This window comes from Homalodisca vitripennis, unplaced genomic scaffold, assembly GCF_021130785.1.
Source record: "Homalodisca vitripennis isolate AUS2020 unplaced genomic scaffold, UT_GWSS_2.1 ScUCBcl_386;HRSCAF=2261, whole genome shotgun sequence".
Taxonomy (NCBI): domain Eukaryota; kingdom Metazoa; phylum Arthropoda; class Insecta; order Hemiptera; family Cicadellidae; genus Homalodisca; species Homalodisca vitripennis.
This window is the reverse complement of record NW_025776513.1, coordinates 109,474-181,562: the sequence shown is the minus strand read 5'-3', so window position 1 is coordinate 181,562 and position 72,089 is coordinate 109,474. Positions and strand designations below refer to the sequence as shown.

The following is a 72,089-nucleotide window of genomic DNA, read 5'->3' as shown; positions in this document are numbered from 1 at the left end:
ATATACAAGGATTCAATATTTTGACAGGGTTTTCTAGTGAAAAATTTAAGTATAAAGTCAGTGTTCAAAACAGAACGACTTTATTGACTCGGCATCATCACATTCCTCTTAAAACCCAACTCCGAATCCTCTTGGATTCCGTTAGTGCCGAACATTAGAATTGTGTCCGTGAGCCTCGAATTTCGTATGCCTTAGTCCGATAGCTCCGAATAATTTGCACTCCTGATTCGGTGCTAACGGACTCCACCCTTGTGAGGATGTTAATTGTCTACTTTGGGTGGCCAGGCTAATTTGAATTGTATAAGTATACATCCAATTCTTTCGTGAATTCTTTATGAAGAATTCCTCTTAAAAATATATATGTCAGTTATTTCAATTTTGGGATGATTAAAAACTTTTTTAATGGATGATAAAAAAATATTTAAATTAATACGCATAAATCATACACGTAGATATAAGAATACTAAAATAGCGTATCTTGCAGTGTATAACCAACGAGATAAAACCTCAATATTTCGTTTAAACCTTTTATACCTCTTTGCGTGACACTGATATATTTTTTAAGTTACTAAGATCTTATTTATTTTATTTGCAGTTTTATACTACTGTATGTAAGGGAATAGCAAATAATAAAATATTTCATAATTAAACAGACAGAATGTTATAAAGTGCAACCTTTTTGAAGATATATATATATATATATATATATATATATATATAATATATATATAAATGTTTGAATTTATGAAGTTATTGCAAGCGCCTTGCACACTTATAATTTAATGATGCAGTGGACTGGATTATATATATATATATATATATATATATATATATATATATATATATAACAGATATTAATAAAACAAATTCCTACTAAAGAACCATATTAGAAAACATATTATTACAAACTATTGAAACTCATGGACACATGGATATTTTTTAGTATTTAACGCTTAATACTTCTTAAATAATTTATAATGTATATCAGTTATGTTGTTAAATCCCAATATAAGATGAAAATACACTCTACTTAGCTTTCCTGAATTTTTCTAAACTTTATATTTCGTTTGTAAATCAAACTTTATCATATTATTTAGAAGAATTATATATTTATTAATTCCAATCCACCTTATAAGTTTCGAAACCAGGGTTTCTATTTGTTATATTTCTCCATTAAAAATCTAAATTTTCCATCATTACTAACATTATTGAATTCTAAAGTATGACATAATTTTTATAAAAAGTTAAAAAAATATGCTTGATTATATTGACTGCACAGACATCTCATTTCAGAAGATTAAAAATAAATTTAAACTCTAAACAACGACCAAAGAATTGAAATCAGCGCATAATACAGCTTATATTTATTTTTTTCAATGAGACTTTCTTATATCATATTAGGACCAAGTTACAGCAAAAATTTACTTAAATATGGAATTATTAAAAATATGGATATCTCTTCCTTCTGCATTATTCCAAGAGGATTTCTATAGCTTTCAAAGGATTGTTTTTATATTATTATCTCCATTAACATACTGAACAGAAGAGCACATCATTTTCTATTGTTAAAATTTTACCTCCCTCCTATATTATTTAAGCAGAAATAATAATCCAAGTCAACCCTGGTATAACACGTTTTGGGCAGCTATAGGATATTAATATTTGTGAAATTATATTAAGACGCCTCTTTCTCCAAAGATGAATGCTGCCTTATAAACGTATACTCGTAAATATCAAGCGGAAAATTTTTATTATGCAATATAATACATTTTAACACAATTGAATGATTCTAGGTTGTTATCTGGATACCACGCTTATGTTCCTCTATTCGGCATTATAAACCATCGAACTTATTCTGGAAACTACGATATTTAAAATTAAAATGGAATTTTCACTATCCCTAATAATAATATAATAATACACTTTTATTTCCTTGTACATTTGTAACTATAATGGTACACCGTTAAAATATAAAAGAAAGAATCGTCTCGTATTATTTTTCAAAATTTAACTTATAAATTAAAATTAATAACACAATTTTTCAGGACTCTATGTTATATTAGTAAATTCAGTATTAAAACAATATTAAGTGGTAGTTACTCTGTTGTATTTTAGTTACCATCTTCTGTTCCAGATATCTTACTCAGCAATCTTTATCGTTCAATTTAGGAATTCGTGTCATTTTTTTCAGTAACTTGTGACTACAAAATAACAACTTTTAATATGAAATTGTTTACTTTATTTAAATTTGGTACATTTTTATTCAAAATTACATTACAAAACCATTTTAAAACCTAATGCTGTAATGCTGTAGTTGTGGTAGCTTTAGCAATATTTATACATAGAGTACTAAATACACTCATTTAATGAACTAGTAATGTCTTTTTTTAATTAATCAATAGTAAAAACGGTAACTAGTACATGTTCTGATTTAGTGTATCTGCAGGTGAAATAGAAAAACGAAGATGAAAACAACAATAGTTTCAGTTTTACATACATTATGTCATTATTGACATAGAAGATTTCCGGCTCACACGGGAAACATCAGTTACAGTTTAAACGTAAACGTGTTTTCGTTTAATATTCGTACTTACATGTTGTGTTTAGTTTTAGAAATTTAAAAGGGTATTAATCAATAAGAACTATTTGATCGTAAGCACGGCTCACCGGTAAAATATTCGAGTAAGCCTTGTTGATTGATGTAGCTTATATATAATAAACTCAACCAACAGGAATGAAGTCAAACAAAAGACATAACACTCTCTAAACTACGCTCATCCAATACAAAAAGTGCCTTAAATTATGATGAAGTACCTATAAAAGTAAAGGAAGAGTAATACAATTTTCTTTGCTGCGAAATATTATTACAGTATCAACAATTCAAAGGACCTTTTAGTAATAAAAGGACCATCATGATGTTTTATATGAATCGTCGAAGGTTGTGAACTAACATCACAGATATCGGTTAATTTGATAGCTTAGCGTAAGTAATGCCTTATTTTCTGTATATATATATATATATATATATATATATATATATATATATATACAGAAATATATATATATATATACATACATATTTGCCTGTCTGCACGATATATCAAGAATGAATTATATAGGTTATTCACTAAACTTTATTTCTACATGAGAAATATCGGGTTTTTGCATGTCATGTCACTACAAATATTTAACTGAGTCTTAGAAAATGTTTAACTATTGGCCTTATGGGAGGAATTTTAGAGAATCAATAAAGTTGTTCACACCCTGAGTATAATTAGATGGCATTTTTATATATGACATAATAATACATTTACCCCATAAAATGAGTTAAATACCTGAAAGTTTACATGTATCCTCAGCCAATCCGGTCAAGGTCTTCTCTATAATGTTTGAAAAATATCTCTTTTCAATAGCAATAATTCCACCATGGTTTTTAATATAAAGCTCAAACAAATACGTACTCTTACTTACGCTCGTATTATTACATTTAAACTCATTTGTACCTAAAGTTAACGTACTTATTCATAATGCTTTATGATTTATTAATTTTACATAGCAGTACTAAATAAGGGTAGTTTTATTTCATACCAGGTATTAAATATTAATTAAAAAGAGATTTTTTTTATTTTAGCCTAGGAACAAAACTTTGTCATGTTTTCTTCCTGTAAATTATCATTTCCTTGTAAATTATATTTACTGACTGGTGTAAAGCATAAAATAAAATAATATTTTCCTCTATACTGCTCAATTAACAATATTCAAATATAAAAACATCAATTTCATCTAAATAAATCACTCATTATGTGTAAATTAAAATCAGCATAAAAGTGTATAAAACAATTCAGTAATGTACAAGAATAACATTGCTTTTGTGTTAATGGATTTCGCAAAAAAATCAATTTATTATTCAGGTACCTCCTGGCGGAAGTGATTACCAAGTAAAATTACAGCAACCTTCCCTACAGCTACAAGTTCAGTTGCTTTTATCGAAGAAAATGATTAATTAAATAACTTTTCTAACTTTCTTTAACAATTCCCGAACTATTTATGACTCAAAAATTGTGTTTACTATATAATAGTTAATATAATAGCAAGTTTCTCTAAACTATATCTTGTGTGAATTAAAAGAATAGTTTAATCAGTAAATTCCTAGAGAAAAAATCCCACAACTTAATTGTGATATACATGTTATACAAACGGAAATTTCTCTATATTAGCTACAACAATAAAGGCTAATATAAATAAATTTTGCTAACCATATCACATTATGTAATAATACACATTTATTTCAGCTTTAAAATTAAAATGTTAGATGTAGTATAATGATGCCACTAACTTGCGCTACATGGCAGTTGGTATTTGGAACACTGCATAGATTACACGGTATAATGCACCCAGGTAATTCCCATCAAAAAACGTATATACCTCAAGTAACACCATATGAAGAATAACTCCCCTTTATGTTGAAAAAATGTCTAATTCTGTGAGCTAGCTTGTATTTGGAGGAATTTTATTTTATTTTGTACACGAAATCATACAATTACCTGTTTGTTTAATGTTATTGCTATAAACTGGTATTCATTTATTTATGTTTCGAAATGCTTAAAAAAATATTTTAGTAACGGAAAGAAAAATATCATTTGTTCATAAATGTTTAACTCGTATAATATCTAGTTAAACATTGTGTGCTAAAGAATAGTATATTTTACTGTATATGTATGAGTTATTTTTACTTTTATTTTTACTATGCTAAAATTATATAGCAACATATATTATTACTTTCCTTTTTCCTTTTTCTTATTAATTTCAAAATATTACGAGGAATGCAGTATTTTAAATAATTGTTACATTAAAATATTCATATAAAAGCTACAGTTATGTTTTTTGTTATGTGTGAATAAAAAATAAAAACACAATGCAGTAGTGAAATATTTAGATACGCGCTCAAAAAAGGGCTGGAAGCAAATGAACCGAAACTCGAATAAAGTTCCAGATCCCTAAATCAAAGGAGTAATGTATGTCCTCAATAAACCTAGCCTGCAAACAATTAGAAATTCTGTAACTCTTTAGATTTAGCTAATAGTTTTATGAAACTAAGCTGGATAGTATTACTTAAAATCTGTCCTTACTAATTACGTCACTCAACGTTTAAACTACCTTCTTCTCAACATTATTGTCCACGTAAAACCATTTCTTTTATAATTAAACTGAAATAGTTTCCTAATAAAAAAGTTTATAAAGTAGCCAGTAATAGTGGTTCATTTCACAATAAACAGTGCTTAAAAATATATGCCGTAATAATACAAAACAATGTAGGAAAATACATATTGGTAAAAAAATTTTATAATGGAATGAGGTTGTATGGCTTAGAATGATAATTGGCATTCGCACGTTAATGGGAATTGCATAAATTTGAGTATATCTCATTTAAATATTGCTATATATCAAAAATGTATATTACTGTAAATATTATGAAATACATTGAACATTTATTAGAAGTGTATCTCAGGATTCAAAGGCTATCAAAATGGATGCATACATGATAGACAGAAACACATTCTTTATCTAAATGTCTTATATATACCTTATGTAAACAAAGTCCTTTACTCAAACTACTGACTGAGAAATAACAAGCTATAACGGCTTTAAGGCACTATCTAAGTTAGATGGTTTCACCTCTATGCTGATAAGTTCTTATGAAAATAATACTTCTGCGATTGAACTGGGCTATTCCATTGTTCTGTTAGAAACACAATAGCAAACACAACTACGGTCCCAAGACCTTGGGAATTTTTTCGTATTTCTAAATTCGATGGTTCGACTTGGATTAGTTTTTTTCATTAACGTACTTTTTGTGTCAAAAAATAACTGAACACCGTGACAACACAGTCTACATTACGGTAGGATGTAGATAAAACAAATACTTTACCTAAACTGCGTACCACATTTTTCTAAATCTCTCTTTCAACAAACGAGTTCAGTTTTCAATAAATATTTAAAAATATATTTGGATGGAGTATCTTCAATTATCGCGGATATTTTTTTGGGTTGAAAAATCATTGACTGGATGATATTAGTGGAATTTACTGGATACAATCACCAATATATGACCACAAGAATGTTTCAAAGTAATCAAGAGTTATGAATTATACAACCCCAACGACTTCAAAATTGGGACTTAGACAGGCAAAGCCAATCCAATCTGACTGATCTAAAGAGGATGAACACTATCTGGAAGGGTCGAGAAATTCTGGCGACAATGTTACCTCTACGATAGAGTTTATCTAAGGGGCTTTGACGTCTTGATGCCTAAAAGAGAGGCACGGGACAAGGTAGAGCTCCAGTAGACTGGATTAGCAAACTGTCTGCGAACCTACCGCCCTTGAGGTGGTGGGAGCCATGCCCTATTGACCTTTGAAAATGAACGGGTGTACGAAGGGCACGGTATTTTAACTCGCACAGAGGCTCAAAAACACAGCATGAGAGACTAGAATGATTGCTGCAAGAGACTAGAGGACCTCATAAATTATGCAAAGTATGCACTGAAATATTCGCCACAGGAGAAGGAACGTTAAATAGAACTTATTAAAAGCTAGATAGTTTTGTAAACATCTTATTGTTCTTAAGCAATTTTTGCCCTAGTGTAGTGGATATTATTATTATGGTATTGAGCAATTCCAAACATTAAAATCATTAGGAATGTCTGAAATTTAATAAGCAACTTGGGAGAATAAATACGATTTTGGCTATGAACTTTCCATCATTACAAGTGCTTTACAGACCGCATCTGGTGTAATGAAAGTATGAGACGCTGAGACTATAATTCCGGAATAATAATTAATAAATGTATACTTGGCTCCAGAAGGAAAGTTTCATACTTTCTCAAGTTATATTTATTAAATAATATGAAATGTTAGATGTACTCTACAACAAGGAGGGTTTGTACTAGGAATATTAAACCTACTTTCATTGATAGTAAGTATGGACTATCGATAATATATTTTTCCATAAATAAAAGAGGTTCCTAAATGCTAGGAATATTGGAACAGCATAAAGTGCAGATGGATGATTGTTTCTCAAGAAAGCTTCTCAAGCACTTAATATATAAAGATTTTAAAAAACAGCTTTGAAGTTTAGTTAATTCGTGTAGTGAAGTAAGAGACATTTTAATGATCTCCTAGAAGAATTAATTGAGTGTAAATGATTTCAGGAATTGCTAGCCCAATTTAGCGTTTTAGATGAGACGTACTGCCCTCTCTTGGAAGTCCATGAAGTTTTATTATCTAGGAAATGACATAATAGTGGTTTTTTAGTTAATGTATGTAATGTAAATTAGTAAAAATGTAAGTCAAAACAAAAAAAATCGGGCAAAAAAGGTCTTTTATTTATAAATTATACAAAAAATAATTTTAACGTATGTTATTATATTAATAACTTTGTCATTAGTGTTGACAATTTTCCATCGTTTAAAATTAATAGATATAAGATTTACTTTAGTTTTATAGTATACAATTCTTAAATCGAATCGTGAATGAGAATATTTCCGTATATATATGGTTTAGAAAAAGTAAGTTTTATAATCTACAAAGAATGAATTTGACATCCCGTTCTTATTTAATTACCTTAAACAATAAATTAATTATACTATAGCATCTTAAAAGCTACTGAATCCCTAGGAGCACTGGATATGTAGGTTAAACAAATAACTGAAGTAACACTAAACAAAATAACCGGAGATAAAATAAGTATAACACGCCTAATCGCGACATTAAAACTGGACTAGGCCTACGCCTGAAATAAAAAAATCACTAACTTTTAACTGATGGAAACTATTAAAACCCTGACTAGCCCTCTTAAAATGATGTCATTGTCTAGAATCTAGGATTGGATATTCGGTTAAGAGTTAATGGATCGACGGATATAATCTATGTACAAAGCCGGACATTTATTAGAAATGTTCCTGTTCTCTAGGAAGAAAAGAACTGTATTAATGTTTGGAAGTTTAAAGTTAAAAAGTAAAAATAAAAACAATTTTTTAAATTTTTACATTGTTGTTATTGATCAACTTGAATGACAACGAGAAAATTCCAGAATAAATGAATTTGAAAACGGAGTATATATTATCATGTGATGTAGTAAATCAATTTATGAAAATAATTGTTTGTATTAGTTTGCATGCCTGTTGTTACGTTACTTAGGGACTTTCAACATTCTGTTGTAACTGTATATGTTCATTGGAATTTCCCTAATAATACTTACACTCTTCACTCTTACGATTTAAAATATTAAGTCACTCACAAATATACGTCACTCAGCAACTATTTACTTTACATAAATTACGCTGTAGTTAGAAGGTAGAGTGATATAAAATCTATTTTAATAAAATTTTATAAAAATTAGTTATTGAAGGATATCGGTTTAAACATTTTTATTGTAAATATAATCACAAACGCTATAATAATCTTCATTTCCACGTTAAATATAGTTTTCGGCATATAAATTTAAAACCATATTAAATTATAGAGAAAAATTGTTAGTTCTTTGATATTATTGATCATTTTTTGTTAAAAATATTCTACTACTAACTCATCCTAAAAAAATATGAATCCTATTAAAATGTCAATGAATTTTATTCTAGATCAAAATAACGTAATTGTTTAGCGGAATAAAATCCAGAAGGAATTTAATCTAATTCATAATTCCTTCTCTCTCTGAAATGAAATTACAAAGAAACATTTACAAGTAATCAGGCTAATTGTGCACTGACAAATTTACTTTGTCCTCTCTATTATGGATTTTACCTAAAATTAATTTCAATAGTATTTGATTGAGACTTAATTGTGTTTCTATAATAACAAACAAATGATTTTAACCACTGCATGAATCACAGGCATTCTAGGATTTGGGTAGTAATATATTGCATAATTCTATTAAACTATTTGTATTAAAACTTTCACGTGTTCCCTGGATAGCTTACCTGAAAGGATCAGAAGAGTAGTGGAATACGCACCGTATTCTTGTTATCCTTCATCTTTATTGTTTTTATTTTGCAAACACTCATTTAAAATACTACTTAGGCCATTTAACGATACATAGTTTATGGCGTTACGTATATAATATTTAAAATGAAATGGGTATTCAGAAACATATAATTTAATAGGGGATGGAAGAAATCATTAACAGAAAGCCAAAATAACTTAATAAACGACAGTGAGTTACAATTATAGAACCTCATTAAGCTGTCTACCTTATAAAGTTAGAGAGCTCAAACCGATCAGGGATTAGACTAGAATTACGACTAATATAATAGTCGAATATCACAGTTTTAATATTATTTGGGTTATTATTACAATATAGAACATAATAAGTCAGGAATAGAGGTAACGTTAAAAAAGAATTTTTTTCGAAAATGGTCTGTAAAACTCAAAGCTTTAGGCACCAGATTATTCTTAACGTTCTCTTTTGGATTACAATAACTCTTCTGAAATTTTTCTGAGAGGCAAATATTTAAAAGATTATCCCTTTAAGATTGTTCGTTTTTTAGGTCAGAACGGGCTGGAAAACTTTGCAATATGAAGGTAAAAGATCTTCGAGGGAAGCAACATAAGATAGATGTTTTAAAAACAAAACAGATGAGTTTTTACATGCTTGAAGAATTTCTTATAGACATTTAAATTATGATTTTAAACTTAATTAGGAGTGTATCTGCCTAGTAACTTGAAACAATATAGTGCACTAACATAATAATTAACGAACATTGTGTATAACGTATGATGCACTATATCGAGTTTTGAAGTTCAAGGCTTATTTTTTCAGAGCATAAAAGGGCTTACGGTATAGCCTATACGTGAATAAGGACAGTAGTGTATACGCTGTCCATAAAAACCGTACTGGAGGTATATGTGCCATAATAATGAGGGTTTTCAAAACTTCTAATTTTCATTTTTACAAAAATAATGTTATCCAAAATCCATTTGCACTCTGAACTTAAACCGTGCATTTTGTGTCCTAAAAGTCTGGAATTGTAATAATAGCACTTGTCTGATAATGGCGTAAAAGTTTGGGACGAGGCAGATTAGTGACACTTTATTAATTACTACTATAAACTTTTGGCCAAAACTAGATAATTGCCAACTTATTTATCGAACCCCATTAAGCGAACTTTATTTCACGCGAATTCACCGATTATTTTATCTAGAGGATTAGGCATTTTAAGAACCAAAGCCATAGCCCCATATTGATATCTTTTTTTATATTGCCACACATTATTCCAATATAATTCAAAAGTGGTAGAATACCACACCACGTGTTGCATAACTGTCTTCACCAAGTTTTAATGCGAGATATTAATCCTATATTTAATTTCATTCTTTACAGGTGGAACGACTACCAACTAAAAAGAACAAAAATAATTACATTCTCTTACAAAAAAGGAAAATGTTCGTCAGCCTACTGAGTGACAGGCTTTAACAACTCTCATCGAAATTATATGGTTTTAAATACACGGGGAAAGGATACATTTTTGTATATGTAGAAATGAAGTCGTGTAAAAAATTTGAATTATGCTAAATAAATATTTTACTGATATAACTGGCCACATAATACAGTTACAGGTTTCTTAATAAAATAGAACTCTATATCAATATTTAATTAATAAAAGTCTTCTTACAAGTTATAATATATGCTTCAGGATAGATAGACTAAATATGTTAAATTTCACAATTTATAGTCTCTTATGAGTTTATTAATTCCATTTACAAATTTATTTAATTGAAAATTTTCTCGCTGCTATCATGGTCACCCATAACACGTATGTAAAAATGTTCACTAAACCTTAGCCAAATCTAGTTAGATAGTATGCACCATCATTGAAATTAGATTTCCTCATACAGAAATGGAGCTTAATGCGCAATTTAAAGGATTTAGGTAAGTAATTTTACAAAATATCGTGCGGATTCAGATACAGGTATACAGATAGACCGACTGACAGACAGACAGAATTGATTTAAATTATCCACCCTCACGAGTGATAGTGATGGGCTTTACTAACGCTCAGGTAGTAAGAACTGATAAACCTAACTATGTTAACAGATAAATGTGTCACAGACATCATAAGGGCTTCAACAAGGTACAAACTATTAGGCATATCACTTCATTTGTAACAGGTGAGTTAAGTTAAAGTAGGAAATTATATATATATATTTATAATTATGTGTGGGAAAAGAAACAGATGTATAATTTTACACATACACAAAAAATGATATTCTTATTCACAAAACTTAATACTTAACTTAATAAAAGAGTAACACTAATTTTTTGTGAAAACATACTGATTCACTTTTTTCGTTGGACTAATCTAAACTCATGAGATTCAAAAACACTTTTTAAAGTACACGGGTCATCACGGAGTTCCGATTAAGTAAATATTCCATTAGAATAAGTTTATAATAATAATTTTTGTTTGTTAAATCTTCAAAAATAATCTCGCAATTAAATATAATTTAACTTTTAAGTAAATACAATTTAAATGTTTCGGTAGTTTTTCATACTTTAGTATATACATACGTTGGCAATAAAAGGGTTTTTAAACTAGCCTAAAATAGAGATAAGTTTTAATTTGCAACTTACGTAAATATAAGCGTTAATTGTTTCATTATAAGTAAAAACAGGTATTCATATAATGCCATTGTGTATTTATTTCAGACAATATAATATCTATTTATTTTTCCTAGTTAAGACAAGTTTATTAGGAAGTTAAGAATAACTATTTTATTGATGAAATGAATACTTTTCTTGAAATAAAGTAAGAGAGCGTAAAAACATTTGAAATAAAATTGAACAGTCATATTCTATAGACCACTATTTGGTAACGAAATGTCCTGTAATGCTGTCCGACGAGCGGTTAAGGAGGCGGGTCCAGGAAGATTTCTAGGAAGGGTTTATTACAATAAATATAATTGTCTCATTTATTCCATTAATTAAAGTTTAGGTTTACTGAAAAGGTTTAATCGTATTTAACCGATATCTTAATAGTTTTTTTTGTTTTAAACTTTTGTACAGGAGATGGCCCTCTATATCCAGGTCAATACTTTTAGAATTGAGATGTGAAATAATTCTGTCGCGTTTTGAACAGAAAATTATTTATAATCCTCAAATATTAAATACTTTTACCCCCCAAAATCTTTTTCATTTTAGGTTAGATGAGAATATAGATTATCCTATAAATCTTTTTATATATATTTTTTTTTAAATCGTTTTAAGATAAAAAATATTATTGTGTAAAGATTTAAAACTTCTAAAAAACACTCCATGTGGTAATTGCAAACTCCACTGAATATCGTAGCGAGTAAATAGTGTAATAATACGTCAGTAATGACGTAATTACCGTAACGTGTGAGTGATGACTCCCTTCACTCGCTCTGAATGCTCTCATGTCCTTTGATTAGTCTGCATGCTAGTCTAAACTATAAATGAGTTTTAATCATTAGAATTCATATTAAATATATATTAGAGTTAACATACTTATGATAATTAGCGTTTCTCAACTAAGTTTTTGTTATTTATATTGTAAAATGGGAGTTGTGAATCCCGTCATACGTGTTGGGTCTACTCTTGTCCATCCATTAGTCGGTAAGTTATTGTAAAGTGATAACTAGGTTTAATAAGTAGCAACATAACATCAGATATTCAATTATTTTTCTGTACTGACGATTTTAAGTAAAAAGTGGAATAACATGTCAGTAATGACGTCATTACTGTAGAATATGTGTCATGAGTCCCGTCATATGCTCTGGGTCCGCTTATGTATTTCTATTACTTTTAGCGTGAGTCTAAAAATCTCTACTAGTTTTAATCATTAGCATACACAAAAAATTAATCAGAGTCTAAATCTTAATGTTAGTTAGTGTTTCTGACTTTACAATATTAAATATTACACTTTTAATATTGTAGTGTTGGTGTAACAGTAATAACATGAAAACTAATTAACAAATCGATTACTGTCCCTACAAATTCTTAAACTAGTTAGAGCAATTAACAATTTTTAAGATATCTTACTAGTAAGCCGGCTTTATACACCATTTCGTTCATTATGGCAGTCGTTTTAGACTTTAATAAAAATTCACTACTCCGTTATTTATTAATCTAGAGAAAAATGTGGTCTGGAATGCTTATAACATGTTGAAAACTATTCTCACAAAAGCTTTATATGCAGAACAGTTTCGATATAATACATTTCAATGATATAAAAATGTGTAAATTAATATTTCAGATACATAAAATCTACATTCTTCTTTAGACTGAGGTAAAGGACAATTTTAATTTGATATACGGCTAAGTGAACATATTTACTTATCCTCTCGAGTTAGAGTAGAATCTAATATTATCTACTAAAATTTATTTGTATTTAACGAACAAATACTGTTTCTGTTCGTAAGCAACATGTAAATGATATGTGTTGTTGAACTTATTAAAGAATCCAATAATAAATTTTTAACATATCTAATATTATGTGGTACACTTCGGCTTTCACTAATATTACTAGGAACTTAGTACTCCTTTATTCTGTCGTAAATTGATTCGAGTATTACGGACATTATTGGAATTATTTTTTCAAATATTATCAGATATTGCCAAAACATTTTGTATTACATAAAACTGCGTCAATCTTCAACTTAAAATCCCCCAAATGTTGCTCTTTAAACTAAAATACATTTATTATGATACTAGAATACCATCCAATGATCATCACATATGTTCCAGCATTTGGCAATGTTCAAAGGATTGTGCTTTTTTTTTAATATAAAAACGGGTGCAAAGCCATGGGTAACTTTTGGTTCATTTATAAACTAGTTTTATAGAGTTGTGTTTTTATTGTTGAATTATACAATATAATATTTTAATGCTTAATGTGTTTGCAAAATAACATAAATCTATATATATGTTATTCAGACGGATGACATTTTAATAAAAAAATAACTTTTTATTTTCTTCACAAGATTTCAACTTCTCACAGGCTGTATTAAAATATTGAAATAATAAAATCTCATAGCAGAGTGTAAGTCAGGGGTGGAGCGCTCTAGGTTAAATTGGTTTGAACTACCGTATTTTGGTTTATCAAGGTGCTCAACCAAATACTTTGTTGACTTTTTAAATGGAATGAGTCACCCCTTACACTTATACCAAAAACTAGTTATTATCAAATAAACCAATATTGAATTATTGAATTAACTTCAGAAACATGACAAATGTAAGGATATACACTGTAAACTCTCAGACTGATTCAATAGCTTAGCAGGCAATGACAGCATCTAAATTCTGCGCGAAGAAGGGACATAACTGGGGAGCGTGCAAATTCATGCGTTGTACATGAGAAATAATTGAGTTCACTTTTCATATTGAAAGAAATACAGTTCACGTTCGGTGAGACATCACGCAACTCTAGGCGTAACAAACCTCTTCATTGTAATAAATATTAAATATATTTTTTTTCTCTATTTTAATCCACAATTAAATAGGCAAAAAATTAGGTTAAAATATGAGGTTAAAAAAGATACTAACAATATAAAATTAAAGTATCAATTTATTTATTTATCACCCTTTATTTACTCAACTATTTATTTATGTTTAAAATCTGTATACAACTTTCATTATTTAATTTGATTTTTGTTAGTTTTTGCCCTTCTAATTTTCAAACTAAACTCAGTTTTTAAGAGCCAATTTAAAAATGTATCAACTATCTTAATCATTTAAAATATTATTATATTAATTCAGTTTACATCAGTTCCTACAAACGTTTTTTCCACTTGGTGGAACATTATTGTTTTATGATAAACACTCGATGTTTAAATCCTTTTTAATATTATATCACTCTCTCAATATTTGAACATTTAAAAGTAATTTCGAACAATCCTAATAACGTCAGTAATTTTCATCTTATGTCAGGCCCTATATTCTATTTAATCCCACCGCTCATGATTTTTCCCACTATAACCCACTATATCCATTGGGTAAATCAACTTAATTCCCTCATTTCATGTTATTTCAATTTTTATATAAGATTATATTTCAACAGAAATTAGGCCATAGTATTAAATAAGTATTTAGTTTAGGTTACTTAAGCTTCAATTTGCTTATTAATGCACGTTTTAAAATGTTTTTTTTAAATTTAAAGTTGGTTTAGTTAAACACTAAAAACGACACTCAAACCGAAGATAAAGTTGGGGCAAGCTCCATTACTATACACACCACACGTAACATTGGAGAGGATATACGTTTTTTCACAGATTATGCGGTATATAAAATTTACATTTGATGTTCAATCTACTTCCTATATTCAAGTTTCTATCATAAAATGTTTGTCCTGGAATCTTAAAGGGCTATGTTCTTGAGGATTTCGTAATTAGTAGGAGGATTGGTAGGAGTCTTACACAATTTATCGAAATATGACACAAGTTAGAAGTTCACCACACCACGTGTAGCCCAACAAAGTTCGATAAGGTTTAAGTGCAAAATTTAAAATTTGTTTGTAATATTATTATTATTTATCTTTTACTATGTCATACGCTAAAAAATGTATAAAATTTATCTTCTGCTGCAGATTAGATACATGAAACTAATATAACCCTTCACCTGACACTCAGGTAAATTACATGGATTGACATGCACCATCATTGAGCTCGATGTTACATATATTTAAATGTAATAAATTAACAAGGATCAAATTCCATTAATCTTAAAAATCGTATGGATTGTGGTTATGAAATTCATATATGCGTTTATAATACATAAATGGAGTAGATTAATGTATGAAGAAAACGTGAAAATGAGCAAACTATAAAAGTTATCATGTAGAGGGTTACTTCATCTCAAGGAAAATTGGGTACCATCGATAAAGTAATCAAAGCAATCAGATTCCACAAAGGTACTTCGTCTCACCAATCGACTCAGAACTCTTGTAAACCACATTTTTCCTCTTTGCAGTCAAAGGCAATCTTTCAACCTTAATAGATTGGGATTTGGCTCTTCTTGCACGATCTATTGCATCCTATCTGTCACTACATTATCACCTAATTGATAGTTGTCTTCAATAAGTTTTTGAAATTAACCTTTGTAAGTTTTATTGCTCGAAGAATACAAACTGATTTGGCTTAAAAAATATGAGAAATACATATTATATTACATAGTGATTCACGCAGAATGAAGCATTCCATTACGCTGAAATTGCTAATATTGTATTAGTAATAAATTATTTTTAGTTTGAGTAATATGCCACATTTCTTTCTCAAAAAGAATACGCAATGCTACAGCCTAAAATTTACTAATTGTTGTATTTATTACAAAAACATGTATTTAAGTAATTCAGTTAGCTCTATAACATGTTTCAAATTTCAGCAAAACTAAACTAAACATACCAAAAAATGTCGTTGGAGGAATAAACTTAAAATAAACTTTTTGAGGGCTTTTAAAAAACAGGGGCAGCTAACAGAACAAGTAAAAATTACTTTATATCAAAACGCATTAAATACTTTTAGTTACTCTACAGGTCTAAATTTAGGGATACTTTATATTGACCTACATTAAACATAAACGTAGCTAAAGCTATTGACATCTTTCACAATGAAAACTTCTCCATTGGGAAAAAACCGGTAGTAGGTTTCCAGCTTTAGGACTTAAAATTTTAATGAGATAAAAGGTAACCTGAAATATGACTATAATATGCATTAATTATTGATAAAATACCTAATAAATTATCAATAAATGTATGTGACCAAATATTTATAGCTCAGAAAGGATTTTAACATGGAGGTTCGGTCATCTATACATAAACACATTCATAATGCAAAATAATGAGATTTACACTATAAGGTTTTATTTGCTAAAGATAAACAATTAAAACAGTACTAAATCGTGAGGCAGGATTTTATATATTTCTTTTTTGAATAAGGTGTTAATGTTTAAAATCATAACTGCCTTCAAAAAAGTTTTCTTCTTACTGTTGCTGTTCTCGGAATAAAGTATTTTCACTGTTGTATTATGACTACTGTACATAAGTTACCTAGGTCATATCAACAGAAGGAGAAGAAAACACAAATAAAATATTAGATTTATAAATAAAACATTATTATTAGAATGAATTTGGGACTTTTTTCTAATTTATAAAGCTTAAACAATTAAGTCCATTTCCAAATTTGTTATATTTAATACTGAACGGATTAAGTAAAAAGGGTGTGTGCTTATATATAAGATCTATATTTACATAGAGATTCACGCAGGAAAAGTTAAGTTTATCTTAAATTTAAACCATTTGGGTATTTTTATTTTAAAAGTCATTGATGTGCTTGTTCCAGATTTTTTGAATTTTAATCTATTTAAATTTTCTTCAGGACAAGGGAAGACCTTATTACTTCCTTTAAGGTTATAACATTCCTCAATTTTGTCTTTTTGTGCTCAGCAGCATGTTTGGGCCAATGCCTTCTCCTTGTCTTTATGGAATATATCAAAATCTGTGCCCTGTTATTCTGACTCTAAGGTGGTTAGATGTTTGTCCAATGTACTGTTTGTTACAAAATTTACAATTAATTTATTAAATTACAATCCAAATTTCCATTTCAGCCATTAATCATATAACAGCTGAGTTTTTTGAATTTTTTAGTTGCGTATTTCCTTTTTTTGTTATTATCTTTTTATTTCTTGTGTTTCTTGATTTCTTCATATTTATATTATGCTTCTTGATGGTGTGGGTATCAAATTCCACGAAATATGTAGAAGCCTTATAATCTTTGTTTTTCATTTAAAGAAGTAAAATAGTGTATATATATATTTCTTGTGTGCGTGTGTATGGTACTGAACTCCTCCTAAACGGGTGGACCGATTTTAATGAAACTTTTTGAGTGTCTTCAGTTGGATCCGAGAATGGTTTTTAGATTCATAATTCGGTCCAATTTTAATAGTTTATTTTAATTAATTTTATAATAATAAATTGTTGTTGATGGTGGAGTGTTTTTACATTGGATCCGCCAGACTGCGCCACGACACGTAATACAAAGTGAACTGTTACTAAACAACTGTGGAATATTTTCAGCTGAAGTTCATCAAAGAGGCAGAAAAATTTGTTCACATTTAAAATTTAGAAAGTTCATATTTTAAATTTGTAAAGTGCTTGATCAGTAGTGTAATGCAGATTGCAAAGAAGAAGTTTCACCAATTGTTCTACGTAAACATTATAATATTACAACACAGCCATAATGTTTTTTCTATTTTAATTCCAGGTTTTCCCGACAGTTTGTGCTGCTATCAAATTTGTGCGTTGTTTTGTAACATTCTGTAATTATTGTGTGAGTGCTAATTGTTATAATACATTAATAGAGATTGAAGATGTTTGAAGTGCATAAAAAACTATAGTTATTTATTAAAGTTATTGAACTCATTTTGCAAATTTATTGAAGTGAGTATATTGGTCGCATACCTCAAATAACCTAAGTAGCATACAAATCAAAAGGTTGTGTTTCTATGTGTGAATATTGTTAACAGTTTAGATAATCAAGTTTTAAACTAATTGGATTTAAAATAATTTGTTGTAATTTACATTTTTTAATCTGCAGTCAGAATTGGTCACTAAGTTCAAATTAAGTAGTATACAAATCACATGTGTGAATAACTAACTACTTATTGTTAATAGTGTAGGAATTGGGTTTAAATTAAATTCTGTTTGCCAGTTCCGATATTATACTGTAATTTTAAATTACTAATTTTATAACAAGTATATTTTTTTAATTTACAAGTTAATTTTATCGTAATGCTATTGAATGTACAATATTTTTTGTTAATCCTTCAGGAGTGTACATAAACAAATTAGATGGTTTTCCGATAGGGCTGAAGTATAATAAGTGGCCTCCATCACAATCGAATTATTGATATTTCTGAATAGCCTATCCAAACTACTATCCAAATTGGATTATAGTTTATTTAATGGCTGAAGTATAATAAGCAGCCACCATCACAATCGAATTATTGATATTTCTGAATAGCCTATCCAAACTACTGAATTTCATTATAGTTATTTTATTCAATCAAATTTAATACAATTTTTTAATTATAAATTATTGTAGATGTTGGAGTGTTTTATATTGGATCCGACAGACTGCGCTACGACACGTAATACAAAGTGAACTGATACTTAACAGCTGTGAATATTTTCAGCTGAAGTTCACCAAAGAGGCAGAAACATTTGTTTACATTTAGATTACATTATTATAAAGTGCTTGATCAGTAGTCTAATGCAGATTGCAAAGTTAAATTTTCACTAATTGTTCTATGTAAACATTATAATATTACAACACAGCCATAACGTTTAATCAATAATAGTCTTGAAAGCATAGAGTAAGCATAAACATATAAAAAATAACACCACTTCTTATTTCAATATATTCTGTACTCACTTTGGAGGATAGAGATTATCCAGATATAAAATTGGAAGTTTTAGCTTTTAACTGAAATTGACAGTTTATGCTGCTGCTATCAATGTGTGTGTGTGTTGCTTTGTAAGGTTCATGTTTCAAAAGTAAATACGGCAAATAACATTAAAAAATATATTAGAATGAAGTTATAAAAAGTGTACTACGTGGCCGCGTTATAAGATTATAAAAGCCAACAGGCAAAAAGAAAGAAAATAAAAAATAAAACATAGTGTAATTATTGTGTGAGTGCTATAGTTGTAATAGTACATGAATAGAGATTATTGGTCGCATTACCTCAAATAACCTAAGTAGCATAAAAATCAAAAGGTTGTGTTTCTATGTGTGAATAACTATTATTAACATTTTAGATAATCAAGTTTTAAACTAATGGATTTAAAATAATTTGTTGTAATTTACATTTTTTAATGTGCAGTCAAAATTGATCAGATAAGTTCAAATTAAGTAGCATACAAATCACATGTGTCAATAACTATTGTTAATAGTGTAGGAATTGGTTTTAAATTAAATTCTGTTGGCCAATTCTGATACTATACTGTAATTTTAAATAACTATAATGAAATTCGGTAGTTTAGATAGGCTAATCAGGAATATCAATAGAGTTTATCCAGATATAAAATTGGCAGTTTTAGTAAAATACACTCTTAACTGAAATTCCTAAATATTAAGTGTGCAGCAATTGATCAGTTAATTCTTTTGTTTATAAATAAATTGTTTTTTTATCTTGGTATGTTTTTAAATTGGATCCAGCAGAATGGGCTACGATCACTGTTTCAAATGTTTTTTTTCTATTTTAATTCCAGGTTTTTTCCCGACAGTTTGTGCTGCTATCAAATATGTGTGTTGTTTTGTATCATCGTGTAATTATTGTGTGAGTGCTAATTGTAATATTAAATTAATAGAGAATCACATGTGTCAATAACTATTGTTGATAATGTAGGAATTAGTTTTAAATTAAATTCTGTTGGCCAGTTCTGTTACTATACTGTAATTTTAAATAAATAACTATTATGAAATTCAGTAGTTTAGATAGGCTAATCAGAAATATCAATAATTCGATTGAGATGGTGGCTGCTTATTATACTTTATCCTTGAAAATAACTATAATTTGGATCGTCATTCTAGTAGTTTAGATAGGCTATCCAGATATATCAATAATTTGATTGTGATGGTGGCCACTTATTGTACTTCAGACCTATAGGGAATACTTATTTAGTATATTAGATAAATTAAATTCTGTTGGCCAGTTTCGATACTATACTGTAGTTTAAAAAAAACTATAATGTAATTCAGTAGTTTTAGATAGACTAATCAGAAATATCAATAAGTTGATTGTGATGGTGGCCGCTTATTATACTTCAGCCTTTAAAATAACTATATTCTAATTCAGATCGTCATTTTAGTAGTTTAAATAGGCTATTCAGAAATATCAATAATTCGATTGAGATGGTGGCCGCTTATTGTACTTCAGACCTATAGGAAATACTTATTTAGTATTTTAGATACCGTAGTCTACGTTGTTATACATTTTTATCTAGAAGTTACTTAATTAAAATTACATATTTAATAAGTTACTCATATTCATTGTGTACTATTATACAGAATGTAATTATTTTACAGAAAAATGCCACGTCTTCGTGTAAGAGGACGAATAGTTATTTAATCATGCGATTTACATGCTACTTAATTTGAACTTATGTGACCAAACTGTTAACAATAGTTATTCACACATAGAAACACAACCTTTTTGATTTGTATGGTACTTAGGTTATGCAACCAATATACTCACTTCGTTCAATACATTTTCAAAATTAGTGCAATAACTTCAATAAATATCTATAGTTTTTTATGTACTTCAAACATCTTCTATCTCTATTAATGTAATATTATAATTAGCACTCACACAATAATTACACGATGTTACAAAACAACACACATATTTGATAGCAGCACAAACTGTCAGGAAAACCTGGAATTAAAATAGAATACATTTGAAACTGTGATCGTAGTGCATTCTGCTGGATAAAATGTAAAACATTCCAAGATGGTCCACCCCTTTAGGAGGAGTTCAGCTCCATACACACGCACACAAGAAATATAAATATAAAGATAATGGAATTTGGTAGTTTAGATAGGCTAATTAGAAATATCAATAATTTGATTGCGATGTTGGCCGCTTATTATAATTCAGGCCTTTAAATAACTATAATCTAATTCAGTTCGTCATTTTAGTAGTTTAGATAGGCTATTCCGGAATATCTATAATTCGATAGTGATGGTGGCCACTTATTATACTTCAGCCGTATACGGAATACTTCTTTAGTATTTTAGATAAATAAAATTCTGTTGTCCAGTTCCTATACTATACTGTAATTTTAAATAACTATAATGAAATTCGGTAATTTAGATAGACTATTCAGAAATATCAATAATTCGATTGTGATGGTGGTCGCTTATTATACTTCAGCGTTTACATAAACTATAATCTAATTCGGATAGTAGTTATATAGGCTATTCAGAAATATCAATAATTCGATTGTGATGGAGGTCACTTATTATACTTCAGCCTTATCGGAAAATCATCTAATTTGTTTGTGTATACTCCTGAAGGATTAACAAAAATATTGTACATTCAATGGCAATGCGATAAATTAAGTTGTAAATTGAAAAAATATACCTGTTATAAAACAGTTTGTTTCAACTTTTTTACCTTCAGATTAAGTAAGTTTTCATTTACGTAAAACATCCTCTACATTTCACATCACTCATGTTATACTCACACACTATCGGTTGGTCGAAGTGTGATTAAATGTACATGTGATGAAGTTATATATTGTAATAACTTTTTAATAGACATTTTTATCAAAAAACAGCCCCAGATAGTTACAGATTAATCAAAGTTTAAAATTTTTGAATTAAAGACGTGTGTACAGGACAACGTCTTTCGGGTCATTTAAAACATCCTCTAAGTACATTTCACATCACTCATGTTATACTCACACACTATCGGTTGGTCGAAGTGTGATTAAATGTACATGTGATGGAGTTATATATTGCAATAACTTTTTAATAGACATTTTTATCAAAACAGCCCAGATTGTTACAGATTAATCAAAGTTTAAAATTTTTGAATTAAAGACGTGTGTACAGGACAACGTCTGTCGGGTCTGCTAGTAGTATATATATATATATATATATATATATATAATATATATATATATATGTATATAAAATATATCTGAATATTATAAGTTTAGCACACTAAATCAAAGAAGGATTATGTGCATTTGTATAATGGATAAAGAAGTATTCTACTTATTTTTTGTATCCTGTACCAGTTTCACACTTTCTCGGCTCATACAAACGAACCATGCTAATTAACTGGTACTACAATATTAATACATGACAGGATTATTAATTTAAATATAAAAGCATGAATCTTTTGTTACTTATTATTTTTTTGTTCCTTTCTTTTCAAATGTAACGAATTAATTCTGTTCGATTTCAATATTGACAGCTAATTAAGCTTTATCTGTTAAAATAAAGCTCATTCTCACATTACCTGTTATTTCTTAGTGTACAAAAACATATTTTTTATCTATAATTTTTTGTTAATTTTGGTTCAACTATATTTTATTTTATGCGTATAATGAAAAATATACTATTTATGATGAGCTATGTAATAGAGTGATATGTTTTTTTAAATATGACAGCAAGATATAATAATTGTGTACATTTGATTTGTTTTTTTAATGAATGAAGAAATTATTAGTGATACGCTATAAAAAAATATTTCCCCTTATGTTAATTGGCTGAGCGTTAGTGATATGCGAGCCTATTAGTATGGGGGCTAAAAACATTACTATTTTGCCTGTCTGTCTATTAGTCTCACAACACGATACAACTGAATCGAAGTTACATATATAGACCTGACAATTTCAATGCATCTTCAACTCTTAGTAAGTAACACTGATTGTCATTATGTTTAATTTCATTCCATTGGATTTTGGTAAGCGTCATTGAATATTTTTAAAATTGGTCTTATTTTTAAAATGATGAAAGTGAGAAAATATAAAAATAAATGTTTTTGAACAAACTGAACTCTAACTTATGGACTTTAACAATTGATTTGTTAAAACGTATCACCTGACTACCCCTATCATATACAACATCATATTTAGGAGACTGTGTGTAGAAGTAATATATTTGAATACCGAATTCAAGTCAGTGACAATATTTATTTTTAGCGCCTAACTATTTGAAACCAGACTTAATGAACAAAAATGTTAATGTAACATGTGCAATGGTGTCTGGAGAAGGATATGAACTGTAGAATTTTCAAGAATATTTGTCCTTACACACACGGATAAATAAGATTTCTGTGGTGGCGCATGAACTAATATGGAATTTTTCCTCAACGTAATTGAAGACTGAAAAAAATTTATCCTGCCAGGAATATAAAAATTTCTTTCCGGTTTTCTTATATGTATATCTTTCTGCAGTATATCTTGAGACAAAATTACCTGTAAAATTGAAACTGTGCATCCAATCTCAGCGAAGCCACTTACGCAACATGTGGTGTACCTCAATCCTCTCTTGTTTAAATATTTTAGAAAACTGGTATAAAAAATTTACATACATGCATTTGGTTGATTATGGTACAAAAATTTCATAATAACAAATAACTTCTTTAACAACCGAATAAAAGGACTCGTGCTCTTCAAAAGATGAATCACTGTTCTAGTGGTATAACAACACACATCTTTTTATAAATATACTTTATTTCAGTACAAAATAACATTTTATTGTAAATACTACTACAATATAAACCACAATATATATACTGGTAATCAATTGACAGTTTTACAATAGTATACGTAATGTAAATTTGAAACAAGAGCAATATCACTGTTATTTTGCAATTATTGAGGAAATTCGAATGAATTCTTTTAATGCACAGTATACGATAATAATTTGTTAATGGTTGGTATTTGAAGTTTAAAAACACTAGAAGATAGGCTAAACCAATTAAAAATAGCCGTTTATAGGGTGAAGAATAAAGCCTTAGGCGTCATAAAAAATACTCATATAACTAAGCGGACTCTTTATACCTCCTCAACTTCATTGACTGTATTAAAAGGTTGTCAGAACAGACTTTGTAGCATCATTTCACAAAAGAGTTTGAATTAAAATATTGTTATTCTTTTTCTAGTAAACTTAATAGTTATTGTGAAAGTTCCAATGATCATAGGTTAACAAAATTTGTTGAAAATGTTTTGCGACTGTTTCACAAATTAAGATAAGTATATAGCTAGTGATATCTTTACATGTGTTCGTGTGTGTATTATTCGATCATGTAAAGACTACTGAATGGTGTATTTAAATTTTAAGTTAATGTTCTTAGATTTATATTTAACATTTCTCTTTCGAAAATCTCTCTATAATTCTGCCCACTCTTCATGAAAACTCCCTTTGGTTTAAATAACAGATAGTAAATGTCTCTACAAATAAATGTGTTCAGTTTATTTAAGTTTCTGCTTTGAGAATACATGTATGATCAGGGTATCAACGCAAAATACTTTCGTTTCAAAACGAGATTTTGCCATCTTATTAGTTATTAGTTAAATAAATAAATTCATGAGTGTATTTAATAAAAAGCTATGAAACCTCGACTTTAGGATTAATTCTCCCTTCCGTAAAATAGTTCAATTGCTTAGAACTGTCCATAAAAATGTATTATGAAATATTGGAAATAAATTCAAGTTATTAAAAATTTAATCCATCTTGAATGGTCACAAAAACCAGCTTTTTAAACGTCCAAGATTCTTAAGAAGATTATAATTTATTTTCGTTTTTAACTAATTACTCAGGAGTATTTAGAAAGAAATTTAAACTGAATATAAATACTAAATCCCTGTTTTTCAGTAGGATATTCCGTACAATGCCTAGGAGACTGTTGTAAGTTATAAAGCAGCAATATCGTATGTTTCCGCTGAGAACATGAAAAGTAGTAATGTTTGTTCCTCAAAACTACTTCTAAATGAAAACCTAGTTTGCGCTGATTAATATTAATTATTTAATTCAACTTCCTTTTTGTTTTCATTTGCCTAACGTATGTTTTTCATGTAAAATAATAGCTAAATATTTTTAAAATGTGTTTGACGGTAACCGTTACTTAAAAAGGAGTTACCTTCTGGCAATGCTCGATTGTGTTAAAATTAATACATTTTTTCTATAGTTGTCTTCGGCAGGTTATTATGTAAACCATCAGGTGGATGTTGCAAGGGACTACAAAAGTGATGTGTACTATACCTGTAAGTAGAGTTACATTGGTACACAAAACGTTTTCTTTTAAGTGATCGTGTACATAAATAGAGTATGAATTAACTGAAGCAGTATGTTTTATTAACGCTTTTACTATAGGCTAAAATAGGATTTACATTCTAATAGTTTTTTTATGTTGTGGTATACTATAGATATAGCAAGATTGATATTAAATAATTGTGTGCTATAGATCAGGACTTTCATTTACGCTGCTTGTATTATCTAAAATTGTAATTTAAACTCTATATAGATCGTATGTTTCTTCAAGAACCTTGTATTTACTTCTAGTTTAACAATATATTTTGGAGTTATGTAAGGGCCCTCATGAAAACCTATACTTCCAAACGAGGAAAAAAGTATAAAATTATAAAAACTTCGAGTAGAACTTGGTGTAAATTATACACTAATATTTTTGCAATATATCCCCATCATTCACAGACTAGTAATAAAAGAATTTTTTTGCTCATTATATCCCCATGTTTTAAACATTATTCTATAACCTCACCTTGGAAATTTTTAATACCAGGTATGCAATTAAAGCGTCAAGGATATTTATAAAACTAATTTTCAAACGCCTTAAGCAATAAAAGCTATGCTTACGTAAGGTAATTATTATTTTTCTGAATGTGTGAGTAATGCATCGCAGGGTTCGATATTGACTTTATTGTTAATCGAATTCAAAATCTAAGAATTATATTAGAACGAGTTAAGGTCTAATTGGAAGGATAGATATGAGCTGTTGTACCAAGCACAATATCGATTATTTCTGTTCTTTATATTAAGTTATGTAACATTAAATTACGTTTATGTTAATTATATTTTTATACACGTTCTATGTTATATTGTAAATATATATTTATAAACCAAAATGCACTTTTTCTATTTTAATAATTATTTAAAACTATTAAATCGATTTTCAAATATAAATACTAGAAAATATACTTAACTATGCAGCAGTTATCAGAAAGCTATAAAAGCTGTGCAGAATTAAATGATACGATTAAATATAAAAGCAAACTTTATCTGAAACCAATCCGGAAATAATATTGCTGTGAACTTTTCCAATATTCACTGATAAATGCTACAGTTACGTATGCTTTCAACTTATATTAAATTTATTGCCTCTTCAACATTAATATTACATAAAATGATGTATTATTGTTCGTTATTTAGAGAATAAGTAACTCTCTGTTAAAGGATACATCAAAAGCGAAGCACGTAGTATACAGTTGATTATTGAATTATATGTTTTGTTGTGGCTAAAAACATTTATGGAGAAATCAAAAAACTTTTTATAAGGGTCATATTCATTTAATAAATTGATTGTCTCTCCAACATTATTATTACATAACATGCTGTGTTATTGTTCGTTATTTAGAGAATAAGTAACTCTCTGTTTAAAGATACATCAAAGCGAAGCACGTAGTATACAGTAGATTATATAATTATATGCTTTTTGTGCCTAAAAAAATTTATGGAGAAAATGAAAAAAAACTTTTTATAAAGGACATATAAGTTTTAAGTGATAATAAATTCAAGAAAACGTTCATAATAAAAGCGTTTTTAAAGCATTAATTATTGATTTTTAGCTTTCTTGATTTAAAGTTAAAAATTGAAAAAGATTTTCGCCTCTTCTTTTAAACACTTATTTAACGTTATGTTACATTTCCACTAGAGGAACGATTCAATCTATGTTCGTAGAACGGGACCAATCTTTGTAGCAACCCTTCTCGCCATAGCGCAAATACATGCAATCATTCAAGATATATTTTGCAAATGCCTGTTTGTTATTTAGTTTTTTTTTCTTTTAGCACATATGAAAGTGCTGGGAATCAACTACTGGACGGACTAGTACTTTAAATTTAACATTAAAGATAGATAATTCTGAAGTCTAATCACTCTTTAAAAGCTTTTTATTTCAACACTTTTTTCTTTAAAACCTGAATTAAAACAGCTCTCTTAGACTAGTGTTATTATTTTTATAATCAATTTGAACTATGTAATACATGCATTTTATAATAATAAATAAAATTCATATCATATCATAAAGTGCTTTACGTCAGAGCAACACTGTTTTAGAAATTCAAGTAAATTTTACTTTATTATTCAGAATGTTTTTACCGTAATTATTTACTAAATTATTTACTACATTTTATATTAAGACATGAACGTTATGGAGTGCTTGTAGTTAATACACTTAAAATAAATTATAAGCATAAATTCGTATTTTATTGGTTTAATGGTGCCACGTAGTGTCATAGCATCTAGATTTATAAGTTTATCAAATCTTCTTGGTACTGGTAGGAGAGCCTAATAATGCGACTTTATTTGCAATAAAAAACATTTTTTTTTACTAACCATACAAAATAATTGATAAATACTTTTATACGTTTTTTATTATGTTACTAATTCCACTTATAGTGATAATTATGACTTGAGGTCATTTATTATTTATAATATGGTAATATTTTTCATTACAATTGTATTTTTAAACAAGAAACTTTCTTTTTTACACTTTATAAAAATTAATATTACATAAAGTTATAAGCAATCAACAGTTTGCTATTCCTTGAAAACTTAGTTTACTTATATAGTAAAAAGGACATCTTCATCATTACAATTTTTATCTGGTTACAGAATTGTCCATATCTATTACATTATTATTTCAAGTATGATTCCTTATGTATCATTAGTACAAGTTTCGGTCATAAGAAAATATGCAATAGTAATATTTCTATTATAGCTACAGTTAGATTATGTGGTAAATGTCTACTTGTAGTTGAATATTCTTTAAAATGCTCTTTCTTAAGATTTTCATTGATACATCTTAAGATTTCGTTGACACATATTAAGATTTTATTGATACATCTTAAGATTTCATTGATACATAATAATATTTTATTTTTGAATTTAAGTAAAACCCAAAAAGTATACGTTATATTTTTGGCCATTGAATTGTGTTTATGTTTTAGCGAGTTCCAAATCGAAGTCCAATTTATTAAAGATTATTCCAAATAATCTAATAATGAACTTAAGATAAAAAGAATGCACGAAAACAAGTGAGAAAACTATTCCGGTTCTGCATAATTTGTGAACAAATCATCCACATTTCGATTAGTGATACCGGCACGTATCTCACTATTTAATACTGATATTTACCATTTTCGTAAAGTTATTAACTTATTAATACTGAATCCTTGTATTGTTTTGGCTACAAATAAAACTATCTTACATCTTATATACTTTTAATGGGCTTATTTAAGAGCCGCACGAAACTTTCAATTGTCTGAGCTCATGGAAGTTTTTCATACATTCCACACATCTGTTCAATTATATTTGTATTTTTAATGACATATGTTTTTATTTAGTACAAAATTGTTTGTTACTATTGTTATTATTACTTTTATTCAGTTGTGTGAGTCCGAAGATGTACTCATTGAGTACGAAAGGCCTCACAAAAATAAAAAACTTTATATTATTGGAGAGTTTGTTTAAAGTAGTATATTTTAATTTGTGATAGTTTAATCTACATCCTAAGTTTATTTGACATTTGAGAATAAAGCAAAAAAGAGAATATGTTTTAATTTGCTATCCTTCCAATCGGATTTTACCAACCTTGGTACAGTTATGGAGGAATAAATATTTGATTACTGATATTTTCTGCGGATCGAGTTTCATGTTCAAGTTCTAAAACATTTATGTTCAATCATAAGTTCAAATTAATTCGCGAGGAATATTAGAGCAAGAAATATTATATAGAAAGAAAATCAGTTGTCATGCCATTTATAAGTTTCATAGCAGAGAATAATTACAAATAATACTAACAATCAAAATTTTAAACCAGCTGATATAAACAACAATACTATTCAATATTAAAATAAATTGTAAATAACAGTCAATAACTCCGTGATTCAAGTTTTGTATTTGAATGTGGAAGGAATCTGAAGAGAAAATAGTTTTTCAGGACATTTCTCTTTGTTTATTGATACAAAACATCAGTAAAACTACGTCTTAAGGTCTAAAATTGATCTCTTTCCTTAGTGAATTGATAACCTAACAAATAACTATGATCTAGGTTTAAAACACACAAAATCTCAAACCGAGTAGTACTGTAATTTGTATAGTTCAGATAATTCAGGAAAGTCACAAAAACCATGTTGTGTGTCAAATCCAAAATCAGTTATAAGGGAATATTTTATAGTTTTGGTTCAACCAAAGAACGTAACATCAGTAATGTTTTGCTTCAGAAACTTAACTCCTGTAGAATGGGTCTCTTAAAGTGCTCAGTATGCAGCAACTAAGCTTCATGGAAAGCAATACGATAAATTTTTTTTTCTGGTTTTATTATTATTAAGTTATAGGAACCATATTTTGCTGTTTTAATTACTTAAGGAAATAAATTCCTTTTTGAAATTTTTTTACAGTTGACAGTTTAGGAATAAATATATTGTTTGTCTACATTAATACAACAGTCTTCTTACTTTAAAACAATTCTAGTTTAATGTATGATCTATAACTAATAAGTGATTACAGAAATGATTTTTAACGTGTGCTCTGTCTTATTACTCCATTAAAATTATTCTTCCTAACGTTCAAATAGATGGTATGGTCCTAACTGGTAAACTCGTTTTCTAAAAGTCTCTAATTGTTTAATATTTAAGCTATATATACCTTGATCTATGTTAAAACAATCTATTAAGAGAGAACCTTGTATTATTTTTATACCAAAGAAAGATTTCTATATCTCAGTCAACTGGTTTCCCTAATCCCATCACCCAATCGTCACATGTAAACTAAGTGATTTAGATGTCTGTCAGGCGTGGTTTTTTGCATGAATTGTGTAATATCAATATCTTAAATAACCTCCTTTGTCAATTGTAGACAATATTTTTTTTTATCATAGTGTATTTTTTATTTCAAGACATAGTAGCTGACCCTTAATATGTTTGGTACATATCTACAACTATGTTAAATTAAACTATATTCTTGGCGTAAATGAGTTAAATACGAGATCGCTCTATGAAATAGTTAGTAGGGCATTCAAAACAACATGTTTATAAGCTCTCATCTTAGCTATGGGCGAATTCAATATACTATAATGGCAAATCTCGAAAAGAAAGTCTTCAACCTAGTACGTATGACACAAAACCAAATGGCTTAATTGTTTTAAAACACATAAATTATGTTGTATCCCTGATCCTGAACTTTTGACCTCTATATGACTGTTATAAGCCAATTAGTAGACTTGATTTGATCTTGTTATCAGAGTGATATTTGGTATAATGTGATGATGTTCTACCACTCGTCCTCCCAACATTTACTGTCTTAAACCAGTATTGATGTAGATATCTTCATTTCAACAACAAACCAGTTGAATCTATTAATAGTTAGGTTATCAGTCAATTCCTTAAATGCTTTTGCTAAATTATTTATTAAATGTATGCATTGTACGGTTTATGTAAACTGTAATAAAGTCTTAATGTTTCCATTGAGACATTGAATCTGTTTTCAACAAAAGATTTTGTTTGATTTTGTTGCGTCCATCAAAATGTATTAAAATATTTCTAATGAAATACTATTAATTTCAATTACAAGTAATAGAAATAAATTTATTGATTATTGAAAACTACCACATATATTCCGTTTTTCATTCCAATAGTTTTTAATCAAAGATGTGAAGGAAAATATAGCATTTTACAGTTTATACAACTCCTCAATCCAAAAGAAAGTGGTCACTTTGATCAATACTATCTTAACGCCACCAAAATATTATAGATAATAAAAATATTATAATTTATAAAATCTTTGAAAAAAGGTATAGTACGTTTAAAACATATATAAGACGTTTATTGAAATATTTCTAAGTAATTGAATTGTAGTTGGTAAAGTAAGTTAAGGATTAAATATTAAAACCACATCAGAAAAAGTCTTCTGCGTTGATGATGAACTACTGGAGTATAGGTGTAGGGGTAAGAAATAAAAATCGTTACATGTCATTAAACTGAAAAAATATTTTCATCTCAAAAAAATAAAAATGCCTTATTTAAAACCCCCTGTAAAAATTACATGTTACGTACAAACAGATAAAATTTAATTGAAAGTTATAAAAAAATAACTAAAGTAGCCTATTATTGTCGTTTTGTTGTGGGAACTTAAGATTATATTTGCTTAAAAACATATTAAATTTATAATTTTAAATGCAAATAATCATAGAAATAATCTCAATATCATATTTACTTATTGACGTTCAATGTTCATATGTTTTAATATTTAAATTGATTTATTTGAAGGAATGTACTAATGTTATATATATTGTTTTAATTTGGATTCAAGCTACATAATTAATATATATTTGAAAAGAAAATAAAAATGTAATAATGCTAATAAGTGAACGAACCTAATCATAAATAGAATTTAAATGATTTAACTTACCCTATCTCATTTAAACATACACAATATTTATTTCGTGTTTTTTAAAGAAATAAGGTTTAATGAAATTTTTTATTTTGAATAGTTATATTGAGAAACACAAATAAGGTCAAAGCCATGTCATCAATTATTTATTTTAAGAAACAACCCAGTCACAGGTAGCATATATTCTCTCTATCTCTTTATCGCCTTCTTTGTTCCGACGTGTATTACTTGGCGCACCAAACTCTAATCCACTTACACAACGTGATTGTTCTCTGCAGGTTTGTAGCAAATACAGTATATGAATGTAAATTTTGTTTTGATATAAAAAAGATTATAGATTTTTTATGGCAATTATCATAACTATTCAATATGTTTTTGTAGCAGATCCCATCTCTAAAAGATCAGTGACTAAAAGATTTTAAAATGTCTAGAAGTACCTTTAAATTAGGTGTATTAAATTTTACCATTTATATTAAATAATTAAAATATATACATTTAAGGATTTTGTTACACAACTTAATATAAATGCATTGTATTATTAATAAGTTTGATATGGTTACAGTCACCTATTAAATCAACTAAAACTAATATTTCATAATTATCTTCATAAAAATAAATTTCTGTTAGAAAAGGTGATAATATTATATAATATCTTTTAATAGATTTTGTTCTGTATATGTATGTTATTAATATTTTCTTACTCTTTTACGTTTTGCAACACCTTTATCTTTTAGAGCAATAAGGTAAAACCTTACACATAAAATGGTTAATATTATATTATATAATAATAGAATAATCCAAATTATGTATATATATATATAAATATATTTATGATATAAAATATAAATGTGTTGTTGAACATAAAAAAGAAAAAAACATTACTAACGCACACATCTTACTGTTTGAGTTGATTCTCGATGCTCTGTTACTTAAAAAGATCTGTAAATAAAGCTATGTTTTATTAAACTAGAATAAAAAGACAAATAATATTGGCATTTTTATATATTATTTATATAAACTAAACACTATCGAAGAAATAGAGTTTATATTAAAAATAATGTTGGGGATTCTGCATAAATTTTATATTAAATTTAACCACAGTTTTAACCTATGTATTAACTTTGTTCAAAATAAAATACAATTTATTTTTATAAGCCCATATGAAAATTAATGAGTGGATAGGAAATTTATCTCTTCGTACACAATTTATTGGTTTTATTAGGATTTTTAAAATACACACACACACACACACACACACATGTATAAGGTTGTAATGTAATGTCACAAAAATAATAATTTTTTTTATTTAAAAAATATCTAACAAATATAAACCATAAAGAAAATTATGAAGTAATAAATGTTGTCGTAAAAATATTACTATATGAATATTCATTCAATGTCGTCAAACACTTATAAACGAAAATATTATGACAAAAGTACATTGGTAAAATGCAAGCTTAATAAGGTACTTTTACAATATAGCTAATGATTCAATTCTAGTAAAAATGTAGCCTACAGACAGCATGTGCAGCGTGACATACATGGGTCCTGGAATAACTCCTGGAACACATGCCTGGAATACCAAACGAAAGGTCGACAGTAGAGTAACCCGGAGGATAGCCCCGCGCTCTGATTGGTCGAGAGCAGGTCACGTGATCCAAGATGGCGGCTAAGCCCCGCCCCCACGGGAAAAATCCCTCAAATGCGGGGAAAAACTCCCCCACGCGCGGGAAAAAAATCCCTCAAATTGCGGGAACCCAAAAAAAAAGTGGCGGGAACTTTGAAAAATCAAATACTTACATAGAAAAAAACTTGTTTATTTTGTACTATAAGAGTATACTGCACTACGAGAGTCAGCCGTCAGCTGTACCCGTAGCCACCTGAAACAAAACACAGTAATCACTAAAGCAGTCGCGTCCGGCTCGAGCCCACCACATCCGCGAAGGTCAACAGCACTCCCGTCTGGGAATGCCGCCTGTCTGGGAATGCGGTCTGTCTGGGAATGCCGCCCACCCAGGGTCACCGCGTCCGGGAAGCGCAGTCGCTAATCAAATTCGCAACCAACGCCTCATCCTGCTCCGGTTCCGCTTGGCAAGATTACCCGTCCGCCCAGGGTCAACGAGGCCATTGCCATATCCTGGATCCGTGTGACCGGGGCTTTATAAGAGACCGAAATTATTCCCTTCCAGTCAGTTGCGGTAGAGGCACGCTAGATTGCAGCACACCACAGCAACACATCCAAGTAATAGTCGATAGTATCGAAATCTAACCGACTAACCCACTAACTAGGTAGTACTAAGCATTCCTAACACTATACTATACTTATACAGTTACTACAGTTATACAGTTACTATACTTATACAGTTATATACAGAGATGGAGCCCGTACGTGTAGTGTGTACCGACGAGACCTATGTTACAAGGTTTCGAGTCCGTGGTACTAAAGTGACTTTTAAATTTAATTCTGTCCCTGAAGGGGTTACGGAACTCGACTGGGTAAGACGGGGGTTCGCCGAAATCATGGACCGAATGAAGGCCGATGCCGAAGACACAGACCAACTCGGTTTCACTCTGAGGTCCCTAAATTTAAAATTCAAAGAGCCGGGGTACGTAGCATTCCGACCCGCCAGTGAGCTGGACAGTGACGTGTTGTGGACCATATTCGGAGGGATCGTCCAGAGCAATGCCGAAGCCCTCACCTCCAGCGATACATTCCAAGTAGAATGCACTAGAGTAAATATTCCGGTAGGAACGGGTAGAGTGAGACCTGGCTTGTACAATACTTTTTACGAAGAGTATAAGTCCCGTAAGGGTATCGTAGTTATTAATAATAGCGACAACCTATGTTTACCGCGGGCGTTGGTTGTGGCCGAAGCCTACGCCAAGAAAGATCCTCAAATTAAAGCAATAAGGCAGGATAAGGGTAAGCGACAAACTTGTAGAGCCCAAAAAACTGATGACCAAAGCCGGTGTCCTCCAAAATTCCAGAACTGGGAGCGGGGATCCCCGAACTTTCAAAATTCCAAGACCACCTGAAAGATTACAACATTACAGTCTACAGCTATGGAAACAAAGGCCGGATTGTGTACTTTAATGGTAACAACTCTGATGCTCAGTACAAAAATCAACCTGCTTTATCACGATGGACACTACAATGTGATTACATCTCTAACTGCGGCTTTTGTATGCACCTACTTCTGCGAGCCTTGCCATACCCCTTATGACCACAAGGGTGAACACAGGTGTTCCAAATATCTGCCCTGCGTGTCAGACTGTATCTCCACCATGTAAAGAGGAGCATGGAGGAATAGTTTGTCCAAAATTGTAACATCAAATTCAAAAACCAAATTTGCTTCGCAGCCCACAAGGGTGAGCGTTGCAAGTCAGTAAAGAAATGTAAAGACTTGCCAAAAACTCGTATATTTAAAAAATCGTAAGTCAAAACCACGTGTGCGGTGAAGAGTTTTGCAAAACTTGTAACGATTATATGCTACCAAACCATCAATGTTACATGCGGGTTGACACAAACAAACCCAAAACTAAAGATTTCCTGTTCATTTTCTTCGACCTTGAGACCCGCCAAGATGAAATTCTAACCGAAAACTCAAAAATTCATAAAGTCAATCTCTGTGTATCGCAGCAATTTTGTTGGAAATGCATTGATAAGGGAAATTGCCAAAATTGCAACAACCGCACCAGGGTCTTTAGACAAGACCCGACCAATCATCATTTTATGGAGTACGTAATGGAGGAGAGAAAAAAATTTCAAAAATGTATGCGTCATTGCTCATAATGGCCAAGGTTTCGATTTCAGTTTTTGCTAAAGTACGTTCTCGAAAAAACCAAATTCACTCCAGAGCTAATTATGAGTGGCACTAAAGTCATACTTATGGAAGTGGACAATGTGCGATTTATCGATTCGCTAAACTATTTCCCATGGCCCTCTCTGCATTACCCAAAGCCTTTGACCTTCCCCCGGAGAAGAAGAAGGGCTACTTTCCTCACCTCTTCAACACATTGGCAAACCAAAATTATGTAGGCCCCATACCATCCAAGGAGTACTACAGCCCTGAAACCATGTTCGAAAAAAACCCACAGAGATTTTGAAAATTGGTATAACGAACAAGTCGCTAACAATGTAGTTTTTCATTTTCAAAAAGAGTTGATCGAGTACTGTATTTCAGATGTAGACATACTGGCGCAAGCGTGCATTAAATTCAGAGACATTTTCTTGAAAGAGTGCAATGTTGACCCCTTCATGGAAGCCGTTACCATTGCAAGCGCATGCAATCTGGCTTTCAGACGCAACTTCCTAAAACCAAACACCATCGGTCTGATCCCTAAGAATGGATACCGTCTTGTGGACATTCAGTCGCCTATCGCTTTGGCAATGGCTGTCTTGGGAGGAAGAAAAGCGCGGTGTTCAAATTCAGCACGCGGGGCGGGGGAGAGAAATCAAAATTGAGGGGCTGAAAGTAGACGGTTTTGACGGAGAACGAATCTATGAATTTCAGGGCTGTTACTTCCACGGGTGTCCTAATTACTTTCCTTTTAAAAGGGAAGAGCCCCTTACAGATGACCCTTCCGATACTCTGCATTTAAGGTTCGAGAGAGACCAAATCTAAAACTTCTCGACTTGAGAATGCAGGGTATGAAGTAGTTGAAATGTGGGAGTGTCAGTTCCAAAAAACTGAAGAAAGAACAACAATTGGATTATCTAAATTTTCTCCCCATTCTAAACACACTCCCGCTCAACCCCAGAAATGCCTTCTTCGGGGGAAGGACAGGAAATGCAAAAATCATATCACAAGTGCGAGGACGGGGGAAAACTATCCAGTACGTGGACGTATTGCTCACTCTACCCCGTACGTCTCTAAACGTGGAATGTATCCTCGGGGGCACCCAAAAATCTGTGTTGTAGGGGGACAAGGAGTGTAGAGAAAGAGGCTTGAAAGGCCGAAGGCCTCCTCAAGTGTAAAGTCCTGCCTCCTCTAAATTTGTATCATCCCGTCCTTCCAGCACGCATGAAACAATAAATTAATGTTTGTTTTATGCCGTACATGTGGTCTAGAAACGTCAAACACAGAGTGTAATCACAACATCGAGGAAAGAGCATTGACAGGGACATGGAAAATGCAGGAAATACGCAAGGCTGTGGAAAAGGGATACGAAATTGTAGAAATGTATGAGCTCTGGGAGTACGAGGGTGGCAAGATACGAGACAGGGGGTCTATTCACAGATTTCATAAACAAATTTTTTTAAATCAAACAAGAGGCATCAGGTTACCCCTCCTGGTGCCTAACTGAAGAAGACAAGGCCAAGTACATTCATAGTTACCACGAACACGAAGGTATTCACCTGGACCCGACCAAAATTGAGAAGAACGGGGGTCTTCGCTCCCTAGCTAAATTAATGTTAAATTCTTTCTGGGGTAAATTCGGTCAAAGAGAGAACCAAACAAAGACATCAATTGTTAGAGAACCATGCGACCTGTACAAAATTACTTACAAGTCCGGGGGTCCAAGTAAACACGTTACAAGAAATAAATGAAAATGTACTCCTTGTTAAATTGGCAACATATTGACGAAGTCGGGGAATCCTTGAGAACAGTTAACGTCGTACTAGCTGCCTACACCACCTCCCAAGCAAGACTCAAGCTGTACGAACATCTGGAAGCTCTGGAGAACCAGGTCCTCTATTACGACACAGACAGTGTCCTCTACGTACAAAGGGAAGGTATGTACAAGGTCCCCACAGGGGATTACTTGGGCGAGATGACCGATGAACTGGTTGACTACGGCCCCGGCTCTCACATCGTTGAATTTGTTTCAGGCGGCCCCAAGACTTACGCCTATCTTGTCTGGTCAACAAATAAAAACACACTAGTTGAAGTTTGTAAAATAAAAGGCCTTACTCTAAATTTAAAAACTAGCCAAACATTAAACTTTTCCAAATTAAAAGAAATGGTGCTGAGTAAGACCGATGTAAGCTTGGAGATAGTTGAAAACAGAATAAGACTTACTAAAGAAAAGAACATTGTTTACCGTGGAGGAGCACAAAATTATTTAAAATTACTGGACCCAAAAGGAAACTCGAAGGACCCTATGACACTTTACCTTTTGGCTTTAAAAAGCATAAAAACTAACACATTACATACAGCAAGACTTACCTGACTCGTCCCATACACCCTTGAGGATCGGTAGCAAACCACGTGGTCCCGACTCTTCAAAATGATGAAGCAACCCCTCTCTACTCTCGAATCTTCTGCATACCTGAAGAGCGGCTAGGGCTTGGAGAGTAGGGACCTCGTCCCACGGGAGCCATGCCGGGATGACACAGGGGTCAGGTAGGGGCTTCCAAAACTCAGAAACGGTGAAGTCGTACTCCACTACCTGACGGGTGCGCGAGCGGTTACCTCGACGTGACCTCCCAAAATAAAGTCGCCACTCGCGCCGTGCATCCCGCTCCAGCTGACGGTGAGCCCGACTCCATGCCCAGGCAGAGATGGATGGCTGCTGTGGCGGCGGGTCTGTCCATGCCAGGAGCTTAGACAATTTTACAATCACTTGCAGAATCGTTAGAAGTGAGGTCAACATTGTAACTAACTGTGTTTCAGAGCACGGGAGCTCAGCGTCCAAGTGGAGGGGAGGTCACATGACCGGTCATGTCACAAGCCTACATCCTGGGAGGTATCCAGTATAGCTCCAACCATTCCTACATCCAGTCCACTCTCGCTCTCAGTGCGGTCACCTGCAGAGATGGCTTCTACCCGATCACCGGACGAATGCGAGATCTGGCAAATAAGTTGTGACGGACGGGTTCATGTTATACCACATTATGCCAAAATACGGGTCTGTTTGTAACGACTGTGAGCGCTGTTTATAGGGCGATGAGATGTATTAGAAACTCTCTGGGGTATTCCGCTTACAGCGTGGACCCTATGCGCGAAATCCCTAAAACTCTTGCCAGTGAGCGCAGGGACATTGTGGATAGCCTGTATAGGTTTTTAAAATTTTTGGCAGGCTCAACCGCGTGACGAAGAAGAATGGGAACTGCACAATGAACAATTGGAAGAGGCCCTTCTACACGATGCTATAGAAAGAGAATACTGGGAAGGTGTGGTGAACGAGGTAGACTATCTCCTAGCCTGGGAGGTAGAATTCAGAAAGCACCTCAAACGAAAAGGGTCCTGCTCGGCGTCCGAACAACCAAAAATCGCCAAGTTGTAAACACCCATCCTTCGTCCTGCACACTTCCAGTCGTCTTCATCACCCTTCTTTCCAACCGTCCCTGTGCAAATGGGTATGTATGAATGTGGGAGCTCAGTAAGGGGTTTGGACTTGGGCATGGAGATGAAACAAGACTATGCCCTCGAACGGTTCGGTACGAATGTGGTCCTTCGGGGTGGGCTAAACCCCATAAGTCCCTGAGACCGTGAATGTATGTGTAATGTCTAAGAATAAGGGATGGGGCATTATTGGGTCAAGGAGTATCAACCAGTCACTTCTGGACGGACTTCCAAATCCAATAATGTTTAACCTGGGCGTCAGACACTCGCGTGCCTGACGTGGATGTTTCCAAAACCACGCCACTTAGACATTTATAAATACACTTGTATTACCACCTAAGGATTCACTTCCCAACATGGACGCCATAGCGGAGAGAACTGCACAAACCGGCTAGACGAAATTATTCTAGACGCAAGGTCACGCTGAAAGGACTTAACGATCTCTATCAGGCCGACCTTGTAGAGATGATTCCGCATGCAAGAGCGAACAAAGGGTACAAGTATATATTAACGATGCTCAACTGTGTCACAAAATTCGCATTCGCCATACCCATAAAAAACAAATCCGGTGCAGAGGTCGCAGCCACACTAGGGTCCATACTAGCTAAACATAAGATGAAAAAACTTGCAAACGGACCAAGGTAAAGAGTGGTACAAACATTCACGTCAACAAACTCGTACGGAAACACAACATTAACCTGTACTCCACCCAATCACATTTGAAAAGTTCCATTGTTAGAACGACTAAACAGAAACTCTTAAAGAAAAAATGTATAAAATGTTTACGGCACGCGGTAGCTACGAATGGTTAAGCATCCTACCTATTATAGTTAATGAGTACAACAGTACTGTACACAGGACGACCGGCATGAAACCAAAAGACGTTAGACGGAAACATGTAAAACAGATTCTCGACCGAATAAACAAAAGTAGAACCCATCAAGCCTACAAAACCTAAATACCATGTAAACGATCGGGTTAGGATAAGCAGACACAAAGGAGTTTTCAAAAAGGGTTATTTACCCAATTGGTCAAACGAGACGTTTACAATATTTGCAATAAAACCTACAAAACCTGTAAACATATATTTTACAAGATATACGAGGCAACATTTTGCAAGGCGGATTCTATGAGGCAGGAACTGATAAGAACCGCAACAGGAAACGTCTATCTCGTCGACAAAGTTCTTAGGTGGAAAGGCCTCAAGGCCTTGGTGCGGTGGCGTAGCTTTGACCATACCCACAATAGCTGGGTAAAGTCCAAAGACATTATTCGCCCAAACACAGTAAAATATAAAAGGTGACGGCGGTGGTGTCTTGGAAACTCCATTACCAAAATGAAGGTCGTAAAGCAAGGTATAATGTTTAAAGTCTGCAATATGGACGAGTTTATAGGTAGCGGATTAGGTCGCAAAAACAAGAACGGTCCGCTCCTACCCGACACTATAAGGAGCCTGATTGTAGGCCCCTCGAACTGTGGCAAGACAAACGTACTATTCAATCTACTTGTAGATCCGAACGGATTACGGTTTCGAGAATGTGTACGTATTTTCAAAATCTCTGTATCAGCCAAAGTACCAACTACTGTCAAAGGTAATGCCGAAGGAAGTTGGATATTTCGCCTTTGATGATAACTCGCAGGTCATTACGACGGACGAGGCCAAAAGAGAACTCAGTTATGGTTTTTGACGATATAGCTTGCGAAAAACACGATAACATCCGTAACTACTTCACTATGGGCAGACACAAGAACATAGACACGTTTTATCTCGGGCAAACGTACACGCACATACCTAAACAGCTTATCAGGGACAATGCCAACTTTATAATACTGTTCAAACAAGACGACATAAACCTGCGTTACGCCTATAGCGATCACGTAAATACCGACATGGACCTGGAAAAATTCAAGCAGTTGTGCAGTATGGCTTGGAAGGACAGACACGGGTTTATAGTCATAAGCAAGGACGATGACATTGATAATGGAAGGTACCGCGTAGGTCTCGACAGTTTTGTTCAAGATCTATAATGGTTAGGATCTACACTTATAACGACATTAGAGGGTTCTCGAACCAGAGACTCCACAAAGTCAATTCAAATCTGTGTACATGGTACTACCCAAACAAGAAAAAAATTTTGCGGTAATTACTGTAGCAGACGACCACCACACGGCTTTCTATTCAATAGAAGGTGTTGGAGACACAAACGCCAAGGACAGTGCAGTGCAACCATTCCTCCTGTAATTCTGCTAATGATCTCGTCCAGCGAACGCTTTTATAACCGCGATATCTGGATAGAATTTTTGAAAAAGAGCCAAGAGAAAGGTGTACCATTTGAACTCGTTGTGTATCACGAAGACATGTTAAAGTGTACTATAAGGGAATCACAGAACTTCTTGTCCCGATTCAGACCATTTCCAGATCAATTCGGAAAGCTTGTACCGCTGAGAAACGCACACGGTGGTATACACTTTGCCCAAGTCTGTATAAAAATGTTAGAGTACGGTTGTAAAATACCACACGCCTCACGTTGTATCATTCTCACGGAGCGAACTATACCTATTAGGAAACCTGTTTAAAATCTACAGACACGTACTGGCATCAAAGTGTTACAGTGACATCAGCTACAACGTAGCGTACGGCCCGGTCCCTGACGGACTGCCGAGAGGCGAGAGGAACAAAGTGTTTGCAGGCGTAAACAATCTGTGTCAGAGTCTCTTTACATCCGAATTTCTCAAGGCGGCTCTACCAACGGTGCCCATGTATTGCGACAGATTCGGAATAAGTCTGCGGGACGGGGTGTATAGCATTACAGACCGTAAGCAGTTTGAGGCGTGGAGGCGGTTCACAGGAGCCAATCCGAGTGAGTTCTGGCTACTCAACTCTTACCTAATTCACATACACGGTACAGTGAGAAACCCCATCGCACAGTTAAAAGGGTTTATGGATAAGACTGTAGAGAACGACAAGTATACAGTGGCCGAGATCCCCCAGTGGAGGGACGGCTGGAAGAGAACCTTTGTGTTCAGATCACGGGGACGAGTACAGATACCGAGATCGGTATACTTCAAAGAAACTGGGTACGGAAGCGTCACTTTGTGAAATCATTCACTTCCTTCGTAAAACCAAAAAAAGGGCAATGTTCTTCAGACAAGTCGAACTACCTTAAAAATTGAGTGTATATAAGTGTTAAACGGACAGATGGTGTCATCATTGATAAAAATGGAGCGGAGCGGAACGAGAAACAGCTAAAGGCCGAGATATCAAAGTTAAGAACGGCTATTAAACGAAAGTACAAGGAGTTCAAACAAGGAAACCTGTCCTCCGAAGTCCGTCTGGAAAAACAGTACAAACCCCTCCTCTCGGAACTGCGAAAGCAAACCAAGGACCCCGATATTAAAGGGGAACCAAAAGAAGAGCATGACGAGGACGGTATAAAAGACGAACCAACCAAGTTTTCTCCACCCGTAACGTCTTCTCCGACAGTACCAGCTTTACACAATAAAGTGCTGGAAACCACGGTACCCGACGTAAGCACGGCCCTCTCCACGGCCGAAGGTCAGCTGGAGGCCTCACAGTGGGTCAAAGATTCATTCCAGAACGCGTTGACTGTCAAGTACATGAAGGCACTAATGAAGGACATTCCCAGCAATAGAAAGATTGATTCCATATACGGTCCACGCTACGAAAACAGTACACTAATGGTCGGGAACAAACCGTTTAACTTTCGATAATGACGGCAGTATAGTCATAGATGACGTACACTACACGCCTACAAAGGGTCTTTATGAATTGCTCTTCAAACGTGCACCACTCAAGGAAGAGTACGACGAAAACGATTTACACGCTTACAGGGATATAATGAAGCGGACACAGGCGCACAAAAGAGGTTATAATTATAAAAGCAACATAAACAGTAACAACTCCACAAAATATGAGCTCGTAATTTCAAAGTTATTCCCCAAAACACACACTGGTAAGGGATTCAAGGACCTGTCACGTCCTGACCCTGTGTACTATGACGACCCGAATGAATTGTGTGAGAGGCTAAGAGTGTTGGTAAGCTCCGCTGAGGCCCGGTAATACGGGGCATAAAAACGAGATTATTAACATCGTAGAAGAGCTGAGGGAGCTAAAACTCATAAGCGGTAGTGGTAACGCCAGATACAGAGCTCTGGTATAAATGTATAGACAAAACCCCGTAATGTACAGTTTCGAAATGAGCGTGGACAAGTTTGGTCGCACCGGTAGTGAGGCCGGTAAGAGAGGTCCGCCTGGACAAGGATTCAGTCTCACAGTCGACGGCAACTACGATATCAAGGGCAAACGGTTATGTAACGTGGCCGATGCGCAGCAGAGTCTAGACGTTGTAAACTTGCAGACCTTGAAAAATAATGTGGATAGTGCAGTCCTCAAGACTGTGTCTGACGTTTCGCTTGTATCCAAGAAAAATGTGATGGACGCTAAAGGTAACAGGATTAGCAACATAGGTGATGCTATACTCTGGACCGATGCTCTGACTCTTCGCCGTCTTGCTAGTGAGGTGCCCTATAAGGACACGGACAGCAAATATTACAGGTTTGACAACTACAGATTGCGCATGATAGGTGATCCCACTGGGGATACAGATGCAGTGACGCTAAAATATCTTAAAACGAACACTCTAAAAAGAAGTAGTGATGGTAACGTCTGGGAATGTGATAACAAAAGACTCGGACAGATGGCTGATCCTCTTCTCGCTGGCGACGGGGTAAACCTGCAGACCTTGGACAAGAAATTAAAAGACACCAAAACAGATATGACCCGGTCTATGCTCAAGACACTAAATGCGAATAAACTCAATACCAGAAATAATAGACTACCTAACGTAGCTGACCCCACGAACGAAGCGGACGCCGTCAACTTGCGAACGCTAAACAAAAGAACACTAAAGTTCGATACTGAGATAATAGACGCTAAAAAGAGAAGAATAATCAACTTGAGCGATGGTGAGGGACTGGGCGATGCTGTGACTCTGTCACAACTACGTACCCTTACACCTATCAAGAGTATTACAGATTCTACCCGTTTACATTCGATAATTTCAGACTCTGCATAGTTGGCTGGCCAGTCGAGCCTACGGACGCTACGACTAAACGATATGTAGATAGGGCACTATCACTTCTACCTCAGATGAAAGACGGCTACTGGAGTTTTGGACGTATGCGTCTGAGCGAGATAGAAGAGCCTCTATACGAGGGCGAAGCTGTTAATCTGAAATACTTTCAAAAACACGCCATGAACAGAGCGGGGCGAAATTGGAACGCACAAACCGGTAAAGTCACTAATCTGGGAGATCCTACCGAAATGAGTGACGCGGTGTCCATGAATTACCTAGTGAGAGTACTGAGCGAGGTCTATTACGGTATGTACAAACTACTGGCTCCGACGCTGGACGCTATACACTTAACCGATAAAGACGAGTGGATCAGCTTCAACATTGTCAACCCATACTTTAGAGAGATCCAGTGAGCAGGGTTAGATCGAAACCGTGATGGTTTTATTTATATGTGAGTTGCTGACATTTTTACCGTCAGTTTACTTTAGAACCTGGCGAGATGCGGGTCTTGGTATTTATTCTATGTGTAGCTCCTCTGATTGCTGCTAATAAAACTTTGCTGTACTTGGAGAGATACGGCTATCTCGATACTAATACCTCAGAGCTATCCACAGACATTACACAGGCGATCGTTAGGTTTCAAGAGACGTTCGGCTTGAATGTGACCGGATATGTAAATGAGGAGACGACTAACTTAATGAACCACCCCAGATGCGACAATTCAGACGAGTTAATAGCGTCTTTCACTGCAAACCCAAACTACGGATGGCGGGAAAAAAAAACGATATTACCTGGTTTATGTACGGTAGTAATTATCAGTATGACCAACTATGTCGGGATGCGTTCGCCCTATTCTCAAGACATTCCAACCTGACCTTCCGGCGGGACCCTATAAGTCCCACAATCATTTTAAGTATCACTCCCAGGAAACATCTTTCGTATTATCTACGGAAAAATTGCAGTAGAGTGTTTGATGGTAGGGGTGGTTTAGTGGGGTCACGCCTTTCTCCCTATATTGGGGATGAACCAGACAGATGTTCATATGGACGGTGAAGAAGATTGGGATTATACAATGGATCTACCTGCGCCCGGAAAAGTTTCCTTATTTTTGGTTCTATTACACGAAATTGGACACGCTCTAGGCTTGCAACATTTCATCACTTTCGTCGTCTATAATGTATCCTTTTTATTTTGTACCACATGGTATTTCAAACCTTTACCAATATGATTTAGACAGAGATGATCAAATGGCAATACAGTATATTTACGGACCACCGACCCCCTCCACCTCAACATCCACTACAACATCTACAACACCATCCACAACAACAACATCAACTACGACGACAACATCGGCTACCAATAGACCAATAGAGGTCACGCCTACGCCTACAGATTTGGACATTTGTAATTTAAGACACAAACTCAACACGTTCTTAGTAGTGAGAAACAGACTATACGCGTTTTTACGGTAAATATGTTTGGATACTAAGCCTGAACGAAGCCCATAGAACGCGTGAAGAGTTTACCAATCCTATGATAATTACAGAGTGGTTGACTTTCTTACCGTCAGACTTTACTAACGTTTCGGCCGTGTACCAGAGACCGAACGGGGACGTAGTCATGATCGTAGACAGAACTCTATACGTTATAGATTACCCGTCACTTAGACTGTCCAATCAAAGACCCATTAGCAGAATCGTACATACCAGAGTTAAGAAAGTCAATTGCAGCGTTAAACAGTAATATGGGTAAAACCTACGTCTTCGTCGATGACAAGTTTGTTGTAGAGTTAAACGAATGCACCCTCACAGGCACCATGTTGGGGATGACTTCAAGCGTACTCCCCGGTGTTCCGGGGTCCATAAAGGGAGGTTTCAGATATAAAAACGGTCGTATTTATTTTATAACAGACAGTTACGTGCTGGAGTTTGACGAGTTTACCGGTACTGTCACAAAATCCGAGGCGGACATCTTCGACGTACTGCAGATTACTTGTGTGCGTGAATCGCTACTCAAACAGTTGTATAAAGTGATACGGTATATAAATGGCGAACCACAAACGTAATTCAAACAGAGTGAAACGAGCTGTCAAGCGGGGTAGAGGTATAGTGACCAGCGTACTGCACAACGCACTGCCCGCTGTAGGCACCATAATAAACCGTGCTGTTGACGCGTTACCTGTCGAATTACACCTTCCCGGTGGCTATCAGTACTGTGGGCCAGGTACGAGATTAGGGGTGAGATTGGCAAGGGGTGATAGGGGTATTAACAAACTCGATTCTGCCTGTAAGCTCCACGATATAGCGTACTCGAAATACACGGATTTAGAACACCGGCGAGAGGCCGACAAGGAATTGGCCGAAAGAGCTTGGCAAAGGGTGAAATCGGGAGACGCTAGTGTAGGAGAAAGGGGCAGCGGCCTTAGCAGTGACGGCAGCAATGAAAGCTAAAACAGCGTTTGGGGGTGGGAGAAAGAAAAAAACCAAAGACAAAGCGAGGGAGGGGTAAACCTAAGGGCAGAGGGCTCTACCTGAAACCGTATCCAAAGAGGGGAGGTGGTGAGGTGAGAAAAAAGAAGAGGTATTGTAAAAAAAGCAAACAATCTCGATACCGATAAAACCCTCTAACAAACCACAAATTGATCCGTTTATGCGAGGTTACTCAATATTCCAAACTTTCGAGGTGTCTACATGAGGGACACACTGCCCAAGACCCCGCGGCAGTACGAGTCGGCCATAGTTAACCTGGACAGTTCCCACGGTGAAGGTACGCACTGGGTCTGTTATAAGAAACTCGGAGACAGAGTGTACTACTTTGACAGCTTTGGAAATCTGAGACCGCCGGTAGAACTCGTATCCTACTTTGGATCAGGGGTGAGCGTACAGTATAACTATGAGCGTAAACAGTCTGAGGACTCAGTAGTCTGCGGTCACTTGTGTTTAAAGTTTCTGGCGCGTAATGTTTTCACTTAACGGAGCTGCTCCGCACGTATCTTGCGAGGTCTTTCCACCAATGGATTTGAGCGATGGAGAGTACGAGATCGGTCTAATTGATCTCTCGACGTACTATACGATACCAAACATTGAAAGAGGTGTGAATGACATGTTCCACTACGGAGTCGACAAAGAAATAGTGATAGACGAGGGGTCGTATGAAATTGAAAACATAGAAGAATATATCAAGTCGCACATTGACGGAAGTGTGACGTTCAGTCTTAAGGCAAACAATAGCACGCTAAAGTCCGAAGTATCGTGCAGTGAAGCGATACATTTTGAAAAGCCGAATTCGGTAGCCTCAGTACTTGGTTTCACCGCTAAGGAACTGGAGCCTCATAAGACCCACATGTCCGACCTCCCCGTCAGTATTATGGCGGTAAACACGATACGTGTCGAGTGCAACATTGCACGCGGTTCCTTTCAAAAACGGTATGGAAGGACACGTGTTGCACGAGTTCTACCCCGATGTGGCTCCCGGGTATAAAATAGTTGAGAAACCGAGCACTGTCATCTATTTACCGGTGAACGTCCGCAGGGTGAACAATATAGAGGTCTCTCTCAGAGACCAAAACGGCGATTTAATCAACTTTAAAAACGAACCCGTCTCGTTACGCTTGCACATTAGGAAGCGGCAATGGGTCTAGTATTTAGAGAAGTGTCTGCTCAGGCATTGGCCAGTAAACACCGGAAGACGGTAGTGTTAACATCGCGAAACATTCGGTTTCTAGCGTCACTGGGGTTCAAATATGGCGCTACTGGCAATAGAGTCGGCCGCAGAGTATGATGAAGTTGTTACAGGTTGGGAGTTTCACTCTCATAAGCCTTACGCCTCGTCAACTCTGAAGAACAACGACGAAATCAGAATTCCGATAAGTCAACAGGATATAATTACGGCACCGTTCGAAAGCAGTATACACATCACTGGTAAAGTGAGTGCTAAGAAAGCTGACGGGAGTGAGGCCAGTATCTCACTAATAAACAATGCCATCGCATTTTTATTCGACGATGTAAGGTACGAGATAGGCGGTATAGAGGTTGACAGGACGAAAAATGTAGGTATAACGAGTACTATAAAAGGACTACTCTCCATTAGGGATGAAGAGCAAAAGTGTCTCGTAAACGCGTGCTGGCTCGGTCCCAATACGACAAGTGAGGCCGGTGAATTTACGTATTCGGTGCCTCTGAAACTTTTGATGGGTTTTGCCGAGGATTACAAGAGAATTGTTGCGAATGTTAAGCAAGAGCTTGTTCTCTTGAGGTCAGCTACGGATGTCAACGCCGTTATCTCACCGGACGCGTCAAACCTCGACTTTCAGATTACATCGCTCGAGTGACGTGTACCACATGTTACAGTGTCAGATAGTTACAAATTAAAATTATTGCGCGTGATTGAGAAAGACACTTTGATTCACCTACCGTTTCGGTCCTGGGAACTTCACGAATATCCTTCACTACCGCAAACGACTCGACAGAGCTGGACAATAAAAACGAGTTCGCAAATTGAAAAGCCTCGGTACGTGGTGCTGGCCTTTCAGACCGGTAGAAAGAACGACCTAAGAAAGGACGCCTCTACTTTTGACCGTTGTGCCCTTACGAATGTTAAACTTTATCTGAATTCACAGTACTACCCTTACGACAATGTCCACGGCGATCTCTGTATATTTTACGACATGTACACACGATTCCAAAGTTCGTACTATCAAAAACCAGGGTCTCCGCTGGTTGACTTTAAAACATTCACGTCTCATGTGCCTCTGTACGTGATTGATTGTTCCAAGCAGAACGATTCGATCAAGTCGGGACCTGTAGATGTTAGGTTGGAATTTGAAGCTAAGGAGAATTTCCCGCCAAACACAGCTGCATACTGTCTCCTACTGCATGACTCCCACATGGCGTACACAGTGCTCACCGGTTCGGTACAAACGTATAATGTAGGAGCGGTGGTGGTGGTGGGGGAACTCTTATAAATAGCTGAATTTTGTACGTGTGTCTCATTCTGTGTCATGGAGGAGCTAAACAGTTTTCTAAACGAGCCTGACTCGCTCGATGCGATCCGATACCTAAAATTAAAGACCGAACTACTCTGCATGGTCGAGGGTATGCGAAGACTCTTTGCTCAATTTAGACCTACAGTTAGAGTACCCAGTGACCCTTATAATTACGGCCATTTCAAGGAATGCGTGTGGTCACGACCCGAGACTACGTCAGGTCCTGACACTTGTGGGTGCTACTATATGGATTCATACATTGGGGGTTCGATTACGATTTTGAATCAGTTAGTTGGTATGTACGACCCGTTTCTTTCGAGATTACAGGCTCTACTTGAACCCTTCCGTGATAACGCAACACAGTATTGTTAGGGTGGGGGTAATTGTATAAATTGAGGGTTCCTGATGCTACACCTCATTAGCTCAATCATGTCTGACCGGGAGGGGCCTAACCAGTGTACCATAACTCTTCAACTGCTTAAAGATAACGTAACTGTTAGCACTAATAAGTTAGATGTAGAAGAGAGCGAGTCTGATTACGGAGATGATTACGATGTAAGCAAACTCCCAGAGTTTGATGCATTTAGAATCATATTTGAGAGATATGAAGCTATTAGTGACAGATACGACGAGATTGTTCTTGAGGATTTTGCTAATGTAATATTCAAGAAAGGGGGTAGCTCTGTTGGTGAACTAAGCATTAATGTGAAAGAGTGGAATCTGTTCCACTCTAAAATATTTTACGTCAAGGATTTTCCCGCCTTTGACGGTTTTCGTGTTGGCGTATCTACAACACACTGTTGAGGATGATTTAGAGTTCTGCATGTATTGTAGCGATTACACATACGAGGTCCATTACAATTAGAAAATTTAAATCTAACCGTATTTCCTAGCCCTCTTATTGGTCAAAATAAGCACGTCGCTGATTGGTCTAAATTGGGTATATAAGGGAGTAGTGTGAGGGGCTACGGTCAGACGGGACCTGGACTTCATTGGGTGCTGGAATTCATTAGCTCTCATCCACTCGGTGACATTCAAAATGGGCGTCGAAGCGTTTGTAACTGTTTACTTTTACAAAAACGGGAAATTATTAAAAAAAGGCCACATTAATTGCTACAAGTTTTCTTCCAATGCCGATATATACGATGTGAAGGACTACGACCAAATTAGGGTTAGGTTTTCCTCAGAATACGATTCAGACTTTGACTCTGACGAAGAGGAGGAGGAGGAGGAAGAGGAGGTAGACGCGGAAACGGAACCCTTACTTCGTTAATTTGCTGCTTTCCATTGGTCGAAATAAGCACGTCGCTGATTGGTCTAAATTGGGTGGTATATAAGGGGTAGTGTGAGGGGCTACGGTCAGACGGGACCATGCAGGCTTCAGTGATGGACGTGGAACCTGCGAAGGTTCCCAGGCGTAAGGAACGCATAAATTCGTTAACGGGTATTTTCCTAAAGTCGGTTTACTTTTTAGGTAGCGATCTATCAAAGTGTGTAATTGTGGGGTTGTTTAAAGACAGAGGCGATTCTCTCGGGGTGCTATTCCATGGTAAGAAGGGGAGCGTTTACTGGTCGCACGATGTATTTAATCAGTTTGCTCCGAATTTCAACTGTATCACTCAGGCTTTGGAGACCTCGCAGAGGTTGAATATCAAGGTGGACAGTGTAAACCCTCTCTGTAAACCCTTCGCTACTGTATATACTACAGGGTTAGAAAAAGTTCGATTTTTGTCTCGTTTTCACGATAACGTAGTTGATAGGAATATTGTAGATAGTAAGGAGGCTATTGTTTCCGATGCTCAATGTATTTTACCTCAACATAATAGTGACTGTACATATGCTTGTGCTTTAAAAAAGGCTCTAGGGCGGGGTGAGTGAGTGGCAAGCCCCTAAGGCTGGCGTAAAACCTGTAAGTCCTGGGGTTTTCAACTGCTCTTACGGCAGGCCTAAACTCCGTAAGTCCGGGGGCGGTTGTGTGTGTGTGTTTGGATACCTCTATGGCAGGCCTTACCTCCGTAAGTCCAGGGGTACGAGCCTCGCTCTAGTTGCTAAAAAAGAGATGTAAAAAATATACTAAAAAACAAAATGTTTCTTTGCGAGTGTTTTACGGGTTGCATTGAAAGGCTTCTCCGAGTAAAGCGGCTTGTTACACTAGCAAGGATTACAAAGAAAAAAAAAATACAAAAATTGTAAAATAAAAAAAAAATATGTTGGGAGGTAGCAAATTTGTTATGGAGTGGCTACCACCGTAAAGAGCGATGGTTGGGGCTCTTTACACACACGTGGATAGGCCTACTGGGGAAGGAGCCACGTAAAATATCTCCTAACGCGCCGGGACCCTACCCCTTGGGTGGTGTGGAAACTTGGGTCACGTTGCAACAAGGACAAACGCACGTGTGGTGGGGGGTATGCTGCGCTTGCATATAAGCGACTGCTGCGAATGTATCCAGCATTGTGCAATCATGTACAGTTGCAGGCACCTTGTGTTGGCGTTTTCCGTGGGAGTTATGACTGTGTCTACGGCCTTGATAGCGATTCTCTGCAGAGCACGCCTGCCTCCCGGAGTCGGCTACACTCGCTTGATGCTGATACTGGTGGGCCTTCTTATCGTTGCAGCACCCCTCGTTGCTGGTGACGACGACGGACCGCCTCCGCGGAAAGCCCCTCGATTGGTGGTAATGTTATTATTACTATTATAGAATTAATAATTAGATTCCGTTTTTTCCGATTGGGTACAATTTGTTTTTGTTTTTTTGAAGGGCAACGACGATGACCCCCGGCCCGATCCCCACCCCGAGGTCCAGGACTCCCCATTGTCGCCTGACCCTGATGACAGTGTGGAGGTACGTGTGCGCTTGTGTTGGTTTTGTGTTTGTATGCGTGTTTGTTTGCGTTACGGGCTGAATTGTTTTTTCTTTCCAGGAGTATGACTCGGATGCCACCGTGGAGAACCTGATACCCGGTGTAAGTACAATTGGCTTCCTTGTTTTGTCCGTCTCGTGTTTTTTGCTATTTTCTTACGGTTTGTTTTTTTTGCAGTCTCCTGACCCGTGGGCTTTTGGACCGAGGCCAAGGCAGAGGCCTCTCAATGACACAGCGGTTGAGGACCTTCTGCTGGGACCCTGGGAAGTGTTGGAGGCTGCCATCACGGGTATGACTCTACCACCGTCTCCATCACCGCCCCGGGCCGCAACCCGCAGGCTCCCTCTCCAGACGATGCCGCTTCCTCAGCCGCGGCGACTTCCGAGGATAAGTATCGCCCCAGCCCAGACCCCCTCGACGTCCCGGTCCTCTGGTGGGTCCAATGTAGCGACCGTCGCCCCGGCCCCCTCGACGTCCCGGTCCTCTGCTGGACCCAATGTCGACTCGACCCAACCCTCTACCTCAACGGGTCGAACCGGCGCTTGTAGAAGGGTAAGTGTCCACCGGTAGTAGTGGTAGTAGTAGTAGTAAGTAGTATTAGTAGTAGTGGTGATACCTTACTTGCTTTTCAGCCTCCTACAGCTGCATCAGGAGTAGATGTGGCACGGCAGAGGTTACGGGAACTGGTGCTGGACCATTTCCTTCAAGTATTTGTTTCGCCGGCGCACGCTCCCGTGGCGTGCACTGTGGGGGCGTTGGTTGAGGGCCGAGCTCAGGGATATGCTCTGGCTCGTCGACCATCTTCTCGACGAGACGCCCCGTGACCAGAGTCTCGTGATAGCGTACGCGCTTTGGAGGGAAGTGCGCTCGTCGTTGGAGGGTCTGCTCATCGGCATCGGCGAGAGCATGGAGTCGGCGGCCTCGAGGGATCCCTACGACATCGACCCTGAGGAACCGGAACCGTCGCCCCCGGCTAGGCACGTTCGCTGCTGTGTCTGTATGGACAGATTGCCGACGGTAGGGTTGAGGCCTTGTGGACACACTCTGTGCCCACAATGTGCCCATAGGCTCTTACGTTGTCCAATCTGTCGGGTGATCATCCACGGGAGGATGCCATTGTTTTTTTCTTAAAATTTTTAAAATAAACCCGTTTTTTTGCTATGTAAGTATTTGATTTTTCAAATTTCCCGCCACTTTTTTTTGGTTCCCGCCATTTGAGAGATTTTTTCCCGCATTTTTCCCGCGTGCGAGGGATTTTTCCCCGTCAGCGTGTGGGGAGTGACGTCAGGGGGCGGGGCTTAACCGCCATCTTGGATCACGTGACCTGCTCTCGACCAATCAGAGCGCGGGGCTATCCTCCGGGTTACTCTACTGTCGATGGTATAAATGTCCGCAATACAAAAAAAAACATCACTTGTCTCTTCACATAAGTTCTAATAAAGGTATCAGTAACGCATTTTCATGATATCACTTAGATTAAACGTTGAAAACACTATCTGAAGGTTCATAGTTGTAGTTTTGCAACATAGTCACTGGTTATGTATACTTCAAACGGATGAAAAAATCTTAACAGTTTTGGGCTCGGTCTCCAAGGTCATGTCCCATTTATAACCTGGATTTTTACACTTGACAAAGTAACACGATCTAAAATAATTCCAATAATTTTTTAATAGGGATAATGTGTAATTCTCAGTTTTATACAATTTGTGTTGAGCTGGAAAAGGATTTTGAAACTTTTTGCAATTATTTTTCTGTTACTGCAATTGACAACTTCAGTTTAGGCTAACGTTAATACAAGAAAACCTGCTGCCTACGTAGATTGTATTACTGAGGTCAGCCTTCTAACTTTGCCAAATTTATGACCAAACTTCTGACATTAGTCTTTAAGTGGGATAAATGCCAAGGTAAGGAGGTAAACGTGCTATCCTTAAATTTCAGTTATATACATGAGAAAGCAGAGTACTTTAATTCAATCTGCAACTAAGCAGATTTAAAAGTAAGTATTATGAAGGAGAGTTCTGCCTCTTCACTGCCGAAACCAAGAATATTTGTGAAAGTTAATCTGACTAACGGTTTTAGGTCTTGACTTTTAAGTACTTATTGCCGTTTTTGTCTAATAGCAATCAATGAAAAGCTTCGATAATAACTATTACCTAATTCTATCTAAAACTGGCAAAACTTATGGGGAAAATATGTTATAAAGAATTTAATCAACTAAACCTCATCCTCGCCTTATGTGCGGGCTCGTAAGGCTACAGAATGCAAGAAACAAGTTGTTTATAGCTATTCCAGTTTGAAATTTCTTATATATAGACCTATTCCTATTTCTAAACTCCCCATGGGCTACGCTACAACCGCCTTTAAAAGTCTCCCTTCTACTAAATCAAATATAATAATGGTTTTATCTTTAACAAAATGTTCCTTGTAAACATTATAATGTGACCTAATAATTATGTTTGATTAAATTTAGTACCATTTTACTCTATTAAGCAAAGAGTAAGCTTATAATTAATAATACTTTTCATTTCATTCTTTTCTGTACTCACTGTTTATCACCAGAGTTATTTTTTACGGTTAGTAAAATGTTAGATTTGTGCAAAAATTAACTAAATTTTAACTGTTAATTTATCGCAAATATTAGGTCTCCAGTGCTGGATATATAATGTAAACAAAGGCAAACACTATATATTTATTTTAAAGATTACAGATTTAAAGAATCTTATAAAACCCATCCTAGTTGTTATTTTTTACAGGGGTTTGAGACCTAAGTAAGTATGCATATGTTCTTGATCGTAATTTCAAACTAAGCTATCATAACAGAAGTAACTTAGACGAGAAGAAAATTGTAATGGTCGAAAACAGACGAATGTTGACTGAAGTGGGATTCTCCTATCTTTATTTTTTTTATATTTTCTTGAAGAGGGTAGCAACGCAAGCTCAACCATAGCTTTGGAAATGTAAATTATTCGAACTAGAACGCAAAAAGTTAAAACAATGCTGAATTTTGCTTAACAGCTGACGCTGTCGCCTTCCGGTTCTATACTACAAAGAGGTTGTAAACTCCAATTATTAGATCAGAGTAAATTAACTGATAATCTAAGTAATTATAGCTTTGGAATGTTTCACCCCTAGATAATATTTATTAATTTTTACAAAAAATTTTTAAGTTATTAAATAAAAAATCCATAAAATATCAAATATAAATTTGAATTATTTAACTGGTACGTTTAAAAATTTTTCATGACTCTAACTTCAGAAATTCAATGTATTAACCATTAGATTTATGTTTAAAATATATGTGGAGGCTAAAAGATCTTTTATAGACAATCGCTTACCTTAAAGTCATTGATGCATGGTATAGGCATAACCTAAATAAATATTTCGAATAAAATAATATAATTATTACAAATAAAAACGGATTTAAAAATGGAAAAGGAGCACAGACACATTTAATTTAATTTATAAATTGATATTAAACAATATAAAGCGTTACAGATTTCTCAATAGACTATTCAATAGCTTTTGATGCATAAAATCACGAAATACTTTAAAAAGAAATTGTAATACGGGTAATTTGATAAAGTCATTTTAAATTTATGTAAAGGACAGTTATCTTTACATAAACTTAGGTAACAACTACAGTACATTAAAATTAATGCAGCAGGGAGTTTCTCAAAGCAGTGTATTTTGAAACTTTATGTTTAAAATTTATGTAAATATTCTCAGTTAGTATAATTTTGTAATGGAAATTTCAACGTGATTGTAGATTAATTCAGAGTTTAATGCACCCAATACTGTTTTTAAGTGCATAAACTTTTACGATTTGTCTACAAATTATTACTTTGATAGGGTTATAATAACAAAATCGTCACTAAAGCCAAGGAGACATTGATTTTTAATATAACTGCACTCACAGCTAACCTTAAAAGTCACCAAATATTGAAAGGCAAGGTTGTATTTATTTAATAAATTACACCTATACATACTTCTAGTGTACGAGTCTAAGGGTAGTCAGTGAAACATTGTAGATAGGGCATACTGTTCATAACAGAAATTGATTGAAATTTAAACTTATATTATTTATTTGGGCCTTTAAAGGCAATATCAATTCAACATCATCGTCACAAATCCATTTTTCCGTATTAAATTAATTTAAAAATCTATTTATAAGTATTGGACACATAATCAAAAACAATCTTTAGTAGAGTTTGCAACTTACAGCTCTATTTATATTATCCGGACACCAAAATCAACATTTAGATAAAATAACATTTCCAATTTATACAATAACCTTTTTCCAAGAGAAATTTATAAGTTAAAGATGTATCAAGAGATTGTATAACACAGATTAGTAAAAACTGTTTAACTTGTAACATGTTACAACTAGAGCCATAAAAAAGCAAAATTTCACGATATTACAATACATATGGGAAAATATTCTGCAAGTCACATGTTCCCAAAATTATTTTAATGAGTTACTTCGTAATCTAGAATATTTCTATAACTTAATTGTTCCAAAACATTATATAACTATATTGTAATAATTGTGAGTTTGAATACGTTTAAAAAACTTGTAACAGTTTTAATTGTGTTATTTTTAAGTTCTTATCCTCACAATAGTATCGTTTCCTGTATATAAACTCGTATTTGGTATTTTTGTTTGCATTGTGGATTTAATGGTATGATATATCGCTCATATTTATTATTTATGCATTGTGTTATCACTGGTGCTTGAGGCGTACACCCTTTCGTAATAATGGTAATTTAAATACATTTATAACTTTCGAGTAATCAAGTTATGGTAGTTAATTGTAATTCATAGCTCAATATTTCAGCACCCAAAGTCAAATTATTGTATTTTTTAAAACTATCCGTTGCAATGTTAAAAAAAACAACGGACGTTGAATAAAAGAAGAAATGGTGGTTATTTTACATAATATGTTTCCATCATTCAAGTTAGAATATCTTACTTAATAAAGTATAACTAATTTTCACCTTTTAATTAAAGAAAATATTTTTAGAAAACATTCATCAAATTATAAGTAACAGTCTCCTTCAGTGTTAATTGATTTTACAAAAGAGTTCAACTAGTTAATCAGGTGCCTCCTAGCTGAAGTGATTACCAAGTACAGTTACCGCAACCTTTCATACAGCAACGAGTTCAGTTGCTTTCAACGAGAAAATTATTAATAAATAAAATTTTAAAACTTTATTCACTAATTTTCAAATTAATTGTACTTTTTGTAATTCAAAAGTTTTTTATTATATAATATTTAATATACTACAATGTTTCTCTAAACTAAATTACTATTCTACATAAAGGACTGTGTTATTAGTTAATTCGCATAGAATAATCTAACAATTTATAAAATGATATAACATCTCCATAAATGTACATTTCTTTGTATTAGCTTTTTACACTGAAGGCGTGATAAAAATTACTTCAGCTAACTAAATCACAGTAAATAAGAAGAAAAATCTATTTTACTTATACAATTGAAATGTTACATGTGGTATACTTGTATATTTGTTGTATCTAGATGCCACCTGTGCTACGTGACACGATTGGTGCGATTTGGAACACTGTTAAGGATTACACGGTGTCACGCATTCAATTAGTTCCCACCAGCAGAGTATATACCTAGTGTACCAATACATAGAATATATCTCCTTTGTGAGATAATTCAACTACTCTTGTTCTGTGAGCCAACTATTATACGGAGAACTTTTTATATTTCAACAAATAATTACATTCCTAATTTTTCTAGAATTTATCCTATAAGCTTTTATTGAATTATCTCCGTTTAAAATGTGTTGAAAACGTTTTCGAATACCATAAGTGCACCTTGAAAAAATGTATGTTTTTTCACATAAAGTAAAATCATATAACATTATGTTTTAAGTAGCAGTGCAGTTATTTGGATACGAATTTGATTAAACTCTAATTTGAGTAAAGAACATATAGTTCTACATATAATTAGACTTTCCTTTTTCAGATTAACGAGTATCTTATTTTATTTTATAGACAATGTTTACAGTCAAAATAAGATGAAATACTTAAATTATCCTTTTTAACTGTTATTGACGTTGGATGATATTAAAGTATAGTAAGATTTCTGTATGTATCCCATAGTGATTTGTAACATTAAATTATATAGCGCGCTAAATTTATATGATTTGAAGTCTAACCTCCTGTTCACATGCTAAAACTCTGAAATACATATAGTATACAGATTTATATTTCACAAAGCGCTTCACTGTTAAGAGGTACTACACTAAATTATAGGTAATATATTTTTAAGGACATACATAAACAATACATATATTATATAATGATATTTACATGATAATATAATAGCCACAATGATATTTACTGCAAAATAATAAAATATACAGCAGAAGTAAAATAGTCAGATATACGCTAAGAAGGAGGCCTGGAAGCTCGCTAAACTCCATATCTCTAATGAAAGGAGATATGTATATCCAAAATAAACATAGTCGGGATAAAATCGAGATCGATAAACTAATTATATGGTAACATAAAACTTATAAAGTTTAATTATATTACTGTACGTATTCCTTTACCAGTTACGTACGATAATTCAAAATTTGAAAAAGTTCGTTAGAAACAGTAATACAAGTCAAATAATGTATTTTCAAGTTATTTAAAACATGTTTTCAATCAAATATTCCCTAAAGAATACAATAGTAATAGTTCACCTTTTATTAAACAATGCTTAAAGGTACAGTATATCACACAATGATGAAAAAACAACCTTTGAAATTACATGTAGGAAAGTACTATTTTGTTCGTAAGTTTGTAAGACTTATTCTGGTATGATCGTAATAGCCACTGTAAAAGGCTGACTAATTCGAATCCCAACGACCTTATGTATTAAATAAATAAATTTGATATCAAGAAAATCAGTAACATTTTCTTAGGAGTTTTTCTGTGTATTTTATGGCTATTGAAGAGGAGCCATGCATAAAAGAAAGATAAACATTCCTTATCTACATTTCCCAAAGTTCTCTTACCAAAACGGGTTCGTCATCAAACGACTTACTCATACATATTTACAAGCAATAGGCTACTAACTTTAAGGATTTTCCATGATCAATGGTTTCTTCACCATTCTGACGGTTTCTAATATTCTAACAAAAATAACCGTTATAGGGCCAACCCGTACTATCTCACTGTGTTCTTTTATACACCCGATTTTTGGAACAAGCTTCTTATGTAAGAAGATCAATTGTGGAAACAAGTCCGATGGTCAAAAAATGGTTTCGGTTACACAAACTAATGCATTATGAAAGTTGTGTTCTCTGATGAACTTGAAAACACTCTCGTGGTAAACATAACTACGGCAATAAGACTTAAATCTTTGCCTTTGTAATTGTTTTTACTTCCAGACATTTCTTCGGCTACAGACTGTTTGTGGAAAGAAATATATGAGTTCCGTGACAACAATCTCTACAAAGAGATATGGATGAAAAAAATTACCTAAGTTTTGTATTGTATTTTTAAAAACTCTCTTTCAACAAATAAGTTTGTTTGTCAAAATTACGTTGAATAGCTGTTACGAATCATGAATTCAGTACATATTGCTGACACTTTGAACCAACCCTTTTCTAGTAAATATTTTAGTATGGAGACACTTTACAACTAAACTACGTTGTTTATTATGTCGTAAAACTGATTAGTATGTAAAAATAAATAATAAGCCACTGTTTTCATTCTTCTAATTTAGGTGTGTATTTTACTTGTATACGAATTTTAAGGCTATTAATGATTTAGTCATGTAGTTATTTTGAAATTAAACTTGTAGTTTTAAAAGGTGGCCATCGAAATGGTTTTGAAAAAACTTGAGCTAACTAGTGTGCCAAAAAGGTAAATGAGTCCATTTTCAATCGATCCGTGCGGTTGTTTATATGTTCGTGGTAACTCGTATAAATATAAACCATATTGTATATTTTTAAGACAAACACGACGAAATTAGATTCAGTGAGACTAGTAAATTGCCATATTAAAATGGAACGCAGAGATCAACAAGGACTATGTTCTATTGCATCTCAGTTCGAGTACTCAACTACAACAACAGTTCCAGTAGATCACGAATGCAGATAGATATATTAAGATAATTTCAGTTATAAATTACGCGCTTGTTACGTAACTACAGGGGATGGTTTCCTAACGCATGCTACAAACTAATAACTCGTTTGAACCAGAATAGACTCAGCCTGTGTAGCAGGGTTTTAACAGCTACTAGTTTTAGTTATTAACAAACACAGTTAACACAGCGTGTATCTATGGGATTCTGTTGACTATAGTTAGAAAAGTATAACTCCAACACACAAAACCTTTTACAAGGAAAATATAGCCTTCATTTAGATTTAATTTAACTGTTAGGGAAGATATTTAGTGTAATATGTTTTCGTAATAGAAAAACATAATTTATTGAAATACTTGACCTATGTTTCCATATAAGGTTTTTTACTCATTGAGGACTATTACCAGAATCATGACAAAATAAAAATTTAACAAAGAAAACTATATGTTATGAACAATTTGAATGTGTAAAGTCTCACGGTTCAATTTGCAATTGTTAGCGATCGACATTGGGTTATATTAAATGAGGTATAATCCTAACATAATTAAAATGCCTAAACACAATTATTTGATGACGTTTGGACAAAAGCCTTGTTAGGATATCAACTTTAAATAAATGATGTCAGATTGACGTCCAATTCAAGTGTGTGTATATATATATTTAATATAATTAATATATATTTGTTTTTAATTTATGATATTTATATTTGCATGTATATAATATTAATTATATATATATATATATATATATATATATATATATATATATATATATATATATATATATAATATTAAATATATATATATATATACTTATTAAAGATTTATATATATATATATATTAATCTTCAATAACAATTCTTCAAATGTATTAAACAGTTTCTATATTTCGGCTTAAGCCGTCTTCAGGAAATTACAAAAATATAAATAGGGATATAAGGACAGCAAAAAAAAAAAAAAATATATGAACACAGAAAATGAAAATTAAGAATGAATTATGTACAATGGTAAACATATGATTTAGTTTTATAAATTCACTTTGTTTACTAAGTCACCTTAAAATTAATCCACTTGGAAATTTTGGTTTAGTGACGAGATGATGGGCTTGTTCCATGGTTCTAAGAATGTGTGTATTCAATTTTCGGATTTTTTGTAATAGGTTTCACTGAATATGTTTCTTCTAAATTTAAATTATGTATTAGTGCCATGTGCCACTACAGGTTGCTCTGTCTTTTTATGTTTATTTGCATACCTGTGACCTGTCATCCTTGTTCTAAGAGGATTTATCGTTGAGCCAATATAATCTTTAGGGCATAACTTGCACTGAATTTGGTAAACAATATTTTTCGATTCACGTGTTAAGTCTTCAAATATACTGTATGATTTTTGTGTACAAATACTTGTAAATGTTTTTGAAGTATAGCACACACACACACACACACACACACACACACACACACACACACAACACACACACACACACACACACACATATGCATATATATATATAATAAATTATATATATATATATATATATATATATATATATATATATATATATATATAAATATAATATATATATATATATATATATATATATATATAATAATAATTACTCCCGGCGGAGCAAGTACTTTTTGCGATTCAATGTTTATTGAAATTAAATAAGGCAATTGCCATTTATACAATTATATATATATATATATATATATATATATACACACATACAAACACGTACATTTTAAGTTAACTACTGAAACCTAACATATCAATACTAGAAACTCAAGCTTTAATATGTTGAAACATAATGTCTTACAAAATAGACTTGTGAAGGAATCCTTAATACTGGTTTAATACCATCAACCAAAGGATAACATATAATTTCGAGCTGTTCTTTACTTATTCCTCTATTTTAATTAATTTCAATTCCTCTACCTTCCTCTATTTTTATTTGTTCTATAGATAACTGAAACAATTAATATTTGTTTGAAAAGTACCTTTAGATATTAGTCACCTCTTTTATAATTGTAATAAAACGGTTCTTCTTGGAAAATATCCGCGGATCGTTAAGGTAAGATTAAAAAGGTTTACTTCTTTTGCTTTCCTTTTTAGCTGGAATTTATTTTGGAACTGTACTTAATTTTTATTTACAAAAACAATACAATTTGCATTCACATACGAGTATAAAGGTTTCTATCTGTTACACAGCATACCTGTGAATGGTGAAATATGTATACATCAATCAATTTACACTTTATCTGGAATTGTGATTATAATCTGATTCAATTGCTGTGCTGAAATTAGTTGAAATATGAAATCTGAATTACAGTATTATACTTGTACCTTTTACTAAGTATTATATTGTACACATTTAAATTATAATCTAAAATAGGCAGGTATTCGGTTCATCAACAAGTTGCCAGATCAGTTAAGAAATGCCCCAACGCCTAAGGTGTTAAAAACTCGTTTAAGACGCTTTTTAGTGTCGCAAGCATTTTACAGTGCTGACGAGTTTATGGCATTCGACTGGGTGACCGCACAATTAGCAAACTGACTACCGGCGCTGGAAATGGGAATATTGGCTGGATGAATGTGGAGTTGGCTGTAAATTTGTACGTTTGAATGTGGTTTGAGGCGATGTGAAAGTTTTAAATTTTAGATATTAATTTTAGAATATCTTGACTATTGCTATACATGTGATTATGTCCTGGCAATAAAAATTGATTTGATTTGATTTGATTTGATTTGAGGCGAATCATATGTTTATGAAACCTGATGTAAGATTTGTCTACAAATATATTTGTATGTATAGAAAATTCTTAATTCAGTAACAAATGTATTCGTAACGTATTCCACATTGTATGTATTCCTTATAATGTATTCCATATTCACCTATGTGCACTAAATCGAAATAAAGACACGATTATCATGTCTGGGCTTGTTGCGACTACCTTTATACCAGAGACGATAACATCTTCTGTGCGTTGAATCGATTAAAAGATCACTTAGTCTATGTGCTACAGTGTATTTCTACTAGCTGTATTACTAAGCAATTCTTTAGTCAATTTCAATACCTTTAACTAATACTTTTGTTCTCACTTTCACAATATAAAAAGTAGGCTACCTCTGTACACTGCTATTGTCCAGAAACGGTGTGCATGTGTTGATAAAACTCCTTAGTCACGTTCACGAATGCACCTATATTAATTATAACTTTTTTATTTTCTCAACTTTACATTCTAATAATAAATAAACGACCTCAAAAAAAGAAAGATTTTATATCACAAAGATCATGAAGATTTCCAAATTTTCATTATTTTCAAGGCCTATTTTTTTGGTACTTAGGAGTACATCATGTGTAATTTCAGGTCACCTAACAGCAGAATCAGTTACAAAATGTAGAGAAATTATTGGCTTTTAGTATTGCCTAGTTATCTGTAGCTTAGAAGTTTTATAACATTATTTTCTTATAAAAGCATGTCAGTAATAAAGGTGAAACAGTAAATAATGTAAAGTGTACACTAAGTCTGTATATACTTAGTGTGTCACTTTCATAACACAAATATCTTAAGTAAAACATACTTATTTCTTATCAGTTAAATCGCTTATTAGTTAATAATATTATATCTTTTCTTTAGTAGAGTGTTAATTTTTAAAGATGATATATATAAAAAATATATGACTATATAAGTAATTTAGGAATAAGTATATTACTGCCAGCATTAATTGGAAATATCAGTTCAGAATATATATTAAATTATATATAAAATACAAAAGAAAGGGTAGAACATCGCCGTTTATGAAACTCAAAGTCTAAACATACTGTAAATATCTGTATGAGTTTATTGTTGCATACTTAATATAAATTAGCCCAACTAGCGTAATATATATTGAACAATACACTGTAATAAAACTGTGCTGTTACTGAGGAATATAAAGGTATACTTAGCATTAGTGCCTTGAAGCTAATTCTCTCCGATTACATTAATTCAATATGTTATTATATTATACTAGAAAAGATTATTACATCTAAATTTTAATTTACTGTAGCATATTAGCAATAGTTTTAGTGTATACCAAGATATTTATATTTAATAACATAAACCTGCCTCCATGCGCAAGATTATAAAATATGTGTGATATAATTTATCACGAACACCAACTGAACGTTAAAATATTCCTTCGTTTACTGAAGCAAAATTTGTTTTTATTTGAGCAAATGTTTGTATAATTCCTTTTTATATTACAAGCTAAACATACCTTCAGGTTGTTTTATAATTGGTAACATTTATCTTCGTTCAATGAGAGTATATTGAAAGTACTGTTAAAGGTTATATTTCCTGAAGACTCCAAACAGTCCGTGTTTGAGTTAAATAATGACAAATAATAAAAAAATTGAGTAGTGTTTAATTTATTTTAACAAGAGTTATAATTAATAATAGTGCAGTATTTTGTTAATGTGTCATTGGTTAATGTTAGAAATACTAAAAAATAGTAACTGGAAATGTATGAATTCTGTTGTGAAATTTATCTTTCTAGAAAGAGACTTGAAGAAATATTGTTGACGACAAATCACTACAAGAGCACGTCACAGCTATAAGGATGATTAACTTGAGAAACTGGCAGACGTACGTTATCCATTGCTTGACATCCGAAAGTGCAATTTATTTTCTAACAGAGATGCTGTATTCTAGTATTGATTGTCATCTGAACATGATGACATTGTTTTAATCACTAAATTTAACATTCTCATAAATAAAATCCATAAACCTTTGTATTTTTATGAGTTTATGACAGCATTGTAATTATATCTTAAACTATATAAGTATCATTACTTAAAACGCTAGCAGGAAGCTCATTGAATGTGTAATGTTTGGGAGAGGAGTTATTTCGTGCTCATTGCCATGAAATATTTGTAATTTTTTGCTGGTTTAGGGAACAAAAACGAGACTTATTTTGTGTTTTTAAAAAAACAACTGTCTTACAATATTGGTAAAGTATAATGTCTGAATGATCTCAGGTATGAGTATTTCAAGAAATATGTAGATATGAATGTCATTACCAAAATAGATCGCCTAATATTTATAGATATCATATAATTGGACTGACAGACAGACAACTACATGATTTTAATAATTATTTTGTCTTTTTCGACACAAAAATGTATATTTTCTGTATTATAATATTAGAACATATTGTATTTTACATTGTTTTTAAGTTATACCGCGTAATATTTATAAAAAGAATATTAATTTATAAAAAACAAATTGTGGTTTCAAATTTCATGAAAATGCATATACAGTACATTATGTCTTATACAACTTCTTTACTTACCCTCTTGTACTTGTTTACTGTAATGAGTAGTTACGTCTCTACATGTTAAAGTACATTAGAATAGAATGTACAGTGTTTGTTAGTAGAAAGATAGTGTTTTTCCTAGAAGTTTACTCAATTTTTTTCCATATAAATAAGTTTCTATACCATAAACAGGTCTCTGTTACGAGTACCTATAAACGTACTAGTCATTAGACAAAGTAAATCTGCTAGTATAAATTTAGTGGAAGCGATTTTGTTAGGGCGTTTGCTGATGTCAGGTAAAAATTAAAGTGTCAGCAGCAGAAACCTCAGCAGATCTGGTGCCAGCAGTTCGTTGTTATAGTCATTATGTTCTCACATCAACGAGCTTTAACACCACAGAAAAAAGACTGTTGAATCTCCAAATGTGGTGTCTTCTACATCACAGAAATACTTCTTGCAGTTGAAATTAGAATTGATAGACTGGTATACATGGACATTCAAGCTACAAATGATTATTACTGAAAGATAATTATCATATTCAATGTGGTTTAATTTAAATGTTTTGATTGAAGCGTTAATAGGAGCACTCAGGTCCGGAGACCAAAATATTTTGTAAGTACTTTTTATATACTATGATGGAGACCCTCCATAGTTTTTAAATTGAAAAGCAAATTGCAATGTAAATATTATCTTAGTTTAAATCGAGACTCCTTCTATGGTTCAATTGTAATTGGTATGTACTTTTTTATTAGAATTATTTAACCTACATATTTTATAGCCAAAGTTATTATGATTCAATGAAAAGTAACCCTTTCTTGTTTTTATATGCCATCCAGTGTGTTCATTTTTAGTCTTATCTTTTACTCTCGTAAAGCATGCTTTAGTCTACAGTCTTTTAATGCTCATGTTCTTGCTTCGTATCTACTTTTAACGTAATATTCTAATTCCCTGTTTTTTACATAAGGAACCAATAAATTTATATTTGGCTAGGATCTTCAACCTGGCCTTTATACTGTATATTTTCACCAATACCTTGCACTTTGTTACTGGTTTGTGATTGTGAGTGCCCTTGAAATATGGACCTCTGAGCTGCTTTTTCCTCAGGTTTTAGTGTCGAAAGGAATATTGTAGGGTTGGTTATTATGTCGCCCTCTTATGTATTAGGCTTTACAATGCACACTACGTTCTGAAGGAAGCTAACTGCGAGCTTCTCGATTTTACTAAATCGATATACTTAAAAGTGACTAACAATCCAATAAATAATAGTTATATAAACAATGAAACCTTATCTAACGCTGATTTATTTTTTATTTGCCTGACTGACTGTTGGTGTTTTGTGTTTTTAAGTAATAAAAATAATACCTATGTAAGGTATAATGTATCATATCATGTTCAAACATTTCGACGCACTCCAACTTTGAACTCCACAATAAGTAAAGCAGTTTATTTATTGGTTGAATGTCTAAATAAATTTAAATAAAAACGCTTATATAGGCTTACACAGAGTAAATGTGCTCTAGGGTGCTGGCTAAAATATATTGCAGGATCTAGTTAAATTGTTGCAGGATTGAACTATTTAATGACAATATACGTAGTAAAATTCACTGCTTATTTATACTAATCAAACAAAGTAGATTGCATGCTAAAAGCTGTGCTTCAAATTAACTTTTAATTAAAGGTTTAAATTTATAACATATAAGTACTACGATTGTAAAGTAATATGTAGAAGTAGGGGGTATTTAACAAATAATTTTTAATTTAAATAAACGAAACATTAAACAAAAACTTTTTCCATACAAAATGACAAATATATGCTTCGTAAAAAAACAACGATATGTGTGGTCTTTAAAATTCATCGATGTATACAATATTATTTATTTCACTATTTATTACTATTTAAAGTAATACATCTTACTTTAAAAATTGCAAAATCTAGTTACCGCCTTAGTAAAATCTAAATAAAACAATATTCTTGTAGTAAAATGGAATAAAAGTGTTTTAGTAATAGTTAATATAATAATTTCACAGCTATAGTATAACCAACTTGCTAGTCTCCATGCAAAGTATACATTTAAATGCAGGCGATCTCCTATTTCAGGAAACAATGAGGTATGTGACCTAGAAATCTTATTTCAGTTATATAATATATTTTAGCCTAAATAATATCTTAAAATTATGAATGATCAACCTCTAAACCAGAAGAACAGAGTAAAGGATGAATGCAGGCTTTGTGTAGAATGAACACCTGATCTACTGTAAGTCCGTTGGAGTAATCAGGTTTCTTATTCAGCGGAGTGCAAATCCGTTTCTCGATCATCAATATATAAGAGGTACTAGTTCGAGCACAAAGGCACTGCTACGTGCATCTAAATGCAAATTGCCCCAAGTGCTCCGACGAATATAACGTGAGAGATAAGTACTAAATTCCTCCCTTCATCTTCGCCTTTAACTTGATTTCTTATTGTACATTTACACTGGCATTGTTACATGCAATATATGTTACAATGAATTTACTGTTATTCCTTTTATATTACATTTGATTCATTTATTTTAATAATTAATTTTTATTCAAACAAATACATGCAGGTAGATAGTCAGGAAATTTAAAGAGTTAGACCATAACTAGAATTAAGATTTGGCTCTGTTTGGCTGTTATTAAATAAATGAGTTTTAAGGTGTTTTATTAGGGTATTATACATGAGTAATATGTATATGAATAATTATAAATATAGAATAAACCTTTATGTACACTTCTGGAAAAACCTGTCGTTATAAGGTTTACAACTTAGAGTTATGAACAAAATTGTATTGCCATAGATCTTTGATTACGGTACTAACATATTTACATCCAACGATTAAATATCCTTTTCCCACTTTATCATATAAGTGTGTATTGGTAGTTATAATTGCAGATAATTAGTGGAAGTAAAATTAACCTTTAAATTTGTAATGCAGTTGGTAAATTCCAATTTAGGTTTTTTGAAAGTATGATATGATGTAACCATTTATTAATGTTATATATTATATTCTAGAACCTACTAGTTTCTTAGCTTCACTGCACTAGAATCAAATACACTAGTACAATGTAATAAACAAATATATTGTCTAGTGCACGACTAGCAGGCAACTAACAATTACAAGGTATTTTTTCTTTATTACAAGCATCAAAATCCAATCCACCGGTTATAGTTGCCGTTAGTAATATCCTATTAAAAACACCTTTAGGATTTGCTACATTGGAAAATTGAAAGTTAATTACTTAATGTTTATGGGAGGAATTTTATACGAATATATATTATAAACTATATAGATTTATCATAATATGGGCAAAACTGAAATGTATTTTACCTAGAAAGGGTCCACTAATGCAGAAACGGTACACCATTATCCTGTCTTACTGTACAAAGATGGAGGGATTTCTGAAAGTAGACATTAATACCATTTTGACACGTGCTTTTAGGCGTTTTTGGAGTACCTGGTGGATTTACTCTTTGAGTGATTTTTTCTGTTATAATTCTTCTATAAATCTGAGCGGAATTTTGTATAAGTAACTATTTTATAGTCGAGTTATGATTTTTTTTATGGGATATTTGCTTTTAAGTGACTTTCAACTAACAGGGATTATTGTATTATTTTGACACAAAGAAGAATTAATAAATTATGGAAGCAACTTGATAATTAACGCAAGTTTTCAAGTGCATGTTGTTGCAAGTATTAAGTAAATTTTTAAATTTTAATTATAGCTCAAATCTGCTTACATTAGACGTGTTAAACAACAGACAAAATAAATTACACATTAAGAGTTTAGGTTTTTAGTAAATATGTTTGAGTTAAATATAGTTAAATTATGGTATTAAATTTTAATCAGTGCTTAACACGGGCACGAAGACCATTTCAGTGAGCATTTTAATTTTTAAATTTTCGTATAATAAAGAAAGGAACATTTTGTATTCTTTTTTTAAATCATATATATTGGTTTTCTTTTGATTTTACAAGAATGTAAACATTTATTTTTATTTTAAATGTATCGTCATCAAAACTAATTTTAACTTTGAAGTTTATTATTAATAAATTATTTTTAAAGTAATGCGAGAAAGTATTATCCTGTCTATGAACACTTAAAACTGTAATTAATAGGTTTGTAAGCTGGAAAATAAGTGAAGAAGAACCAATAAAAAACTATGTAATGAGATTTTGTTGATATTGCGGATTTTCATTGTTAATTAAAATGTTATTTAACAATATTTTTTTAAAGTGTAAATATATTGGTGCTAATGTTCTAATTAATGAGTAAACTTCTGAGCTGTAAATTCAAGTGGAAGAAAAAGAAGGAATGATATTTGATTTGTTAGTTAATGAACCGTGACTTACTTAGATTTCTCTCCACCTTATTTTGTTTGAATTAAAATTAAATTATACCCTCCATTTATTTTATTATTTAAGGTCACGATTTATTTATTTCCATAAAACCCTAAACCTCCTGTCATTGTAAGCCTGAAACAGGGTTTTCATAAGAAGCTCTAAATTCTTCAACTTAAAATGTCTAGATTGATGAAGTACTAGATCCAATGGCTTAGCATTTAGCATATTCAGTCATGTATTTTTTTAAATATTATGTGAATTATATTAACATGGAGCTATAGAGACTTACAGCCACAATATAAATTTAAATTTTTGGTGATTTTTATACTATTATTTCATCAAAAGAGGATAAAACATTTTGTACTCCACAGATATTTATTTATCTTTACTTGTGTTGTCCAAGTGAAATTTGTTACCTCTATTGTTTACCTTCTGTAAAACAGAACAAATTTTTATTGACATGTCATTTCAAATCGCTTGTGAGGATATAAACCGTCGACTTTAGGAGACCAGGCTGATTGGGAATGTATAAGTATACATCCAACTCTTTTATTAATACTCAAGGAGAATTTCTTCTAAGAAATATATATTTTTCAGCTACTCTAATTTTGGAGTTGATAAACAGCAAATTACTTTTATATGTTATGATCAACTCTATTTACATTCACACGTATAACTCAACCGTCACACGAAGGTATAAGAAAGGCTTTTTTATATCTTTGGGTAACACTGGTATATTTTAAGTTACCAAGATCTAATTTAGTTTATTAGTTGTGTTATACTGCTTTACTTAGGAAATACCAAATAAAAAGAACATATTGTGATAAATGTAAAGAAATAAAATGTTTAAAAGTGCAAACTTAAACATTGTACTTCACATGACATTTCGATAAGTATCCTCAGCTCAGTATGTTATCGCAAAAAATTCTAAACATCCCAAATTAGATAACATTATAGACAAACATAGATAGCTATTTAGTGTAAACAAAATTCCTTCAGGTACTTGATACTGATATTTTTACCAAAACTTCAACCACGCTAAGGATGATTTAAGAACCGTAACTAATCTAATTGTGATAAATCTGTTTTCCATGTTTATAGCAAGTTCATGTAGCAGTGAAATTTTAATTATGTATCAAACATACAATATACGCCAAATACACTACTTGTATCTACTAAGTTCTCAGTATTCAAAAAATTGTTATTCCAAACAGTTAAATTAGCATTTAAAATTTTTTATCATATTTTATCCAAATGTACAGATGTGCAGATTTGAGCATGTTCAGATCTTAAAATTTTAATTTATTTTTAAATTAAAAACTATAACGAATAAAATACATTTTTAAATTTACAAAGACTTTATAATACGTTTTTTAATAAATTTTCAGAACCTGTACTTTGTTCTTTTCATAATGTTAGTTTATTTTCATAATAATTTAAAAATTAATAACTATGTAATTTAGTAACTTTAAATCTTATACAAACTGAAAAAATATCTTTTGCGGAATCTGCCTTAATATACTCCAAAATGTCATGAGATTTTATTACCAGCACTTCAAATAAAAATGTCTCTTAAAGCTTTTATGTTTTCCAGTAACTCACAAGGATCTCCACTTGACCCCGCGATGTTTATTGCAAACATCCGTATCTCCTTAAAGTGGAGCTCGGAAACATTCAGCTTTTGTTACATTTATAACCTCTCATTGAAACTTTGTTTCTCCCAGTTTCCGAAAATATGTTATAATGCTCACGTAGGTTGAAATCTTTTAACAATACCATTTAATTTTATATTTAATTTGCAACTGTTGTAGATTGTGTTGAAGCCCAACTATAGTTTTTAATACAACTAATAGTCCTGAAAACAAAAATATGAGG

The 72,089-nt window shown here is 33.1% G+C and overlaps 2 protein-coding genes across 2 annotated transcripts; both read left to right on the top strand.

Moving 5' to 3' along the window:
- Nucleotides 1-48,343: 48,343 nt before the first annotated feature.
- LOC124370653 lies at nucleotides 48,344-49,812 on the top strand. Its single transcript, XM_046828939.1, has 3 exons — nucleotides 48,344-48,395; nucleotides 48,951-49,508; nucleotides 49,772-49,812. The coding sequence occupies exons 1-3, from the start codon at nucleotides 48,344-48,346 to the stop codon at nucleotides 49,810-49,812; spliced, it is 651 nt and encodes a 216-aa protein (XP_046684895.1).
- A 2,197-nt stretch (nucleotides 49,813-52,009) lies between these two features.
- Nucleotides 52,010-52,838, top strand: LOC124370652. Its single transcript, XM_046828938.1, has 5 exons — nucleotides 52,010-52,260; nucleotides 52,345-52,428; nucleotides 52,508-52,549; nucleotides 52,625-52,736; nucleotides 52,786-52,838. Exons 1-5 carry the CDS (start codon nucleotides 52,048-52,050, stop codon nucleotides 52,836-52,838), a joined length of 504 nt encoding a protein of 167 aa, XP_046684894.1. The 5' UTR covers nucleotides 52,010-52,047.
- The last annotated feature ends 19,251 nt before the right edge of the window (nucleotides 52,839-72,089 follow it).

Coding starts and splice junctions, on each gene's coding strand:
- LOC124370653 (XM_046828939.1), top strand. CDS start 48,344: ATGGCGCTACTGGCAATAGAGTCGGCCGCAGAGTATGATGAAGTTGTT. Junction 48,396..48,950: donor GTATGATGAAGTTGTTACAG/GTTGGGAGTTTC, acceptor CACATGTTACAG/TGTCAGATAGTTACAAATTA. Junction 49,509..49,771: donor GGCGTACACAGTGCTCACCG/GTTCGGTACAAA, acceptor GGCCATTTCAAG/GAATGCGTGTGGTCACGACC.
- LOC124370652 (XM_046828938.1), top strand. CDS start 52,048: ATGTACAGTTGCAGGCACCTTGTGTTGGCGTTTTCCGTGGGAGTTATG. Junction 52,261..52,344: donor GGAAAGCCCCTCGATTGGTG/GTAATGTTATTA, acceptor GTTTTTTTGAAG/GGCAACGACGATGACCCCCG. Junction 52,429..52,507: donor ACCCTGATGACAGTGTGGAG/GTACGTGTGCGC, acceptor TTTTCTTTCCAG/GAGTATGACTCGGATGCCAC.